Genomic DNA, 60,375 nt, shown 5'->3' on the forward strand with positions numbered 1-60,375 from the left:
AAAATATTTACTGAACACCTTTTATATATCTAACTCTGAACTCTAGACTTAGGCTCCTTCAAAGACTACAGATGGCATTATCACTTGTTGGATAATGCCGTCTGTAGACGCTGGGCAGGATGCTTTTAGGTGGGGAGGGTTGGCCTTACACTGGAGCTGGATTTCCATTGGGTTGTTCATTGGTGACCTACCCCCTCACCTCCCAACTCTTTGCCATTATCCTTATAAGTGGGACACCTGTGAAAAGTTACCAGTGAGGCTGTCAGCCTCAGGGTTTGCATTTTGAATCAAGTCAGGAAAAAGACAGTGTCGTCTCATATGCTGGTGTTCATCTATTTTATTTCATATTTAAAAACATAACGTCCTTCCCCAAACAAGCTTAGTTTGCAAATACAAACAGTAGGTACAAACTGAAAAATAATTATCTCTACATCTTTTTCACTTGCAAAGATTCAGGTTTCATTTTTTTAAAGTCTCCCTTACTGGTATGCATAAAAAACCTACACCTCACAATCTTCAATCAGATTAAAGTTGGATTATATCAAGTGGCGGTTACTAGGTCCATTCGGTTTCTTTCTGGAAATACATTATAAGTTATCCTCCTGGGGATATTTAGAGTTTCAGAGTTTCATTATTTATGGCGTTGTAAATGTCCTCAGTCATAGGCACATACATTTCTGCTTTGTCATCCAAGAAATACAAGGCATCTTTGATAACGGCAGGGTTAAATCCCTCCTCTACGAGGGTCACTTTTCGGTGTTTAAAAGTTCCAGTGATCTCAATGGCGTCCTGAAAAACACCAGACAATCCACATTGTTGTGGCATTTTGCAAATGCATTAGGGTGCAGGGCAAGGGGTAGGTGTGGGGCAGCGGGACTGGCAACCCACTGGCATCTCTGGCTCATTTGAGAGCTGTTGGAAAGCAAGTTCTGTGTGAAACCAACACATGCTGTTCTCAAAATTTCCACTAGGGGGCCCTTTGTGGAAATATTTTCCATCCCTAGACATGAGATCCCCTGCAGGATGAGAGGGGCTGCTGACAGTGGAATATGGAGAAGAGTATGTTGCCTGGTGAGTTTCAGGTATTCCTGGAAAATCCTGATTGATGGTGGTGTGGGGCTACACACAGACAACTTTTTTTTTCAGGCTGTTTGTTCATTCAACTAAAGACTTGTTTCTTCTTCAATTAATAGGTGATAATCTGAGGATATTTCAATTTTCGTGTCTCTCAACCATCCCACAGTAAAGCAAATGTCGGTGCCTGATGGACATCAACAGAAATAACCCTATAACCTCAGCAATATCTGGTAATGTAACATCTATTTTATCAGGTCTTTAGCTACAGAATCACAGAGCTCAAAGCCCAAAATTGAGCATGTTAAACTAAGGAGTTGATGCTTCAGAAGGAAAAACAAAAATCCCTCTAGTGGTGATAGCTGAGCCTTTTGTGGTTCTTACTGGCTAATGATGCCCAATTAAATTTCATGCCATCGAAAGGTGCAGGACTTCAGTGGATTTTTCCATTCTTTAAGACTGGAAACAACAAGTAAGAGGGTCGGAGCATTTCTAATTTATGTGTCTCTTATACCTCATTAAACAGACTTTGTGAGTTATTTGCTAACACTGTTGCTGAATGAACTGCCTGTCATTTTATGGAGAAAGGAATTAGGATTTGGTTTTAGTTAGCTATATTTTCTGATATTTCTGCTTCCCTATTGAGCTACCTGAAAACGGTACTGAAAATTTGACTCATGTGGTTGCTGTGGTAGAAGGAGTGTTGTTCCCTAAAAGGCAGGGATCTTGGAGAGAGGATAACTGAGCTTGATAACGAGAGGTCTCACCTGTATTCTTAGAAACCGGGGTCTTGCATAACTGGGCAGGTAATCAGCCACATGCTTAAAGAGTTTCCTTCCATCAAATTCATGACCTTCCTTCATCTTGATTGAGGCCATGCCAATTCGACCCTCGTGACCTAGAGATCAAGTGAGAAAAAAAATTAGATGTGCTGTAGCTATTTATTTATGATACTTTGCTAGTTCAAAGAACAGTGAACTGGGACAACATTTCGGCATGGGTTTCTTTTGGATAGCAGGAATTTCTATTTCAAATAAATGTTGAAGTTATTCTAGAGTGAGTATGACCACAACAACACAACAGCAGTTTTAGGCTAGTGAATCTTTTTTATACGCCAGGCCCTTAACTAAGTGTGTTTTTTTTTTCCCGTGCTATCTCATTTAACCCTCACAACGACCTTATGAAGAGGTACAAATGTTATCTCCATTTTACAGATGACGAAACTGAGGCTTAGAGACGCTAAAAGACTGGTTCAAGTTCAAGCAGCAGATACTAGGTGGGGCCAGAAACGGAAGCGAAGCAGGCTGGCTGCAGGTCCTGTGTGTGTCGCTATCATCCTTCTTGGCAGCCTAGCTGTAAATACCCGAATGGGAAACAGGTTGAACTTGTGGGTAAAGGGAAAAAAAATTTTTTTTTTACTTCAGTGAACCATCCTTGATCCACTGTCACAAATAACTGACCTTAGGTTGTTCTTTGGGCTGCTGTGTTAGGTCTGTTGCACTTCCAGGCAGAAACATCACCTTTGAGACTTACTTATTTAATCATGGTTCCTAGTAGCTTTGCCTCGCTGCATTTCAGAGAAGCTGCGTGACGGGAGGGTGCAGGCGAGATCTGGGGTGAGCTGTGTGTGCCCTCCCCAGCTGGTCCTGAGAGGTTGTGCTCTCCACACAGAAAACATCCTAACAGCCCTTTCCTCCCCAGCAGGCAGGGCTGTAAGTGGAGATGTGCTTAGGACAATTACCATTGTTTTCTTGTGGGGACAGTGGTAATTACGTGTATCAATATAGCTTCTACCTGATCTAACAGACCCAGTGGGAGTCCAGGTCTACTTCCCTGACCTACTTAACTGTAATTAGAGATGGGGAAGGAGCCGCCCGTTGTCACCTGGGCCCCAGCTTTCAAAATCTCTCCCATGGTGATTGTGTGTTTACCCATAACTTTAAAGGCAGCAGAAAACAAGAGGAAACATTTTAAGAAAGGAAAGCTGTCCTCATTTGATTTGCCTCTTAGCTGAAGGAGTTGGGGTAGGGCACCAACCCTCTTTCTCTAGGGGCCCCTGGTAGCTGTCTCAGGGGCACCTGTCTCAGGAATCGTGAATGTCTCCAATAAGCTCCTTTTGGAGTTAAGGCAGTGGCTGATGCAACAGAAATCTTTGGCATCAACTGGCTCCTTGCTTCTCGCTCTGGCAGAGGCAATGCCCAGCTGAGAGGCAAATGGGGCTGTTGGGTCTCAGGCCCTTGCCCTGGCTCCCAGAGGTTGGTTTGGGGGTAGCTCAGCTCCTGGGGGAAGGTTTCTGTCTGCAGCAGTTCCAGCCAGGGGTTCTCCAGACCTGCAGTGTCCAGTAGGGTGGCCAACCAATCACGTGTAACTATTAAAATTAATTATAATTAAATAAAATGAAAAATTCAATTTCTCAGTCGGACTATCCACATTTTGAGTGCTCAGTAGCCATATGGTGGCTATCAGTTACCCTACTGGAGAATGCACATACAGAACATTTCCATCACTGCGGATAGTTCTATTGATAATATAAAATTCTACAGAGTGGTTGGGCAGTTCTGGTGTGACACCCAGAAAAAGTCATCTCTATTCTAGGCCCAAACCTAGAAGTTCCCTCTTGGCCCAAAGCTGAGATCTGTGAAGACCTTGCTCAGCTCTCTGGAACTGAGAATCACCCCGGTGCACTGACGCCTTATTCCAGGTAGACTTGCTGCGCTTCTAGGCTGAAATGGGTCTGGTCTCTGGGCATGGGAAGCTAGCCATCAGTAAGTGTGCCACTGAGAGTCACAGAACCTGAAAGCTAGGAGAGACTTTACAGTGCGTCTCTTCAAGAATTCTCACAAGGTCCTAGGTGGACATCCAGCCTCTGTACACGCCCCAGTCGGTGGGACATTGTCTGCCTCAGGAGACAGCTCATTCTGTTGTTGGTCCCTCTGGTTACAGGGGAGTTCTCAGGCTAACATTTGCAACTTGGTCATTTCAACCATTCCGTTTTCATTCTGCTCACTAGAGCGACATGAGCACGCCTGCTCCCTGTTCTACCTGACAGTCTTCCAATCATCTGAAACTCATTAATCTCTTCTTCTTTGTTCTGTATCAGTGGCTCCTAAACTTTACTGGTTGTTAGATCCACTTGGAAATTTAAAAAAACCCACAAAGATTGAGTCCCAAACCCCAGAGGTTCTGATCCACTAGAACCATCTGGGCTTTAAAAAGTTTCCCAAAAGATTCTGATAGTTGGCTAGATTTTCAGAACCACTAGGCCTCCGTGCTTCTCAAACTATAGTGTTTTTAAAAAATTGTGGCAAAACATGCAATTCATCATTTCAACTGTTTTAAAGTGTACAATTCAGTGGCATTCACAGTGTTGTGCAACTATCACCACTATTTAGTTCGAGAACATTTTCATCACCAGCAAACCAGACTTCAGTGTTTTTAAGAATCATTGGAGGGCTTGTTAACAGCTCCCTGGGCTCCACCCCAGAAGATTCTGATTTTGTTGGTCTGGGGTGGGCATTTCTAACAGAAAAATACCAAATTTTTAACAAGCTCCCAGGGGATGATGCCAGTGCTGGTGCAGGGGCCCCAGTTTGAACAGCACTGGATTAGGTCTTTCCATTCCATCTCCCAGATTCTCTTACCTTCTCCTACGCATTCTTTTGTATTGTTACCTGTTTAAAATTTAGAAGTGCATGCACATTCTAAGTGGGGTCTGTGAGAGCCCATCATGGCGCGATGGCTGACAGCCACGACAAGGTTCTGCCTAAGTCCAACATGAGAAGTATTCTGCACCCCTCAGACTCAGACCTGAGATGTGGCTACACTGCCTCTCCTGTCATGGTCACAGGGTGGGAGAGGAAGAAGCCTCAAATAGTCTTTAAAAAAACAAAAGGACAGCACATGGTCATCTGAAATCATCATAGCTCACAACAAAGAGACTTTTGGATTTCCATTTTGAATATAGATGAGAATCCCAGATGCTGAGTTCTTGGGAATGTTAACATCCCTAGTAACTTATATTTGGACAGTGATTTGTGGGTTTTAATCCTCTCTGGCATCTCTAATTAAAATGATTTCTTTTCAGGACAACCCTCATGTCTATATCTGGTAACTATACACTTAGCACTTATGTAATGAAAATGAATTCGTTCTCTTGACAATCTTCACTGCAGGGTGAAGTGACTCGCTAACTGAGTGACTTGCCTGAAGTCAAACAGCCAGCAGGTGCTGGAGCCAGTACCCAAAGTCAGACCTCACGCTCTGCACTCTGCTGGCAGGAGCAGATCTGCAGACGAAGGCTGGATGCCATCTCTCTGTGGGATGATTCTGAAACTCAGCGTGGTGTGCTAGGGTCAGGGAGCTGCTTTAAAAGAAGAGTCTGGAAAAAATCAGCTCCTTCCTGGCTTTTTCTCCTAGCAACTGCACCAGCTCTTAATGGTGCCTCCCAGTTCAGAGGCCAGGATACCATTTCCAAGCTACCAAGTGTGACAAATCTTTCCTTGAGGCATGCCAAACGCAGCATGGACCCTGCATCTCAGAGAGATCTGGCTTGCTTGAGAGCCCCAAACAGCTGGAGAACTGAACCACAGAGGAAGGCCGGGTTCAGATGTACTGACTTGGCTAATTTATAATGGCACACAGACCAGACATAAGCCCCTTGCTCCCAGGTGGCTGGGAAAGAGTGGTTTGCTTTTCCAGCTGGCAGGAGAAAGCGATGACAAACTTTGCCTTGCGGTTGAAATTCTGTTCGGTTACCATGTGAGTTTTGGCACTGATTTATAATATCTTGTGCATACCTGGCACTGACACTCCATAAACATTCACTTCTTCCACAAAATCAACCAGTCCTACTATGTCAGCGACTTCAGTGGTGGCCACATTTTCCCCTTTCCACCTAGAAGAAAAGGCAAGGTTAGCAGAGGTCACTGGTGGTCTCTGGCCCAGGCTGTACTGACTGCAGATATTTCCTCCAGAAATTTCCTCTATCGCGTGGCTGCATTCTGCTTCCTTACTTTTGGCCCCCAAACTCTCCAACTTAGTCATGGGAGAGGCATCCTGCTTGAGGCATAAAAGACAAAGGCATGGACCTAAATAATATGTGGAATTTTAATCTCACTATGTGAAACATCATACACAAAGTGATGTTTGAAATACAGGCTTGGCCTAAGAAAGGCACTGGAAATCAAAAATACATCTCAATGACTTTTTGCTGTGTTTAGGTCTCTCACTTCCCTCATTCACTAACTTTGGTTGCTATTTAATTCAGTTAGTGAATTTCTATTAAATAGAACTTCATACTTGTATTTCAGGGTCTCAGGGCAAGGAAAAAACTTTAAATCAAAAAATACTATACTTTATTTGCAGGGAAACTAATGTCAGTGTCCAACTAGGTGATACTTTTCCACTTAATAGTGTTAAATTTTGTGTTACATTGACAATTTTTTTTAGATCTCCCAGAAGTATCTTTTCAGTAACATGAAGGTGGCATAAAATAATGATATGGATCCTGAGTCATGAAATATTAGAGTTGGAAGGAACCCTGAGGGTCATCGGGACCCATAGTTTCATGGGTGAAGGGATCGAGGTGGAAAAAGGGTACCTGCCTTGGTAACACAGCGGCTTAAGGGGAGAGGCTGGCCTGGGAGCTCAGTTCTCACATTCATATCTATGCTTTTTCTACTACAGCCAGACAACTTCCATCCTTCCATCTCTTCCTTACTCATGCACGCCAAAAGCACTCCTGTGCGTCAGGCACCGTGCTAGGTGCTGGAGGGGGCGGTGAACAGCAGACACAGGGCCTGGCCTCGGGGAGTTTACAAGGAAGGAAGCTGATTAAACAAAAGGTCATGAGGCTAGATGACCCTGCTGTTGCTGAGAATTAATTTCACGGTCTATTGCAATGGCTTTCAAACTCCATTGTGCTGACGTGGGAGTGCTGTGGGGAACCATCTGGCTGGGGATGGAGAATGGGAGGGAGGGGAGCAGGTGGGGCTCAGAACCCCTCGCCTCCTCTTCAACTAGATCAGTTTCACATTAATTTGCATTTGATTTTATCTGAAGAAAAGCCTCATGATTGGAAGCAGTGTGAAAATCCCTGGCTGTCCTGAGTGACGGCTACTAACTGAAGGTAAATGAGAGGAATTGGACAGACTGAGTTACGGAGGTGCCCCAAATCAGGCACAGGGTTTCTCTCCTGTTCTCATCTGGTATTGTTCAACCAAGTTAACTGTGCATTGCCGAGTGACACCCCATGTATTTGGCTCCTTATTTTCTGGGAATACAGGAGGTTGAATTGACATGCCAAATAGAGAGAAGGAATGGAGCACCATAACTAAAGTGGAATGAGATTCTAATTTAGGAGTAAGCCAAATTGTGCATGTGTTTGTTTTTGGCTCAGTAATTCAGAGAAACCAACCGGAATGTATCTCCAACTCTGTCGTGGAAGTAGACAAAATTTTCATGGTCAATTATTAAGAGGTCTCCAGTGTTGAAATAGATGTCTCCTTTCTCAAAGACATCTCTCAGTTTTTTCTTCTCTGTCTGAGTCTTTCCTCCAGCATAGCCAGCAAATGGTGTAAGTTGTGTGATTTTGCAGACCAGGAGTCCGGCTTCCCCTATGACAGAAGAAGGTAAATTGTTATTTTATGTGCTAGAAGTAGACAGATTTTTTTGTTAACCTTCCTTAAAACGGATGCCATACAACCGACTGGCAACAAGCTGGCTGCAGGAAGTGTCATTTTCATGCATATGTACATGTATTTCTATATACATTTCATATATATACACACACATATATACACCATGCACACACACGGTACATTATTCTCTATGACCGCACATTTGTAATTCTTTTAGTACTAATCTTTTACTGAATAATGGTTTAGACACAAAATTAGACAAATGCGTAGTAGTTTAAGCTTAAAGGTAAAGACCCCTGATGGCTAACTACAGTTTTGCAACTATAATTACACATCCCTTTCTGTATAATGCTTACCTCCCAATCAAGAAGTTGTTAAGTTAGGTTTCAAATGATAATTATATTACATGCAGTGGTAAATTATTACCTCTTGGGATTTCTGTAACTATTTCCAAGAGTGAGATAATAAACTTCTTCCCCACACACCACACCTACCCTCCACCCCGCACTCTGATCAACTGTACCATGTGTTCACTTTAGCAATGATATGCTAGTTCTTAAGAGTCATTTTGTCAGGGTAAGAAAAGGGACAGGCTAACTGAACAAAAATCCACTGTACCTTTTGGAACTTTGATACAATATCCATTTCCATCTCGGACGGGCTCATCTTTCTCCACATCATATTTAATTAGTTCATACGTTATGATTTTCTAGCAAAATTAAAATAGATCATTGTGAGCACACATTCTTTCACAAATTTTTCTTTTTTGTTATGGTGTAGCATTCATACAGTATATAAAGTGCACATATCTTAAGTGTACAGCTTGATGAATTTTTACACACACATATGCCTAGGTAACTACTCTCCAGATCAAGACGTTAGACATTTTTATTACCTTAAGAAGACTCCTTTTGTCCCTTTCTGTCAAGTTAACCAGTATTCTGACTTTTGTCACCATCAAGTAGCCTTAAGCATCAAATAAATGAAATACATACATGCCTTTGTATCTGTTGCTTTCACTCAGCATAATGTCTGTGATCTCCTTTCCCTCCACGTTGGTGCTTGTGTCAGTGGTTTACTTTAGATTGCTGCTTAACTTTCCTGGCATGCATATACCGTGGTTTATTTATCTACTCTCCTATTCATGGACATTTGGATTGTTTCTAGTTTTAGACTTAAAAATAAAGCTGTTACGCATGTTCTCATACATGGCAGAGGCATCATGGGTTGTGATTAATAGAAATTAAGATTTTAAAAGTAGAGGACCCTGTCATTTTTAGGTCGCTGTCATAGAGAATGAGCAAAACCTCTCTCAGCGATATGGCCGGTCCATGGCTCTGAGGCAGCTTGAAATTCTGATAATGACATCATCAGGATATAGCTTTTAAGAAATCTGCAAAGCTGGCCAAGGTGCCCTCATTTTGAATGTACTTACTCTCTGAAGGTAGTTTACTCTTCCAATAGCACCAATTTTTCTCGTGTAATTTATAAATCCGATATTGCCTTCAGTGGAAGCATAGAACTCATACACATGGATGTCTCCAAACCTCTTGATGAATTCTCTCCACACATCTCCTCGCAAGCCATTCCCCAATGCCGCTCTCACTTTATGGTCACGATCGTTTGGTCTCTGTAGCAGGAGGGAGAAGAGACCAAATTGAAACATCTTGGGAGCCCGTACTTACGTATTAACAATGTCCTTTATGTTTCTACGTATTTATGTTGGTGATGATTTCACCTTAGTGCATGCCTTTTCTGTCACCCACACACATCCCGACACACACAATATGGGCTGACAGCAGGAACTCTGATCTAACAGCTGAAAGACTTGGATTCTCCCATTTTGAATTTTAAGAGGCAAGGTGAGACAGTTTGATGGAACTCAGTGACGCCAACATTGACTCCATAGCCAGCCTGAAGCTTGAATCATGTATTGTTTTCTTGATGAGGCTGGTACATCCGAGTGAGTTGCCAGAAAGGAGGGCCCCACAGGAAAGTCTGTCAGAGACTGTGCAATTGGAAGTAACCATCTTCCTTTGACAATGAACAGGAAAATGGGATCACAGTCCAGGGAGAGAGAGAGAATCATTTTCCACGCGTCACTGAAGAGCATTCACATTAGGGCCTGGCGGGACTGGGGAAGAAGACTCTGGATCACGCATTCATTTAACAGACAGACCCAGAGGCCACAAGACCAGGGAGAACTGTCCCAGTGGGCTGGGAAGGGGAAGAGAGGGAGGAAGCTGACTCCCAGTTGCCTCAGGTGGCCTGGGAGGACTATACTTTGCTATAAATAAAAATCACAAAGGAAAAACTGTTTTGAGTAGAAGAACTGAAAGGAGAGCTCATATCACCAAGAGAGGTGGATGAGGACCGGCCACTTTCCATTCAACCACATTTATGAGGCCCTACCTATACGTCCAAATATGTCCAAACCTAGGGTGATTTTAACAATATTTTATATTAATAAGGCAATTGATGTGACGTTAGGAGGTCACAGCCTGGTGGGAGGTGCAGGTAAATAAGTATAATTTTAACTCGCAAAATCTGTGCCTTGATGACCTTTACTCTAACAGAAGACAGGAACGGGGTAGAGGTGCCAGGTAACTAGGAATTGCCTCTCCTGGGAAATGTGACTTTTTTTTTTTTTTTTTTTTGCTGGAATAGCAATTTGCTTAAAAAAACAAATGCTCTAAATAACATTTTCTACATTGTTTCCTACTCTGTGAAATCACTGTGAAGTGATCTTGGAGTAAGTGATTTTGGAAAAGCAACAGCAGCAAGAAAACAACTGAGTTTCAGAGAAAGGCTGGCGGTTCTCTGACAAGGGGAGGACCTTTGATACTGTAGTTAAAGACCAAACCAAACAAGCCTTGACTCGCTTTCCAAGTGGGAGGAGCCAAGAGGGGTGGACAGTGTGTATGCATTTATTTTTAAGATTTTGAAGTAGCTCCTTGGTCAAAACTGAGATAGTGACGTTCTTTCAGGAGTCTGAACCAGAGGGGTGGACAGATATTTATCACTAGGAAAAACTGCCCCTTCTGCAAGTCTTTTTGAGGAAAAAATGTGTAGAGAGAGAGAATAGGGGCTTCATGCCAATGGTTCTTAACCAGAGTGCTCGGGAGACTTATCTGAGAAGCCTTTCGGACCTGCATGAACCTATTCATTCTGAGTGGGAACCTATTTGTCAGCTTCGTCGGTTGTTAGGTCGCTGAATCGATTCCCTTTTATGATTACCAAATACCTATAGGTCAGGAGACCATATAGCTGCTTTGCCTGGGCTGGTCCTGGTTTATGCCCTTTGGCCTGATGTGCTTATTAACTACACTTCTTTCACTCTCAAATGTCTCTGTTTGGATAATGATTTAAAGGGTCATGCTGTCCACAAGACATTGCTCTCCTTAGCAAGGATTGTCGGCTTTCTAGAGATCATCCTCGCCCTAACACTGCTGTCCCTCACTGCCACTCTGAGAATAAAACATCACGAGTATTTGTGGAATGATTACTCTTGCTTAAAAGCAACCCAGGGCTAACCTTTCTCAGGCCTGCATGTGAAGCTCTGAAGAGCATTCCAGTGCGTAAACCCAAGACCTTGCCTCTTCTATACACAGCCTGTAATTACCCTCTCAGTTCATTTACTGGTCTAATGGGTGCTGAACATCTGTCTCTCCCATTAGACTATAAACTCTTTGAGGCCACATCTCTCTCTGTATCATCCACGGTGCCTGGACCTGTGCTTTGCATAGAGTGCAAACCCTGCACTAAGAAAAGAAATAACTTCCACCAGGAAACCATCAATGTCCTGGTTCAACCGTTAATGGCCAGCACATCAACAGCAGCGCAGGACTCTAGGGTGAAGGAGGCTGCAGTGCCCTGGGTGTGCGGGAGGCGGGCCAGCCTCACAGGTGCAGCTGTCACCTGTGGGTGGCAGGGAGCTGGGCTCAGAGTTATGATATCATTGGCTCAGTTTTCATCATGAACTGAGGGATCTTATTATACCAGCAGAAGGGATTAAGGCTCTAGGCTGGAAATGTTTCTGGACACAAACTGGGAGATCCTGGAGCCTTCTGAGATGTCTGGTTCTCACCTAAGCTTTTGCTCACCAGAGGCTGAAAGTACTGGTGTTTTCCAAAAGGAAAAACAGTGTTTCCTCCTCATCAAAGCCACTCCTCAAAGGAGCTGTATTTTAGGTCAAGGGTGACCTGCTCAGTTTTCTTTAACAAAGATCGAACATTCTATTCCACATTAGAGGTGAGGTGCAATATGCAAACACACCTAGGGGACTTTAATCCACACCAGGACTGAAGGACTGATGAAGGGTGAGAGGTCAGGGTGTCCAGAGAGGGTACAGGGCACCAGCTAATCAGAGTCAGCAGAAGGACTTTTATCGAGGGCTTTGCTGTATCAGGCAATTGCCTTGCATTATCTTACTTAAGGTCTTAAGGAACCCTACCAAAATGTGAGAGGTAATCAGTTGAGGAAACAGAGCCTTGAGAGGCTTGAAATAATTTATCCAAGATCACAGGTAGCAACACAGCGGCTCCAGAATTCAAATCCAAATCTACGTGACTTCAGAGAGCACATTTTTCTTTAGTTAAAAAGATGACACATGCAGTTTAAGAATCAAATAGTCCTGAAAGCTTTTAAATGACGAAAGCTGTTATTCCACGTATTTGTCTACATCCTTTGCCTCCAGCCTACCACCCGAGGCAGACACTTAACCCTTGCAGCTGTTTCTTCTTATCTATTTCTCAATTAAATGCTTATATCACTATCTTTTGATTAATCATTCTTAGACATTATTTATTAATTTCCTGTTGTGCTGGCTAGGGATTAAGCTCTTTTCCATTTTCCCAACATCACAATTTTTGGTTAAGCCAACATTCTGTGTTCACATTATTTTGCACCTAATCCCCCACTAATGAGCTAAGTAATATACTATGAACAAATTCTTGAACAATTGTTTGTTTTTCTTGGGATCAACTGCCTCCCTGGCCATTTGCTTCATTTTCATAGTTTCTATTTGCAGTTCTTTCCTCACCTTCCGACGGCCTCTAAATACAATGTTCCTCGTGGTGAAATTTGTCGGGTGGTATAATTTCCTTTTTTCATTTTTCTTCCTTATATCCTTTTGCTCCAGTCTGGACTGTTTGTTCTCCAGGCCTGGAAATACCCTTCACTTCTCTTTCCTGGATCCCGTGTCTTCCTCTTTCTTTTTTTACTCTCCTGTTTGGATGGAGTACTTTCTCTAGGAAATTCCTTAAGGAGGGTATACAGGAGGTAAGTTTTTTTTGAAACTTTGAATGTCTGAAAATATTCTTATAATATACTTGATTGATAATTTGGTTGGATATTAAAATTCTAGCTAGGCAATAATGTCTACTTAGATTTTGAAGGCACTGCTCCTTGTGTCTTCCATCTTGAATGTTGCTGTTGGCAAGTCAAATGTTATTCTTATAGAATCTTTTCTTTCTCTTTCTCTTTTTGGTAGCCTTAAATCACATCATAGCCTAGCTAAAAATTAAAAAAAAAAATTACACTCATTTCATTGGGTACTCAATTGGCCCTTTCAGTATGGCCTTCAGTTCTGGCAAGTTTTCTTGTATTAGTTTTTTAATAATTTTCTCGTCTCCATTTTCACTGTTCTTTCCCCAATTTCCTGTTAATCAGATACCAGATCTTTTGGATTGATCCTCTGATTTCCTTATTTTGTCTCCTTTCATGTCCACTGCTTTAACTTTTCTCCAACTTTCTGTAAGATTTCTCAACTTTATCTTCCAACCTTTCTATGGATTAAGTAATTTTTAAATCATATGTTTATTTTTCTGGAGGTCTTATTCTGTTTTTTGAGGGAGAGGTAGCATACTATTTCTGTTTTATGGATATAATATCTCCTCTATTATCTCTGAGAATATTAACTTTAGTTTTCTGGAATTCTGCTTCTTTTTAAAAAATGATCTTTCCTGTTAGAGGCTTTCTTTAGGTGTCTGTTCATATTTAGGATTAAGGCAACACAAAGATGTTTGAGCAGCTTTGTATGGTGGGGAGGGGCTGTGACCAGGTGGACTGCAATGTCTCATGATGCGGCAGTGTAGTCTCTTTTCTGCTAAAGTTTAGGTCTTCCTAAGAGTAACCCTTCTCCGATCTCTTGCCTGTGAGCATAAAATGGCTATTGGAGTTCTGAAAACTGTGCAGGGGAGGGGAGCTGGGAAGTCTCTCTGGTAAGTACACAGTTACTCAATCTCTGCTCTCAGTGCTTCACCCCTCCCAACCTCCCCTCTTGGGGTCCTTGAGTTCAAAGTTTCTCTAGGTCTTCTCCAGAGAATAAGCCTCCTGTCTCCTGTTACAGGAGTGGGAGAGAGGTACAGCAGATCTACCTGTTTCATACACAGACTTCCAAAAATCCTCCTGTTTTGAAGCCTAGCACCTCATCCCATCTTCAGTTGTATCTGGCGCCTCCAGCTTCTCAGCTGTCAAGAAGTCATTTGGCTTCCTTCTTGTTAACTGCCTCTCACGTTTCATGCCCGTCAGCCCTGCTCTTGTGGTGGCCTTTACCCTTCAGCATGTATGGCTGCAGTGTCTCAGTTTCCAAGGCAATGGAACTTGCGTATCTTCTTCTTGTCCTCCTTGTTTTTGGGAGACTTGTAAGAGGTGAAAGGGCAGAAGCTATTCATCATCTTAGGGTAATTCCTGAGTCCATGTTCTTAACATCTAATATGCTATACCTCTGCTTGGCTCCCCAAGGAGAAAAGAAGGCACCCACTGATAGGAGTGAAAGGGTGAAACAACCTCTCTGCTTTACAGAAGAGGTCTTTCTGCCTCCAGTGTAGTCCAAGGAACTATCTTAAAAACCACATCACTATCTCAAAACTACCTCAAAAACCCCCACATCACTCTCAGGCCCTTTCATGGTACTTTATCACATTCACATCTGAGTCCCAGCACAGTAAAATTCTTGCTCCCTGGCTCAGCTAATCAGTCTCACCTCCTGCCACACTGTTTGCAGTTTCCAGTGTGTCAGATCCTTCATTCCACAGCTCTGTACATGCTGTTGCAGCTAACCATTAAGCCTTTGTTTCCCTCTATGGCTGGAAAACAACTCTGCATCCTTCAAAACTCACCTTCTCTGGCAAACCTTCCCTGATTATGCTCTCTGTTCCTCTTTCCCCTGGCCTACCCCTGTTCTGGCCCCTACAGGTCAAACTGGTCACTCTTTCTTCTGTGCTGCTTGCTTTTAGAATAGGGGTGATGCAGAGACAGAAATTTTAGGCTAGGGTAGGACCACAGAGGTTATCTAATTTTGGAGGGAAGGCAGACCACACTAGGGAGGCAAGTTGAGTGTTCAGCTGTCTCAAGATTCTTATCTATCTTATTTCCCCCTCCAAATATCATGACTCCTAGGTATGGCACCTGGAACTTTTCTGATTCCCTTTTTCTCCTTCTCTGCCCCCCACCCAGGTCACACTCCCTGCAAGCAGTACAAAGCCTCATTTAGACTGCTTTCTTTAGCTTCACTCCCTGACTACAGTAGAGAAACATTCAGCTGTAGCAATATCTTGTCCCAATAAATACTTTTTTTCCTGAATGACATTGTTTCTTGGGCAATTACACAAAATTGGGGTTGATAACTGTACACTGCAGGGAATGAACCAGACTGGCCTTTCATTATAAATAGGTCCTCTGGATGCTAAGGCCCAAATATAACAATGGAAGACAAGTAAATTGAGTAAAGAATATTCCCCAATAATACTGTAAAATCGCCCAAGCCAGTAGCTTTGCTGTCGATCTCCCACTCAAGCTTAGATGAGGGTGATTAACTAATTTGAATGTTTTTTTTCTTCCTTCATGCATTCCATTGATTCATTCAGTGATATGTATGGAGCACTTACTATGAACCACACATTCTAAGGCCCTAAAAATGATAATATTGGCTACTGTTTGTTGGTTATTTACTAAATGTCAGGTACTTTGCTATAAGCTTTACATACATCATTTTGTCTTCGCAGCCTCCTATGAAGTAGGTCCTATTGCTTCCCTGGTCAGTTAATGGGAAATTGAGATTTAGAGTGACTTACCATCCTGCTCAACTGGTGGAGTCATAGTTCAGGTCTGCTGCCTCCAGAGTCCTTGCTCTTAAGTACTCCATGAAGTCCCTTGAGCTGAACTCCTGCCCTAAGGTGGCTGGGCGCATTCCTCCCTAGTCCTCTGCTCTACCAAGGGAGCTATGGAATGTAGTTAAGACGAGGGAGGAGAAGCATAGTGGCCTCCACCTTCTCGGCATTGCCCCAGATTCTCGTGATGAACCCTGCCATGTCTGTGAATGGGTGCATTTGGTTCATATGCTCAGCTAGGGCAGGAGTTGCCTCCCTGACACCCAGTGCCTGGGGGCTGCTGGTAGTGTCAGCCGCTCCAGGACCAGACTATTTCAGCAGCTCTAAGGGTGGGAGAATTTCTGATTACATTGACTCAGAGACTCCCACCATTGGTTCTAGTTTATATCCACTTTTGAGAAGTCCTTTTGATACAATCTTTCTTTAAGCTCCCTTTAAATCTGTAGAATCTGAGTTTCCTATTGTGATTTTTTAAAAAATTGTGCTTAAAATATACATAAAGTAAAATCTACTATTGTAACTATTTTATCTATACAGTTCAGTGGTACTAAGTACATACATCATGTTGTGCAACCATCACCATATCCATAATCTTTTCATCTTGTAAAACTGAAACTCTATACCCATTGAACTCCCTAACCAACCCTTCCCCTAGCCCCCAGCAACCACCATTCTACTTTCTGTCTCTATGATTTTGACTACTCTAAGTACCTCATATAAGTGGAATCATACAGTATTTGTCTTTTTGTGATTGACTATTTCACTTAACATGATGTCCTCAAGGTTCACCCATGTTGTAGTGTACTGCAGAATTTCTTTCCTTTTTAAGGCTGTATAATATTCCATTGCATGTATATAACACACTTTGCTTATCCATTCACCCATCCACATTTTAGCTATTGTGAATAATGCTGCTATGAACATGGATATACAAATATCTCTTTGAAAACTTGCTTTCAATTCTTTAGGGTATATACCCAGAAGTGAGATTGCTGAATTGTATGGTAATTTTATTTTAAAATTTTTAAGGAATTGCCATACTGTTTTGCACAGCAGCTGTACCAATTTACCTTCACACCAACAGTGCACAAGGGTTTCAATTTCTCTACATCCTCATTACAATGTGCTATCCTGTTTTTTGTGTTTTTTTTTTTTTTTGATAGTAATCATTCTAATGGGTATGAAGTGGTTGTAGTTTATAGTTTGATTTGCATTTTCCTAATGATTAGTGAGGCTGAGAATCTTTTCATGTACTTATTGGCCATTTGTATATCTTCTTTGGGGAAATGCCTATTCAAGTCCTTTGCCAATTTTTGAATCAGTTGTTTATTTTGTTGTTGTTGTTGTTGAGTTTTAGGAGTTCTCTACATATTCCAGATATTAAACCCTTATCAGATATGTGATTTGAAAATATTTTCTCCCATTCTGTAGTTTCCATTTTACTCTGTTGATAGTGTCTTTTGAGGGACAGAATTTTAAAATTTTCATAAAGTACACTTTGTCCGTTTTTTTCTCTTGTTGCCTCTGCCTTCAGTGTCAATATTAAAGAAATCATTGCCAAATCCAGTGTGTAGTTTTAGCCTATGTTTTCTTCCAAACATTGTATTGTTTTAGGTATTAAATTTAGGTCTTTGATCTATCTTGAGTTAACTTTCGTATATGGTGTTAGGTAAGGATCCAGCTTCATTCATTTGTATGTGGATATTCAGATTTCCCAGAACCATTTGTTGAAAAGACTATCCTTTCCCTATTGAATGGTCTTGGCATCCTTGTCAAAAATCATTTGCCCACATATGCAAGGTTTTTTCCCTGGGCTGTCCATTCTATTCAATTGGTACTTTATGTTGGTACCACATTGTTTTGTGTAAAGCTTTATAATAAATTTTAAAATTAGGAATTGTTAAGTCCTCCTATTTTGTTCCTCTCTTTCAAGATTGATTTGGCTATCTGGGGTCCCTTGAGATTCCATATGAACTTTAGGATGGGTTTTTCTATTATTGCTAAAACCATCATTGTGGTTTTGATAGAGATTGTATTGAATCTGTAGATTGCCTTGGGTAGTAGTGACCTTTAAACAATGTTAATTCTTCCAAACGATGAACAAGGGATGTGTTTCCACTTATTTATGTCTTCCTTAATTTCTTTCAGCAATGTTTTGTAGTTTTCATTATACAAGCCTTTCACCTCCTTGCTTAAGTTAATTCCTAAGTATTTCATTCTTTTTTATGCTATTGTAAATGGATTTTTTTTTGTAATTTCCTTTTCAGATTGTTCATTATTAGTGAATAGAAATGGAAATGATTTTTGTGTGTTGGCTTGGTATCCTAACACTTCGCTCAATTCATTGATTACTTTTAACAGATTTTTTATCCTTAGCATTTTCTATACTTAAGATTATATCATTTAAAAAAATCTTTAGGTTTTTTGAGACTTTGAGCATTTACGACAAATACTTATAAGTATTTTCCAGACAAACCAGAATTCAGGGATGGGGTAAAGCAAGGGCCAACAGAAACTCCAAATCCACTGCTAGATTAGAGGTTATCCATGAACTATACACCACATCATAAAATATTTTGACAATATAAAACCCCAATCAAACTGTCTTTGTTTTCCAGCATCCAAGACAACATTAATAAAAAGGAAAGGTGGAAGTGTCTGTATGTGTGAGTAAGCCTAAAAGAACTATACACAAGCATACTTATTTTCTTCAAGTCCAAGGTGGCTCCCATTAGAACTAATAGAAATAACATGCCCTCCCTAGGAGACTTCTGACAAGGGACTGCCTTTAAGACAGAGGAGAAAAGCCAAACAGAAGGGCCCTATATAGACTTCAGAGTTTTAATAGGGAGGCATGCAATCTTTAGGACCAGATGGAATACTAATGTGAAAAAAATTCAATAATGACACTAACCGAAATTGCTGTGGAAAAGGTCCTCACCCACCTCACAGCTAATTATGACATCAATCTGTTGAATTCTGCCTCTCTAATCAGAATAATATGTCCAAAGCCCAAACATTTTGGGGGAAGAGACTACCTCCCTTAAGTCAATTATACATCTTTCAGGGGCAAGAATTTAGAGATTCATTCAGCAAAACTTGTTGATGCCTAGATTGTACCAGATATAGATCTCGGTGCTGGGGATCTGGCAACCAACAATGCCCCTGGGGCACGGAGCGTTCATTTAACTGGAGGAGACAGACAACCGAGTGATACTGCCGAGGAAAGCAGTAACCCACGAGATGAACTGTAACGGGTAGCGGGGCGTGTTTGAGAATTAGTGGGCGCGGCTTCTCCGATGAGATGACGTGTGGGCAGGGACTAAAGGAAGTGAGGAGAGAAAGAACGGGGGGCAAGAGCATCTTATACTTAACTTTAAGTCTCACTGCATCTGTTACAGGCACACCTCAGTTTTATTTCACTTTATCGCGTTTTGCAGATAATGCATTTCCTTTTTTTTTTTTTTTTTAAACAAATTGATAGTTTGTGGCAAACTGGCATTGTCAGATGATGGTTAGCATTTTTTAGTATAAAAATGTATTTTAAAATTAAAATATTTTAAAATTAAGGTATGTACACTCTTGTTTTGTTTTGTTTTTCAGATGCAGTGCTATTGCACACTTGATAGGCTACATAACATAACTTTTATGTGTCCTGCAAAACGAAAACAGTCATGGGACTCACTTTATTGCTGTGGTCTGGTACTGAACCCGCAATGTCTCTGAGGTCTGCCTGTATATAAATTGAACATAACAGGTGCTTATAAATAGCAGTTTATCAACTTAGTGATCCTTTAAGTTTGTTTTCTTATGGTAAGTGAAAGGATTAAAGAAAGTAGGATCTGGTGAATTGACTACATTATCTAGTCTAGTGGTGCCCATCCGAGGTTGATTTTGCCTGCCAGGGTACATCTGGCAATGTCTGAAGACAATTTGATTATTATGACCTAGCCGGGGAGAGGGTGGGCACTACTGTCACGTCCTGGATAAAGACCAAAGATGCTACTGAACATCCTGCAGTGCACGGGATAAGTTCCGACAGCAGAGGATGAATGGGCCCCAAATGTCAGCAGTGCCACTGTTGAGAAACCTTGATCTGGTCCCCAGGGGGGCTGCCATTTTTGATGAGAGCCTGGGCAGAAGGAGCTCTTTCAAACAACCTGATCAAGACATCCAGATACCTGAAACAAGGTTGATCCAAGGCCCTTGGATTTACTTATGTTGGGACATCTATTCTAAGCCTGGGGACAGACTCTGTCAGATGGTTTCAGAGCCACATGGGGGTTTATTCATTAAGCAACATTAGGAAAAGTTTCCTGCGCCCCTGTGGGAAGAGAGGGCAAGGAGATAAGATGTGGTCCCTGCCATCAAAGATTTACAGCCTAGGGAGGATGGGAGCAGGAAGACAAAGACCAGCAATGTGACAAGGACCACAGGGGAGGAGAAATCAAATGAGGTAGGGGAAAGGAGTAACGACTCCTGTTGGGGTGGCCCAAATAGGTTTAATATATGAGGTATCATTTGAACTGGGCTTTCACAGAGTGTAGGCTTTAAACAGGCAGAGAGGGAAGCAGAGGATATGGTAGGTAAAGGGTAAGATATAAAAACAGAGTCAGTAGGGATCAATGTTATTAACAGCAACTGCTATCTAGTAAACCCCCTTTCTATGACAGGTAAGGTGCTAAGCCTTTTATCATGAAAAAACAAGTGTAGGGTAAACTGAAAACTGATATATATGAAGCAGGTGAAACCTAGCATGACCCAAAGTGACTTGAATTTCCATCTTATCTATTTCAAAAAGATAATGAAACATGGGGATTGTTACCTCAGGAGTATTGCATAAATACCGAAGCAGTTCACCAATATACTGAATGATAGTGACGTTGTATTTTCTGCAATCATCCCAAAACTGGCTGGCTGAAAATTTGCTCCGTAAAACAAAAGTGGCACCTACAGAGAAGGCATAGAAAATACTAATAAAAAATGCTGCCCAAAAGATTCCCAATTATAGTTGTCATTTTTGAACTGTAGAAATTTAAATATGAATTATATTCACAAACAAGTATTAGGTATCAATTATGTTCAATACAAGAAAAAAAAAAAAAAAACAAACCACACACAGTAAGACATGTTTTTGTCCTATAGGAGCTTCCAGTCTAGTGGGGGAGAACATGCACACATCTTGCTAATAAAAGTCAGTGTGCAATAAACAAGAGGTTCCATGAAACCCTAAAGAAATTTGAGTGTGTGTGTGAAGATTAATTCTGCTTGGGGGCAAGGGTTTAGAAAGTCATATTGTAAAAGAGGTAGGAATTGAATTAGGTCTTGAGAAATGAGTGTGTAGAAAGATGAGAGAATTCCTGGCAGAGGAAAAAGCATGGACATAGAGGCAGGACTGTCCAGAAGGTTGAGTGATGGCCAAGACTCAGCTGGCCTGTGACTAGAATGGGAAAGGGTGGGTGGGTCAAGGGAGATGGACCTGAAGCAGCAGCTAGGGGTGCAATCCTGAGAGTTTGTAAGTGCCAGGTGGAGGAGCCAGACTTAATTTTGTAGGCAATGGAGAGCCAGGGTCTTGAGCAAGGAGGAGATATTCTTATTCGATGGGAGAGGTAGACAGAATCATGGTTCCCAAAGATGCCCATGTCCTAATCCCTAGAACCTGTGAATATGCTACTTTACATGACAGAAGGGACTACTAGATGTGATTAAGTTAAGGATCCTCAAATGGGAAGATTATCCTGGATGATCTGGGTGAGCCCAAAGTGATCACGAGGGTCCTTATAAGAGGAAGTCAAGAAGGTCAAGAGCAGAAGGAGATAGGATGACAGAAACAAGAGTTTGGGGTGATATGCTTGGAAGATGAAAGAAGGGGCCATGAGCTAAGGAATGCAGGGCAGCCAGCCTCCAGAAGATAGAAAAGGCCAGAAAATGGATTCTTCCCTCGAGCTCTGGAAGGAATGCAGCCCTGCTGACATCTTGATTTTAGGACTTCTGACTTTCAGAGCAGTAAGAGAATAAAAATCTGTGTTGTTTTAAACCACTAAGTTTGTGGTAATTTGTTACAATAGGAATAGGGAGCTAATACAATGGGTAAAAATAATGTATCTATTATAGCCAACCTAATGATAGGCATGAAATGTAGTAAAGTGAAATTTGGAAAATCCCAAGTATTTTTTCATGTTATTAGTTTATTTTTACTCCTAAATATACAAAGGACCAATGTTTTATGAGAAATTTTAAAAAATGCTATATTTTCTTTCTGAGCATGTATCTCTGGTGCTTAAGCAAATGTGTCAGTGATTGATTTGTCCCTGTGAGGGGTTCAGAGTCACCCTGTCCTTGAAGGGCCCTGCAGTATGACCAGGCCCAGCGCTCCTTGCTGATTTGGGGTCTGGGACTGATGCTGGGCTACTTGTTTTATAGCTAGTCAATAAATTGATGAGGGAAAGGAGCAGAGGCTTGGACAATCATATATGTATTTGTATATACATATATGTTACTCTGTATACATATATAATTATTTAAAATGAAATGTAACATGGGAGAAAAATTAAGTTATTTAGCTTAGTTAGAAAGTTAGAGATGGCTCCTGGAAGAGATGGATATTGGACTGAGCCTTAATGTATACAAGGGACAGAAATTCTATTGAAAGGAGAAAAGATGGCAGTTCTAATTTACATGGTAAAATTCCAGAAGGAAAGAGGAGAGACAGAAAGCCAAGTATTCTGACCGGAGCTGAGGACCTGGGGAAGCTGGGAGCAATGAAATAAGATGGGACAACTGTAGAAGTTTAAATCAGATGCTGATGCAGATCAACACGCAGATTTCTGAAGACAGACGTAACACAGGAGAATTATTTATGGAATCTAAGGATCAAGTGTCTGAACCTGGGCAAAGACCTAAAATATTTTAAAGACGTTTCCTCTTTGATATACTGAACAATTATAGCATTATATTCTAGACAAGCAGGCATGAGGAAATACAGATTCTTTTACATACTTGCTTGCTATGTGTGAGCCCAACAGCCCTGTTATTAACAGGGAAATAAACACTCTTCCGGGCACACAGGGAAGTTGCAAACTTTGTATTACTGTTCCTTATGAGCACATGTGAATGAGCACTGGGCTACAATGCCTTGTTGAGAGAAAAAGCTTACCAGCTAGGATACATCCATGTAAGCCAATCATAAGTGCAGCACTGTGGTACAGGGGTAGGGTGGTATACATTACATCCTCCTCCTTAATCCCGGTGAAAACAGCAAGGCGGGTTCCATACCATATGCGTTGATGATTGATCACTGCAGCTTTCGGGAGACCTTTGTAAACACATGGAGAAGGCATGAGTGAAATCAAGAGTAGTCATTCACAGACACATGGTCTGGGAGAGAGATCTGGTTTGGGAAGATTCATCATCTAGTGATTAGAGAATTGCATGGGGAGGGACTATGATTGGTAAGACCAACAGCTGGCAATTTTTTTCTGCAAAGGACCAGATGGTAAATGTTTTAGGTTTTGCAGGGTCCTAATTCTCTACTGCAGCTACTCAACTTTTGCTGTTTTGCTGAAAGAAGCCAAACACAGAAAGGAACGAACTTGGCTGTGTTCCCATACAACTTTATTTACAGAAACAGGTGGGGGCTGTTTGTGGCCCACAGGCCATAGTTTGCTGACCCCTGAGTTAGATGGTTATTGCAGTAGTGAGTTGGAGAGAAAGGAGTGAATGTCTGCTCTGAGCCTACCACCTTGCCAGATCAGTTGACCCTTGAATAATGGAGTTTGAACTGCTTGGGTCTATTTATATGTGGACCTTCTTAAACAGTAAACACATTCATGGTTGGTTGAATCCATGGAGGGCCCCCTCTAAGTCACATGGGGATCTTCAACTGCACAGAGGGTTGGTACCCCCAACTCCCATATTGTTCAAGGGTCAACCGTGTTTTCAAAATTTCACTTAATTCTCATAATTATTTAGATAAGTAGAATTGTATCCTCTAATTCAGATGAGAAGTCTGAGATTCAGAGAGATTAAATAGCCTATCCATCCCGTCGCCTTCCTTTGTAACCACTTTTATGAATTTCTTATGTACTTTTCTAGAGTTTCTTTATACAAATACAAGCTCATTTGCTCACATATTCTTGCCTTTTCCCCACTTAAAGAAAGCACACTTTTCTGCACTTTCCTCCCTTGCCTTAACAATGTGTTTTGGAGTTCTGTCCGTGTAGAAATTTCTCTTATTTTTCATTCACTTATTCTCTCAGGTGCATCAAGTCCTTTGTGTGTGTATCAATTTATTTCCACTGTTTTGCTATTTCAAATGATGCTGCAGTGAATAACCTGGTCCACATGGCATCTCACACTGTGAATGATGCTCTGTCTGTAGGGTAAATTTGCTGATTTGAGACTGCTGGTCAAAAGATATAATAAGTCTTTGTAATTTTGATAGATACTGTCACATTGCCAGTTATAAGGGCTGTCCGCATTCACTCTCCTGTCACCGAGGCATGAGTGTACCGTTTCCTCATAGCCAAGGTATGATTTCAAATGTTGTGATTTTTGCCAATCTGAAAGGTGAAAAGCGGCATTTCAGTGTAGTTTTAGTATACTAAGTGCATTTGCATTTTCTTAACTATAATTTATGTAGGTTTTTGTAAGACTCTATTGAAAGGGTATACTTAAATTGTTTCCCATGGAAGTCAGTTTAGTTGGGGAGGGCATGACGTCATTACTAAGGGGCTGGGGCTAGAGTTTAAGACCTGAGAGGGTAAACTGGCTTTGTGAAGAGGAAGGCAATTCTTTGTAGACTCAGATGCTTCAATACTTAAAGGTACCTTAGCCAGGTATTCCCTAAATAATAGCAATTTGTTATAAGGCAAAGCAGTGTAACTGGCAAATTTTGTAAACACAATTCAAAATTCATGTTCTTTGATGTTGTGTTAGTATTAATGCCCCATTCTATACTAATACTAAGAAATAAAAGAAAACATCAACAAATAAATTGTATTCACGTTGGAAAAGAATTGTCTGGGTAGTAAAATCTCCAAGTTGTATTTTAAAAAAAGAAATGCACCTCCTTTGCTGCTTTGAAGTACTTTCAGAAAACTTCCTAATTCAAACTTTGATGAAGAAATAAGAATATTTGGTAACTATTATATAATTTTGTGCTAATGACTGCCTTTGAGGAACAGGGAAAACGTTTTGTTCTCTGATTGCTTAAATGAATTATTTTAGTTAATGTTTATATGAGTCACCTGGCAAATATTTTATTCAAAGATAAGGAGAAAAGTAAAATAAACATCAACCCAATTATATTCCAATTAAATCTAAATTCTGAATTATAGGATTAAATTAAGGAGTGCTTGTTCTCTTCTTCCTAAAATGGGTTTTATATTTGACTGCCAAAGCCCACATTGTGAAGAAGCTCCACACTTGTCTATTTAGTATTAAGACTAGAACTCCTTGTCACTAACCAAGGGCTTGTTTTATCTCAATTATTTCCCATGTCAAAGTTTATAATTTAGTTTTACTCTTCTATTAAGAAATGAGGGTAAAAGTTCCATATATTAAGGTAGCATCTTGATGTAGTGAAGCATTTGGTTAACTACATCATCCTGCCATTCTGTCGGCAAGGTGATATATAACTTTTCCACAAATAAAAATCAAGTCCAGGGACTGGGAGATCAGGTGGTGCCAAGGGCCTTTCGAGGTGGAGAGAGTGGGTACCTATAGGCTGGTGTTGACATGAAAGGCTGACAGGGACCTTTACCCTTATCTATAATGTTGATTATTTTACAGGGAGAATGTGTGCATGTTACCTGCTTAAATGAACATTTTAACCAAAAGAGGGAAACTATTCGCAAATTCAGTTTCCCAATATGAATAGGAATAATTAGGATGCTGGGGCTAGCTCCCTGCCCTCCTCTTAAATATATCTCTCAGGCTGCGTGTTATGACACTTTGGTAACGTTTTCCCTGGGCTGGAGTGGGCAGACAATAAACAGCTGTGAAATGGACGAACTAGGAGGTATTGTGGCAGAGTGGTCAGCTGTATGAACTGTGGAGTCAGCCTACCAAGGTGCATTCTGACACTTCTACTTCCTAGCTTGGGAAGCATCAGCTTCTGAATCCGGAAAATAGGAATAAGAATAGTACCCGTGTTAAGGTGCGAGAATTGTACGAACAAAAGCCAAGAAGCTTCAAGAAGAGCACTGAGCACATCTGACCTTTAAGATTGTCTGTTCCATGTGCAGTGTTCCAATAACATTATTAATTGGCAGTGTTTTCTCTTAGTGGCTTATAAAATAATGGTGCAGCTTACAGTTGAAGGCATTCTAGATTTGATGAAATTTACTATTTTATGCTCTAAGCCAAAAGCCATCCTACACCCACAGCACCAAACAGCTCCAAGTCAGTGTTGCATGGGAAGATAGCGATCAAAACATTTGTATAAATACAACCCATTATTGTCCTGCAGTTTTCTTTGGCGGTCCATTTATAATTGGTTATACATTATAGATGGACTGTGGATATTATATAATCAAAATACACCATCATTTAAAAAAATTCCAACAACCTATTCAGTGCCCAGTCTTATCCATTATCGTAACTATTTTTGTAGTTCTTGGTTAACCTCTTTATCTGTTTTGTTTACCAACTAGGGGGAAATGCGTGTAGCTTAGAGAAACCCAAATGGGATCATATGCTGTGAAATAAGATCAGTTTCCACAGGCAAAGAGCTAAATAAATCCCCTAAACTATTAGTTATCTGATAAGTTTTGCCAAAGAAAGAGAGCATTTGAAAACATAACCCAAGATTTAACTTCTTCATGATAGATCTGCTTCTTTGAGAATTCTCTTTTTATTTTTACCTGTGGTTCCAGAAGTATAAATGTATAAGGCAGGAGTGGAAAAGGTAACTTCGGACCTCCAGGACTCTGGGGTAGGTTCAGCTGACATCTCATCCACTTTGTCTAGGAAAGAGTCGACCCCATCTGTGTTAGAACTCCTGCTCATGTAATAGACGGCCACGTCATCTTTTTTCAGGCTTGGCAGCACCTCTTCAACAGCCTCTTGTAGTTCTTAATAAGAAAAAAAAATCCAAACAAACTAAATTAGCCCATTCAAGTTCTATTTGTGTGGTAAATTTCACAGTGATTTTGCTTCCACTGAACTTTTTGCTAAAACATGTAGACACAGTGATGCCTATAGTTAGTTAGCATTTTTAACATGGGATTTACCACATTTGAAAATATCACAGGATCCCAGTATTTGAGGGAAGGTTGGGTTTTGATGGTTTCATAAGCAGCAGATGTTTGGTTGAAATTTGTACTTTCCATGGCAAGTGCAAACAAATGGACATATGGGTAAAAACCAAGATTATATAAATATATGACATATGCATCTCTGATATATATGTCTCACAATACTCCAGAAATGAATTTAGTTATTCCTAATATGTGCCCCATAGGACTAGTGTTAAAAAAAATTTTAAGGAAGAAGAGAAATGAAAAGAAGGGAGCTATGTTGACAAAGATGATAGAAGCCAACTTGATATAACACATTTTTTTACATATCAGTAACAAATAGTCCCACTAGGAAGGTTTAGCTGAGAAATGAGCTCCAAATTTCATAATTACACTCTCTGGTCTAAGAAAAAAAGGGCTGATTAGCATGTTTTTCAAACTGTGGGTCACAACACAGTAGTGGATTGTTAAATTCATTTAAACTGACCATCAGTCTAAAAAAATAGAATGAAATAGAATTTTTTTAGAGCATATCACACATAACATATTTTTTAAAAGTTTTTCTTTAAAGGTATGTATTGTAAGTATTATTTTTTAAAGTTTTGTTTCAGTTATGTGAGTGTGTGGGTACTGGATTATGCACAAATGTAATTTTTACAATGGGTCAAGGTCAAAAAATTTTAAAGGCATTGATTTACTATGCAAACCACATTTCAGCTTTGCTGCTTGGATTTTTGTGTCCATCCAAAAGATGAGATGGTCTTTAGGCTTCCTTGTCTTGAATTGTGATAACTGAAGTGAACAGACATTCTTAATAGGAAGGTGACTCAGTAGCCCAGGGAATTACCTTGGGGAGGCTATACCTGATTCATCTTATATGCTTTGTTTTTCAGATGTTTATGTATAATGTCTCCATCAAGACAAGAGATAAAATCTGGATAGATGCATATAAAAAGTTTTAAAACATTTAACCAAAGAACTCATGCACCTGATCAGTATAAATCAAATAGGACAAAAGAAATAAAATTATAATGAAAATCCACAGCCCCTTACCTCACAACTAAACATGCTACCTAAAGGCAATGACTTTCAGTTGTTTTTTAGCTGTTTCTTCTAGCAATCGCCTCTCCATCACCAAATTGTGTGTTTTTCCTGCTATGTCTTGACCTATCATTTTTGATCCCACCCCCATTTTACCCCTGACCACCCCCAATGATTATGATCTTCACTTTATGTTGTCTGGGTTAATTACATTTGCATCTATTCTGAGACCACAATTCTGTCTTCTGAGCTTTGTCTGTGTGTTGGCTATAGAAGCTCGAGAATCAATACCAGGATCCACGAGATTGTGACAGTGTAATTATCTGTAAATATGACTGTAGAGCCAAGTAACACACTGTAATCATCATTCCTTTCTTGAACAGTTTTCTCCTGGAGTTTCTATTGGCTCTCATTCCTTAATGTACTGCTTGCCTCAATTCATTTTCAACCTCCATTAGATCAGCTTCTCTCTCTCTTTTTATCTTTCCTCTACTCTTTGATTGGTTGCTCTCCAGTTCTTCAGCATTTTGGGAAGATCATCAAAAACATTACTGTTGTTGGGAAGGGTATAGTTCAGTGGCAGAGTGCCTGCTTAGCATGCATGAGATCCTGGGTTCAATCCCCAATACCTCCTTTGGTTTAAAAAAAAAATACTGTTGTAAAAACAGTAACTGGAGTGCTAATGTCCGATCCCTGGCCAGTGTCTTAGTTTGGGTCATTATTTCCTGCCTAGATCATCGCCGTTGCCTCCTGACTGATCTTGCCTCTAACCTCTCCGTGCTTCCAGTTTATCAGCTATGCCACTGCCCGACTTCTTGTTCCTGCCCTGATTAAAATCCTTCAATGGCTGCTCATCCCTTGTGATAGAATCCACTCTGCCTATGCAGCATGTGAGGTCCTGGGGTCGTTTAGTCCACCCCTGCTGGCTTTTCTGACGTCCACTCCTACTATCGACTCTCGTCCCCTTTTCCTCTCCCCACACTGGTCTACGTGAAGTGAATGTACCCATGTGTCTCACATCTTCCAACCTTTGTCCAGGTGGTTTTGTCTGTTTGGAAGGCTCTCCAGCCCCCCGGTCACCGGGAAAACTGCTCATCTTTCAAGACTCAGCCTCCATGACACTTCTCTCTGTGGTCTTCCCAAAGAAGCCTGCACATGCTGCTATCAGGGTATTTAGTATGTAGTGTGACAGGCTTCAGTTCTTTTTCTCCTATATTAGACAGTGAAAACTTTGAGATTAAGGGATTTATAACTTGATCATTTTAGTAACCCCCCATCCTCACCAGTAGTGCTCAGTGAATGTATCTAATTGAAGGAACCTGCACAAAGTATTGTATTAGTCAGTGTGGAAGAGGATTTTAAAGGATTTAGGTATTGCAATACTGTGAGTTAATAAACCTCTAATAAAATAAAATGCAAAATGAAATCATATCTGTGATACAGGTCTGCCTTGCATACAAGGGCCCACGGAAGTAAATTAAAGACAAAGCAAAACAAAACTACTATTACAACTTAAAGAATTAAGAAATCTCTCTCCTTCCCTCCCTTACACCTGAGACTGAGGCTGTATAGTTAAATGGTGTGTTCATAAATTACCTGGATTAGCTCTTCCTCCCCTCCTGTCTCTCCCGACATTTATTCAACATCTATTTCAAGAGTGTCCCTATGTGCCAGGCATGGTTCTAAACACTGGATACAAAAGTGGGCAAACCAGCTACTGTCCTTGTTTTCATAAAGCCCAGGTCTAATGGGGGAGGAAACAGACAAAGAAATAATCCATTAAAATAAGCTGTCATAGGTGGCACAACAGAAGAAGGAGGTGGCGATTTGGAGGCACGTGGGATGGGCACAAACACAACCCAGAGGAATGATATCTAAACTGAAATCTGAAAGCGGGAGTTGGCAAGATAAAGATCCACAGAGATTGACTGCCTGTTTATAGCAGAGGGAGAAGCTTTTGCAAAGACCCAGAGGCAAACAGCATGGTGCCAAAGTAAATAAAGGAGGCTAACGCTGACAAGAGGGTAGAGTGGGAGGGGACAAAGTTTGGGAGAAGAGGCTGGGATGTAGGTAGGGACCAGGTCCCCAGCTTAAGTCAGGTAAATGGGTTGGAGGGGGTAAAACCAGATAGAGGTAGGGAGACTATTTGGTAGCTTAAGTTTGTTTGCACCAACGAGAGAGATTTCTCAGTTCTTTAAGTACAGCAGAGGGTAAAGAGAAGTATTTAGGAGATGTTTGCGATGTAGAATACACAGATTTTGGTTAACAGTCTTGAAGAGAGAAATATTATAGGTCAAAAGGGACTTTACTTTTTTCTCTAATTTTTTAAAAGAAAATATGCTCAGCCATTAGTGAGAAATCTAAAATTAGTAACAGTAGTAATGACAGGAAAAGGAAATGTAGTTAAGCAGGCGTCATGCTGGTTCACAGTTCAAGCAATTTGGCGAGTTCTGTCTTCTATTTCTCTCATGTTCCCACCTGGCCCTCTGCAGGCTTTTGTTTATGATCCCTGACCTTTCAGAGAGGTCATCTCATCTGAAGAGAAGGCCATTGTCCCTGCACAACACAATGTCACTACATGTCATCTGGGCTGTTGGTGTAGGATCTGCATTTGGACATTGACTTGAGGTTCCAGGGCACACCTCATATGTCCTATGGTAGCAGCCTCTCTTCCCTTAAACTAAAGACGCTGATGTTTAAGTCAATTAATCAATAAATCAATCCACACACTTATAAACTGAAATTTGAAGGGAAATTATAGATGTGAATGAAACTCACTAACTCTGGATTTGATATTTAGTGTCTTTTCTTCATTCTTTCATAAATGTTATTGGGCCCCGTGTTTTCTGCTTCACACATGGATTTTTTTTTTTTTTTGGTAATTCTTATTGTAAAGTCTGCCTCCTTAAGATAAAAGTGGCAATCAACTGGGACACGTAATGTCCAATAATTCTACTTGTCACAGGTTGAGCTCCCTGGGACTCCGGGGTTTGTGTGCAGGAGTCTTCTTGGGAACGACGCCTGTGGGGTTTCCAGGGAGGTAGGTTAGACAGAGGGAGAGCTGCACTGTGTTGTAGTCACACGGTGGCCTCCCTCAGTTGATCCTATGGGGACTCTGGGCCTGGGATGGCCCTTCACATTATCCCAAATGAAGCAAAGTGGCCTCTACCTTAATGCTTGCCCACCAACCAGCCTTTGGGTACAGGTTAGGGGTGGTAGTGCTCGATGTTGGGCAGAGCTGTCTTAACAGAGGACAAATCCTCTTGGCTGACTGCTGTCAGCTGCCACTGCTTCCAGCAGCTGAGGAATGAGTATCTTGGTCCTGGAGTGGGGATTTAGGCAGCACATCACAGCATTCACCACACCTTTTGTTCTTACTGATAATAAATATTTACAAATCTCATTTGTATTAAAAAAATTGTATAGTAGCTTTGCATACTTGATGTAATTTTCACAATGACCCTGCGTTATAGATAATGGCAACCCTGTTTCTATAAGTGAGGACAGAGACTCAGTGAATCTATGTATGGAAGGCTACATACAAAATGAAAAGAGTTATAGCAGGCTTCTGGGATTCCCACCATCTTGTTCCAGACATTCAGTTTCAGGTATTGGTATGCAATGATTTTTTTGGAAGATGCTGTCTACTTGACCTGCTCAGTGGATCTGCCTTTAAGAATGGTAATATGAATGCTCTCTTCTTCATCTTTTTGATGAAGAGCCCAGCCTCAAGCTTTGTGAATAGCTTGGGTATGAGAAATAGTATGGATGGAAAGTTACCTGAAGAGTGTAGAGTAGATCTGTCAATTCATTAGTCTGGGTTTGAGTTATGGTTGGAAATAGAACCTCAGAGAAAGCAGTACATATTTGGGTGATGGAAAATAGACTGATTACAAAATCCCTGCTCCCCTTGAAAATCCGTTTTGTTAAAAGGAAAATAAAAAAAAAAATTAGGGTAGCATATGAGGTTTCCTACCCTCCTACATCCCACAAGCCTTTTTTTAAGAAAGAAAGAAGAGAAATTTCTGAGTACACAGACCCATTCCTAGAAAGCAGGGAGAGAGGGTGGGTGTTGAGCTGAATCAGTCTGCATCAACAAGGTGGCAAGATGCTACTGGCTAAACTTGTAGTTTTTAATAGGAAAAGCATTTAATCTAATATCTTGTTCTGCTATTAGATTGCTTCATTGAATGAGTAGCTTACCGAGTTGGTTAAATAAATCAACCCAGAAATGTTTACCAATAAAGTAAGATCTGAAAAGAGAGCAGTGAAAGGAAATGAGTTTTGATCAGAATTTCAGGATGATGTGAAATGGTTGGTGGATAAACAAGCAGGATTGAAGACTTATCTCTTCTTTATTCAGAAAGGCAACTGAAACAAACTGGTTCTAACACAGCTCTTGGAGACAGTCTGAAAATTGTTTTAAAAAATTGTTTTAAATTGTAACTGATTTTGTATCTATCACAGGCAGTTTGGAATTATACTAATTAATAACCCATTGTCTAGTCTGTATATCAGACTAGATGTGGTAAGAACATCCTTTAGGTAGTCATGCATACCTCTTCCCCTCACCCCACAACACAAATCACCCTGAGGTCAGAAAGATGTTTAATCAACGTTAAGTCTCACCAGGAGTAGTAAATCTTTAACAGGGAGATACTCATCTTACAATTATATAATTACACAATTTCTTAATATTATTATTTTTCATTTCTCTCAAAGTTCTTGCTCAGTTAAAGTATCTTGCTTTCTAAGTAGCCCTGGAATCAAGGGAAATTCCTTGTCATGAGGTTACCAATTCATACCAGGCCTTACATAATTATCATTTGATATCCACAAGCAACCATGTGACTTATCTACCAACTACCTACTTCCCTGTTTCTCTGTAGAAAAGGACCCTGTGGACAGTCCTTTTCAAATACTGGCCACTTACACTCATTATTCAGAATAATCCAAACTCTGTCCTTCTTAGGATTCAATAATGTTAATAGCTGATTTAGAGTTTATTTTGTTTTTAACCTCTTCACTCCCTTCTTGTTTCTAAAGAAAATGAACTGGTAAACATTCCCAAATATGCTAGTAAAGTGCTAGTTTGTTTTTGAAAGGAGATGTGCAACTACCCCCCTTGCAACCTTTAGTTCTGAGCAGGGCAAGAAGAAAAATTTTAGAGAATATCTTTAAGCAAGCTCTCTATTCAGACCTTGGGCTACTTGTCTGGGATCCTTGAATACACTACTCATCTGATGTCTGGGTTTCCGTCCTCTGCCATCCTAGGCACAGACTCTCCCCAGCCCATCCTGTGTTCATCACCAGTTCCCTCTCTGGCAATGAGACCCAGAGAGAACACTTGTCTCCCCTAGCCCACTGCCAGAGGTAAACTGGAAGGTAAAACAAGTCTGTAGGAGGGAGAGGCTGGGCCTGGGGTCAGGAAGATTGGGTCTAAATGTATTTTCTCAAATCAGGATATAGTGGATTTTTTTAAACATCATTTTTCACGCCCTCACACCCATTCCTACGGTTCTTAAACTTCAGAGAAAGAAAGCCTGTTACAACCAACCAGAATGGTGGGACTCATTAATGCAACAAACATCTACTGAGTGACGACCATGTGCTAGGTATTACTATGGCATTACTCAAAGATATATGAGAGACTTGTAAGCCTTTGAGACAATCAAACAACATATTGAAATGACATATCAAAGTGACTCCTTGGACGGCTCAGAGAGATGAGAGGAGTGGAGATAAGATATCTCTATGCCCTGATCCTTGACTAAAGTTGGCATTTGAAAATTACCTGCTTGCATGGAAGTGAGGCCGCTACTGTTGGCCATTCCTTGGATTCTCTGAGTCCCTATTTTCTCTACAGTAGAGTTTCTTCAGTAAACAGCTTTAAAAAATTACTATTCTTTAAGGTCAGCCTGCTGTTGTCCTTACATAGTAAAGCTCTTAAATGAAGCATCTCACTCATCTCACTGTGTTGGGGACCTGATGAAAACTTCCTCTGGGCTCCTCTTACCTGGAATGCCCCCTCCCCAACTGCATTTGCCCAGCTCAGTTGTGGACGCCCCCAAGAAGGCTTCACCCTCTGCTGTTTTCCCCCACGGCGCTTTATTAGCTCTACCAGAATACTTACCATGTTCTTCTGGGTGTCACAACCATTTGTGTAAGAGGCTTAGTTTTTCTGCTGGACTCTAAGGTCCTTGAACTAATTTAGCTTCTTCTCTCCCCAACCCATCATGACAACTAGCTTGGATCTCATGGGGACTCTCTCAGTGTTTCCTGATGTGAAATCAAATTGTTGTACCATCTGCTTTTCTCCATCTAACCTTAAAAGTTTATTTGACAAGAGTTCTCCTTGATCCTGACACTAGTTTTATAATGAAGTCCTCCTGTTTTAAACTTTCAGTGATGCAGTACTTTTGAAAGCTAACGGAAGCATTTTCTCTTATCGTGTTATTTAAAGGTGGTTCGAGTGTCCAATTTTATTTTTTACAACCTTGTAAAAACAGGTCAAAGATAATCTGGAATGTTTTATAACCTCTCTGGGTCTCAGCCTTGAAATACAGAGTATCTTTAACTGTTACTAAAGCCTTGTACAAGAGCAGTACCCACATCACGGGAGCCATGCACAGTTAAGTGGAGCCATGCAACGTAGACCTGGACAGTGAGCTGAGGAAGGAGTTACCCTTCCAAGAATAGCTAGTTTAGCAACAATCTTAATGCTCTCATAAATGGAAACAAAGCAAATTTACTATTTCAGGGCCTCGTTTGGGTGTTCTTACAAAACAGCCTATGTTGTGTGAAATTAAATATGGTTTCCTAACTTACCCATATTCTATGTTTGGGAAGTTGTTAGAAAAACTACCAGCCCAACAAATTGGTTTCTATCAACTACAATGTTGATGCAGGTAGTAGCTGAAGGCAGTTCTTCCATGTGATTGCTTATGTCACACCCTTCTATGGAGAAGGATCCTGAAATGTACTACAGAGAGAAAATTATGTTCTCTGGGAGATGGGTGCTACTGTTTGAGTCAGGGAAGTATTTGTGAGTCTTTTTTCTCTACATATAGTAAATTCTGACCAAAAAAGTTGGTTACTCACATACAAAAATGGCAGTTTTTAGAATTATCCTTTGAAAGATTTAGTGTGAAACACGTAACTGTCATACATTCTGCCTCTAAAATCCAAAATGAACCATCAGGCATTTTAAAGGTACAACTCATCTTTTTTCTTGCTTTGGAGATAATTTTACAGCATGCTCTAGACCTCTGAACTCCTGGAAATTCTCCATTGGAGGTTAGGTAAGGCAAATATCACGCTTTCAATTTTAGTGGTAGGAAAAATGACCTAGGGGAAAAGTTAAATGCTTTATTCTTTGCAAAGAATCAGAAAATAAAGATTCACCACCTCACAGTTTAAAAAAATGGTTACTGAAATTCCCAATAGGGTTGAGACCTGTTAAGCTTTGTGAAGAGTCCCCCAAATTCATGACAAGTGGATCAATCTTCATGATAAATACCACTGTACTGTTCTTTTGCCTAGACTCCAGAATTTGACAGACAGTTGTGTTACGGAAATGACGGGCCAGCCAAGAAACAAGCACCACTCGGAGGGTTGGAGTACTCAGATGTATTACGCCGGCGGGCTCAGAGGGGCTTCTGCTCCGAAGCTCTGAGCACCTCCAAGACGTGCTCATGAGGTTTTATAGGGTAAAGTACAAGCTTGGGGTATTTGGCCAATAGGCATGGAACAGCTTTAGCAGCATCATTATCACAAAAGTGGGGGCAGGGAGGCAGCAAACCAACATTCCAAAGCCAAATATATCTCTTTGAAAATCCAGCTGGCTAGCAAAAAATCATGAACAGCAAACCAACACTAATTAACTTAGATTTACAAGTTAGTCCAGCAGAACTCAGATCAGTATTCCAATACTTAGATTTGTGAGTTATCTTGTTAGACCAGTCCGGCTTTTCCTTCACAGTTGGAACTTAAGAGCTCTTACTAGCCCGTGAGCGCTGAGGCAGAAATTTGAAGTAAAGAATCAAACCCTTTTGAATTGTCACCCCTCCAAGATTTCTAAAATTTCTCACCTTTGTGTACCATGTTCAGATGGTGTAACAGAATATAAAGTCTCCTGAAAGAGAGAAAAAAAATTGGATTCTGCTCTCTCTGACCCTGGGCAATTGATATTACCCCTCTGGGCCTTTTTTTATTCAACTATAAAACAAGTGGGCACCAGGCTGATTGTTTCTCAAAGGCCTAGTCCTCAGACCATTTGCTTTAATATCTTCTAGGGGTAGGATGGTGCTTGCTATAAAATACACATTCCTGGGCCCTGCCACAGTCCTACTGAATCAATGTTTTTTGGGGATGAGGCTCAGGAATCTGCTTTTTAAAATAAGCTTCCCAGGTGATTCTTATGCTCATTAAAGTTTCTCTTCTAAAGTTTTTATTGAAGTATAACACACTCGTTAAGAGTTGGCGGATTATAGGCTTAGAATAGCTCTAACATTTCCTTAAAACTTTAAAGAATTCTAAGAATTAGTCCATTCAACACATTTACGCATGGGTACAGTTACTAATAAGCATGCAACTTTAGCAGTAACTGTTTCAGATCAGAGTGTAATTCTGCATGGTGTGTAATGGTCTCTCAGTGATATGGAAAAACAGAATGTTTTTCAGATGTGTGTCCTCTCTCAAAGGTCAGTTTACTTCCAGAGAGTGCCATAGGTCCCCTGGAAAGTTCAAATTTGATCTGAATGTCGAGATTTCATTGTATTCTCCAAGTATATTGACCAAAGTATAATGCTCAATGGCTGAGGACTGTTGCCCAGGCAGGAAAGGAGATATCTGGCTGTATTTCTGATTTGATTCCAGAACCAAATTCTATGATACTCATTTAAAGCCAAGCTTCTTTGTTAATAAAGCACCCAGTCCTTGACCTCCCTCACCAGGGGGCCTGGGATAATATGCAGGTAAAAAGTATTTAAATCCCTCCTGAAGTGGTACAAAGATCACTTTGCTAATAACTTCCTTCTGAATCAACTGGTGAAGTAATAGGTTTAAGAGAGCTTTCCAGTTACTAAATGGTGACGTTTTCTCTTTTCTCAGGCAACTAGAAATTGTTGGGGATTTTCTTGAAAGAACTGACCCCTTCAAATAACTTGGCTGCCTTTAAGATTGTTTCCCTGCTTTTAAACTTTTATACAAAGCCTTCACTTTCCCTCCGGGATTATTTATTTTGCACCACATGGAACAGGTGAACAGGTGTGCAGGTTTCCTGGTTTCCCACAAGTGAACAGACATCTCATCTTTCTGTGATACTAGGCAAAATCCTTAGCTTGCTTTCATTTCCTGAGCTCTGAAATGAAGTGGGTTGAGCAGAGGGATGTTTAGTTTCTTCCAGCTCTAACAGTTTCCATTCTGTAAAGGAAGGTAGCATGATGTAGGGAAAGTCATGGGCTCTGAAACTGGACTGACCTAGGTTGGAATTTGAAGCCTCAGTTTCTTCAGCTGTATGACAGGGGGTAATGATACGTTAGTTCAAGTTAGTAAAAGCATCCAGCATAGGGCTTAGCACAGAAAGACATCCCAGAGAGGTGCGATTTCCTGGCTCCCTATTCCTCCATGTCTTTTAGCCTACACTTGGTTAGGCCTCCTCCTGCAGATAGAGTGAGAAGCATCCCCTGGTCCTATTCAAGTGCAGGGACAAGCTTTCTAGGAAGGGAAAACAACAGCCCTGTGGATAACAGGTTCTCAGTTTCTTCCTGACCTGGTTACCACTGGAGCATGAAGTTGTCATTTCATGTTGAAATATGGCAGGAGGTAACTACAGAACTAAAGGTCACTGTTGCTATATATGTAATGGGGCACCATAGCAGATGCCCAAATTCTTCTCCTTGGGGATCAGGTGGGGTCACCTTCTCTCTGCAGTGAGAGCTGGAAGCAGCCTTGAAGGTCTATTACAGAGGAGGAACCTCAGGTACAGAGACAAGTGACTTTCCCATGACCACATAGCCAATCAAGTGCCAGAGAACGTCTCTCTGGATCCTCTGGAGTTTACACTCAAGACCCTCTGCATTTTAATGCATATGTTGTCAGCACTGGGTAAGAGCTTGGATTCTGGAGGTACACAGACCTGGTTAACCCCCTCTTCCCAACTCTGTGACCTGAGGCATAAGGCTTCAACTCTCTGGCCCGCTTGGTCCCGTCTATAAAGTCTAACAGTCAACCCTACCTGTTGTGAACATTAACAGCAACACTGTAGATATAATGTTTAGCCAAGTGTCTGGCCCGGTCAATTTCCACAACAAATGCTTCTAAGGATCATTACTTAAAATTTTGAGGAAGGGTTGCCATCCCCTCTCTTACACCTCTAGTTCGGATCAGAACCTCCCTCTCTTAATCCCGAAGCCACGCTGTGGCGGATTCCTCAAGGCGCGGAGGAGCCCAGCCCCAGGGCGAGGCGGTCCCCAGGCTCACCTGGCGAGGCCAGTAGCACCTTCGCCCCGCAGCACTGGAAGCAGTGCAACAGGGACTTTGCGCGGATGTTGTGGTTGAGGCACGCCATGGCACAGCCCAGCTTGACCAGCCCCAGCCACAGCCACACGTAAGCCGGCTCATTGCCCATGAAGATCGCCACGCAATCTCCCTGCCGGAGGCCAAGGTGGTCGCGCAGCGCCCGCGCCACTTGGTTGCTGCGCCGGTCCACCTGCGCGTAGGTGAGCGTCTCATCGCGAAAGAGCACGAAAGGCTTGTTCGGGATCTGGCGCACTTTGTCCAGGAAGGCACTGAGGATGGTGTGCACCGGCCGGCGCTGCCCGTGGCCGCGCACCTGCCGGGCCACCCTGGCCAGCCGCAGGAAGTAGTTCAGATCCTGGAAGAAGTAGGGGCAGCAGAGGTTCATCAGCAACGGCAGGAGCAGCACTCCCGCCAGGACGGCGTAGATGACGGGCAGCATGATGGCGGCGGGGCCCCCCGTCCCCTCGAGGGCAGAGGGTGCACTGTGGGCGTGCAGCGCGGCGGCTGGGCTGGCTCCGGGCGGACGACGGGCGGGCTGCGCGGGGGCGCACGGCGAGGCAGGGGCGACGGCGGAGCGCCTGGGCTGCAGAGTGCGCCGCGGGCTCTAGCAGGTGGAGTAGTGTCTGGGCTGCCGGCGGTTCCGGGTGCGTCCCCCCTCTGAGCCCGCCCCCTCGTGGGGGTGCAGCCACCTGCGCTCCCGGCCCGCCCCTGCGGCCCTCCCAGGCGGGGAAGGCGGCTCCGCGGCTCTCCCAGGGCTGGGCAACCGCTCCGCCGGAGTACGGAGGTCTGCGGACAAGGTTGGGCTCCCTGGCATTGTGACCTTATCAAAATGATGACCTTAAGACGACTTAGTGGATGTTGAGAAGATTAGAGGAGATAATGCAGGTGTAGGGCTATTGTTACTTATTGCTACACGAATAGAGTGCCTTATAGAGATGACTGTCAGTATCAATAAAGTGCCTTATAGATGGGAGACTATTTATTTATTGGGAGCGGGTAACAGGTGCCACTGATAGACCAGAATCCCATCTCTCCTTTCTGGTCCCAGGGGGGTTCCGACTAGTCCCTCTTTGTTTCTCACTTTTGTTCTCCTCCACCTTCCCAGCCAACCGGCCCCCGCCCAGTTCCAACCTAATTGCCCAGCGAACTCTTGTGACAAAGAATTCGAGTAAACAAAAGCGCCAGCTACTGCCGCCTCCACTTCATCCCAGCCCCCGAGGAATGCATGACAGGACGGGCTAATCCCAGTTCGCCAGCTAGCCTAGATTAGGTGTGCGCTAGCGCCACCCTTTGTCACTTGAAATCAAGCTCCGGCGAGGTTTTGACTTGTTTTAGTATTTTGTTGTTTAAGTGATTCCTCCCCTTGTATGTTGAGAATTCCCAAGTATTGTCAGTCCAGTTCAACACACACGTACTAAGGTGCTCTGTGAGAGAATAGGAGGAAATTAAGCGAACGTTACTGGCATTTCTCAGAAGCCATTTCTTTTAGTGTGAGCCTTTCTTTTAATTTCCCTTAGTGCTGCTGCTATAGAGTGAATGCTGGCTACTTGCTACTGAGGAGGCTCAGGATTTAAGAAAATCAGCGTTTTACTTTCTTCCTCTTCTGTCTTCCTGCTTTCGTCCGTCTTACTCTTGTGAGATTACCACAAGTAATGGATTTTTACCCCTGCCAAAAGCTCTGTTAGGGGCTTCCCTGTCTGTTTTTGGAGCCTTACAGTCATTGAAAGATGGCACTTTGATGTTAATTTATAGACAGGAATGGGACGCTTAGAGAGGTGAATTAAGACAGCTAGTAAGTGAGGCATGGAATTTTGGAATTGGTCTGGCCCCGGGGCCCACTCTTTAAGCAACATGTTCCGTTGCTCTCCTAGTCTCTAGGTTTCCATTCATGTTCCCCTTTTTTCTTTAGCAATCCCGCCCCCGCTTCGACTTCCAATCTCTCCTTCCCCCATTTTTTAATGCCCCTCTTTTTATCCCTGGGACCTGCTCCTTTCCCTTTTCCTGACTTTTTCTTGGCTAATCCAGCTACTCTCTAGTGACTGGTTGCATCATTTCCCTGGGGAGGAACCAGGGGCCTTCGTTATCCCTGAAGCGAAGGCTGTAGTGTTAAAGTAGCGGTCAGGACAGAAACCATTTTGGTGCTCACCTCTTTTTTCCTGTCGAGCCTAGAACCAGCTGTCCTTTTCTTTCCCAATGCCACCCAGTCCCTTCATGACTAATCACTTCAGTATAGCATCTTAGGCCCCTTTTGTCTTGTCCTTTAACAGCTACTCTTTCTCCAGAGTGCTGGAATGCCGTGAATGCCCACTTTTTCCTCTCTTATTCTAAGGACCACTTTAGCCTTGTACATCCCAGTTTTTCAGTTGCAAATGAAAGAGAACGAGACCCAAATTGGCTTAAACAGACACAGGAGTTTAAGACTCGGAACCTAGTGGTAGGATAGGCTTCAGGTAAGCCTTCAAGTATGGCTTAGGTGCTGGGACCTGGGCCCAGTTTCCCTTTCACCATTTCTCTGCTCCACCTCCTCCCCTCTCATGTAGGCTATCCCCTCACGGTCCAAAGATGGCTGCCAACCCCTTAGGGTTACATCTTCCCATGTCAATTTTGAACAGAAATATCAGAATCTTTTCTTTAGGAGTCCTCATTAAAAAGGAAAAAATAGAAAAAGAAAAAAGAAAAGCAACCTCTTACTGGATTATGTGCTCATCCCTGGGTTGTGTGCCCATATTTGTGGGCTGGGGGAAGACAAATGCTGATTGGTTTAAGTCAATCAGGGCTCACCCACGGTGTAGGTCAATTCCACCTATATCATGTTGTGGAAAATATCAGGGTCTTATTACAAAGGGGAGTTGGGGAGAAACAATGAATTTGGGGAGGCAGTTTGAAAATATTTGTTATACATATCTTGGAACTCTTCTTCCCAATGATTCTATCTTCAAATCTGGGCTCCACATTGTCCTCTGCCACCAGGCTAATAGTTTTTGTGGTAAATATTGCTATCATCTTACATCTCCAGCACTTAGTTATCTTCAGTGACCCCCTCATTGCCTCCCATCCTCTTCCAGTCATGGCATCTAAAGATAATTGTCATATTTGTACAGAATATTAGAACACATCTGGGCTGGAGCTGACCAGATGCCCTGGTTCTGCCTGGCACCCTTCAGGAGGGAGAAAATTAGTAGTTTAGCACATTGGTTATCTGTTCTAGAAACATCTGCTGGGAAGCTCTGGTTTAGAAAATAAAGTTCAAACTTTATTTTCTGGCTCTTCTGATGCTGACTTGAACTTTCACTGTACTCAATTGACAAATATTTATTGAGTTTCTACTATGAGCAGAACATCATTAGGCACTAAGTATTCAAAAATGAATCAAAACTTAATTTCAACTACTCCTTTTCAAGAACACTTTGTTTTAATGGGTTTGATATACACTCTTCTAAAAATGCCCTGCACGTTCCTCCCTATATGACTTTGTTTTTGCCTTTTTCTACCCCTGAACTCGCCACCTCTCTAAATCCCAGCTCATCTTTAAGGCAGTGGTTCACAGATTTCTGGTTTTCTCAGTCCAACAGCATTTCAAAATAAAGTATCAACTTTTTAATTTTTTAAGGAAATTCAGCTCCCTCCAACCAACTACAGTCTGTTCTTATTATTTCATACAAGAATGACATTTTTTTGCACTACAAAGGAAAGTATAACTGTACTGTACACTTTAAAATGGTTAAAATAGTTAATTTTATGTTATGCATATTTTACCACAAAAATATACACACAAAAAAGGGAAAATCCACACAAAAAGGAAAATACAGTCCTTTTCAAAGAATGATGAAGACAACATTATACCAACATATAAAAATATAGAAATTAAAATATTTTTGAATGCAGAAACATATAAATTTTATTTGGTTTATTATAACATATACATATTGTTTCTGTGTAAGTTTGTCCATTTAGAAGTATAAATTCAATAGTGAAGTCTGAAGTAGAACCGAATCTCTTGGGCTTTGGTATAACTTAGGACTGTTTCCTCACTGAGATTTCAAACATGGAGCTTCCTCACCCCCATACCCTTAGTGAAGCTGCCCAGTCTCCACCTCTCCCATGCCCCCACATCCACTGAGCTGACTTGTTACATTCATCAAGATTCTAATCCCTTCCTTGCCAGTCACTTCAACACAACCTCCTAGACTCCTCTTTTCCTTAAACCTTCTACCCAGATCACTAGTTACTGCAAGCACCTATTCTGAGGCATCGCAGGAGGAGTTCAGGGCATAGATGTGATAACTGGAGTGCATATTGACACCTGCTAGCCTTGGTCCTGCCTTCCCTGCTGCTTCACCCCCATTCGTCCATCTCTGCTGGTGTCTTAGAAGAGGCTCCCAGTGGCAGTTCCCAGCTCCTTTCAGTGTCCCCAGTCCCAACCTCAAATGGTCTTTGAAGGTGGGTGGTCTCCCCTCCAACTTTATGGAGATGAAGTGGCCCACTACATAAAGTTCTCAAACTTTATGGGCAACAAAGTTACTTGGAGAATGTGCTGAAACACAGCTTGCTAAGCCCCACCTCCAGAATTTCTGATTTAATAAGTATTGAGTGGGGCCAGAGAATTCACACTTCTAAGAAGTTATCAGATAATGCTGCAGCTGCTGTTCCAGGGACTACACTTTGAGAACTACTGATTGAGCCCAGACACTGGTTTCCCAATGGCTCAGCATAGCCTGGGGCTTCTGAAGAGCTACTGAGGACAGTTCATCGCAGAACATGGAAAGGGGGCTCTGGGGCCCTACTCTTGCTCCAGAGTGACTCTACATGTAACTGTTTCTTTGGGCTGTGTTTTCAACTTTCTTCTGTTTCTCTCTCTAGGTAGCCTCATTTATTTCTATTGATGTCAAGGACTCCCAAGTCTAAATATTCAGCCCTAACCTTCTCCTGAGTTCCAGATCTGACTTGATGTGGTGTCCCTAATACCTCCACATGAGTTCATTTATTCAGTCACTCACTTATTAATTTATTCATTTAGCATTTATTTAAAGAGTATTGGGTGCACACTACTTCACAGTGAAGAAGGAAGGGCAGGTATTATTATCCTCATTTTCAGATCAGTGAATTGAGATCCAGGAAGTTAAACCAATGTGCTGAAGGTCAGACACAGCAAGTAAATTGTGGAACAGGGACTGTAACCCAAGTTTTCTGATTCCTAGTTAGGTACTGGTGTACAAAGTGTTGTGAGTTGAATGGTGCCTCCTCCTCCCCCGAAAGGATATCTTCACCTCAAATCTGTGAATGTGATCTTATTTGGAAAGAAAGGTCTTTTGAATGTAACTAAGCTAAGGATCTCCAGATGAGATCACCCTGGATTAGAAGACACATGGAAAAGAAGGCAATATGGAGATGAAGGCAGAGATTGGAGTGATACCTCTGCAAGCCAAGGAAGGTGAAAGATTGCTGAGGGTAGGGGAGAGGCCTGGAACAGATTCTCTCTGAGAACCTCCAGAAAGAACCAGTCTTGCCAACACCTTTATTTTAGACTTCTGCCCCCTAGAACTGTGACAGAATACATTTCTGCTGTTTTAAGCCAATGAGTTTGTGGTAATTTATTACCCTAGCCCTAGGAAATAAATACACTAAGCCATATGGTGTTTCAAATAAATTAGGATTCCTACTTCAAGACTGGGATGCTTAGTGGACCAAAAAGTCCAGAAGTTGACAAAAGAGAAAAAAAGACAGAGATCTGAAGTAAGCTCCACCAATTTCATTGGAACAATAAGACTCCTCAGGTAATAGATCTCATGGAGAGTAAAATTATAATCTGTGAATCTGAGGTTTTCCATGAAGTTTAGGGTCATCTTGTTGATCCCAGAACCTAAAACTCATTGATCATTCACTGTTGTGGTGATTCACCTTTTCTCTATCACTGTCGTGTAGCTCCAGCCACATTTACCCTCAGTTCTGTAAACCATTTCCCCCTGCCCAGTTCATATGTTCTGCTTAAAATCATGTCTTCTTTTACCTTATGGCATGTGATTACTTCCTCTCCCTGCTAATCTTTCAGCTTTGGCTCCCTCCTTGCTTAATTATATTCCCAATTTTCTAGCTTACATTCCTTTTTTATGGTAAAAAACTTTTTTTATTGAGTTATAGTCATTTTACAATGTTGTGTCAAATTCCAGTGTAGAGCACAATTTTTCAGTTATACATGAACATACATACATTCATCGTCACCTTCTCTTTCTCTGTGAGCCACCACAAGACCCTGTGTATATTTCCCTGTGCTACACAGTATAATCTTGTTTATCTAGTCTACATTTTGAAATCCCAGTCCCTTCCCACCCTCTGTCCCCCTGGCAATCTCAAGTTTGTATTCTATGTCTATGAGTCTGTTTCTGTTTCTGTTTCTGTTTTGTACTTTTTTGTTTTTTGTTTTTTAGATTCCGCATATGAGCGATCTCATATGGTATTTTTCTTTCTCTTTCTGGCTTACTTCACTTAGAATGACATTCTCCAGGAACATCCATGTTGCTGCAAATGGCGTTATGTTGTCGGTTTTTATGGCTGAATAATATTCCATTGTATAAATATACCACCTCTTCTTTATCCAGTCATCTGTTGATGGACATTTAGGCTGTTTCCATGTCTTGGCTATTGTAAATAGTGCTGCTATGAACATTGGGGTGCAGGTGTCATCCTGAAGTAGATTTCCTTCTGGATACAAGCCCAGGAGTGGGATTCCTGGGTCATATGGTAAGTCTATTCCTAGTCTTTTGAGGAATCTCCATAGTGTTTTCCACAGTGGCTGCACCAAACTGCATTCCCACCAGCTGTGTAGGAGGGTTCCCTTTTCTCCACAGCCTCTCCAGCATTTGTCATTGTGGACTTTTGAATGATGGCCATTCTGACTGGTGTGAGGTGATACCTCATTATAGTTTTGATTTGCATTTCTCTGATAATTAGTGATATTGGGCATTTTTTCATGTGCCTATTGATCATTTGTATTTCTTCCTCGGAGAATTGCTTGTTTAGGTCTTCTGCCCGTTTTTGGATTGAGTTTGTTTTTTTTCTTAAGTCGTATGAGCTGCTTGTATATTCTGGAGATCAAGCCTTTGTCGGTTTCATTTGCAAAAATTTTCTCCCGTTCTGTAGGTTGTCGTTTTGTTTTACTTATGGTTTCCTTTGCTGTGCATAAGCTTATAAGTTTCATTAGGTCCCATTTGTTTATTCTTGCTTTTATTTCTATTGCTTGGGTAGACTGTTCTAGGAGAACATTTTTGAGATGTATGTCAGCTAATGTTTTGCCTATATTTTCTTCTAGGAGGTTTATTGTATCTTGTCTTATGTTTAAGTCTTTGATCCATTTTGAGTTTATTTTTGTGTATGGTGTAAGGCAGTGTTCTAGCTTCTAGCTTATATTCTTAAAATAACAAATCTGATAGTTCAAACAAAGCACACATATACATGATTGCATGGAATTCTTAAAACAAATATCCACAGGCTGCTGTCCAGCCTATAGATTACTGCAGTTAGGGTGCATGGTCCTGGTGCGATCAGCTGTGTGTATCTGTGGAGATGCATGGAGGTTGGAAGAGAGAGGGGGATGGAGTCTTCCAATTCAAAACTTGGTTACCGTACATAAGATACTCACTGGTAGAGACTTTGCAGTTTTCCTCTAAAGGGACTACGGCCATGGTAAAACACATTAGTTAGCTTGTCATCATTCTCTTCTGTTTCTTTCAGATTGTAATGTCTCCATTGAATTCTCTCTGACTACTACATACAGCAGTCATGGATAACTAACTTCTAGTCACTAATGAATTATAATACCATGCTTTAGTGATTACTTATGTGGCAAGATTATTTGTGTAGATCCAAGTCCTCTGTCTGAAAAATTCCTTTAACATTTCTTGAACTGTAGCTCTCCTGGCAATAGATTCTTACAGCTTTTGTTTTTCTGAAAAAATATTATTTAACGTTCACTTTTGAGTGGTATTTTCACTGGGTAAAGAATTCTGGTAGGAATAGTTTTATTTTTCTGGTACTTTCACGATGTTACTCTGTTGTCTTCTGGCTTGTACAGTTTCTGACTGCTTTGTTTCTTATCTTTGCTTTTTGAATGTAATTAACTTTTTAATGATTATCTTCAAGATTTTCTCCTTATCTTTGGTTTTCAGCAGTTAGTCTAGGGTGTGTGTGCATGGGTATGGTATTTAATTTGTCCTGTTTGGGGTTCTGTGAGCTTCTGATCTATAGTTCAATGTCTTTCATAATTTTGGAAAGTTTCTTGGTCATTATCTCTTCAAATATTTCTTCTGCCCTATTTTCTCTCTGTTTCCCCTCTATGGCTTCAATTATTCATATGTTGGGCAATTTGATATTGTCTGTTTTTGGATGCATGGTTTTTTGTTCACTCTTTTTTAATTCCTTGTGTTTCAGTTTGGGGAATTCCTTGGTCTATCTTCATGTACTGAGTTTTTTCCTCAGCTGTGACAGCCTAGCTAAATAATTCTTCATTTCTGACATTATGTTTTTTATTTCTAGGATTTCCATTTGACTCTTGTAGTTTCAATCTTTGCTGATATTCTCCATCTGCTCATGCATTTTTAAAAAAGTGGCTGTTACTCTAAAGAGCTCTTCTGTACAGTTGTCTCTTATGCACATGAGTGGACTCTGGCATGATCAAAGAGTTCTTCAAAGTTTAAATGCATATACGCATACACCGCCACACACTTGCCTTTTGTTTCATTATACTGTTACTCATAATAGCTAGAAAACTAGGTCTGTCCTGATTTCTTTGAAAGGGAGGAGGTCAGCTATTGAAGAAAAGTTCAGACTTTGACTAGTGATGCTGGGATCTCCTTTTTATCTTCTAGCTTATAGCTTGCTGTCTCATGTTACCCTGTTTTATGCTTGTGATATGATCCAGATAACATATAGGGAACTTCTGGGCACCATGGAAGACCTAGCCAACGAATCATGGCATTCTCTTGGGCTGAGCCTAATCATATATTAGAATTATCCTTAACGCGGTGCTCTTAGCCACCACCACCAAATTATCAGATTTGATCTCTGAGATTAGTTTTACTTATCATCTTTGCAGTATTGATCTATGGTTGGACAATACAATTACCAAAGATGCTTTAAAAATAGTATGTCATAATTGTTATTTTTAAAGGCATTCTTTTATTTCTGAGATACATATTAACATATCTTAAACCATTTGAGAGATAGTTATAGACGTTGTGACATTTCCTAAAAACTTCAGCATGTATCACCTAAAAACAAAAGCATTCTCTCAACAGGCACATGAAAAGATGCTCAACATCACTAATCGTCAGGGAAATGCAAATTAAAACCACAATGAGGTATCACCTCACACCTGTCAGAATGATTATCATCAACAAGGACACTAGTAACAAATGTTGGTGAGGGAGTGGAGAAAAGGGAACCCTTGTATGCTGTTGGTGGGAATATGAATTGGTGCAGCCACTGTGGAAAACAGTATGGGGGTTTCTCTAAAAACTAAAAATACCATTTGACCCAGCAATTCCACTCCTGGGTATATCCCCCCTTCCCCCCAAAATGAATTCAAAAAGATATGTGCACCCCAATGTTCATAGCAACATTATTTACAATTGCCAAGATATGGAAGCAACCTAAATGTCCATCAGCAGATGAATGTATAAAGAAGATGTGGTATACATACACAATGGAATACTACTCAGTCATAAAAAGCATACAATTTTGCCATTTGCAGCAACATGGATGTACTTGGAGGGCATTATGCTAAGTGAAATAAGTCAGACAGAGAAAGACAAATACTGTATAATATCACTTATATGTGGACTCTAAAAAACACATCAAACTAGTGAATATAACAAAAAATAAGCAGATACCCAGATATAGGGAACAAACTAGTGGTTACCAGTGGGACGGTTAGGAAGGGGCAATATGAAGGTGGAGGAGTGAGAAGTACAAATAATTGGGTATAAAATAGGATGTATTGTACAACATGGGGAATATAGCCAATATTTTATAATAACTGTAAATAGAAAGTAAGTTTTCAAAATTGCATAAAAATTTAAAAAATAAAAACAAACCAAAAAAAAGGCACATTCACTTTGGAAAGATCTGGCAATTTCCTGTGACATTAAATACACTTCCTACATGACCCACAAATCTGACTTCTAAGTGTTTACTCAAGAGAAATGGAAGCATATTTTGACACACAGTCCTGTACATGAATATTTGCAGGTACTTTGTTTGTAATCACTCAGAACTAACAACAACCCAGATGTCCTTCAGCCAGTGAATGGATAAACTAATGGTGGGACATTTGTAGAAAGGAATCCTACTCCACACAAAAAAGGAACAAGCTATTGATAGGGTGATAGCACGGAGGAATCTCGAGGCATTATGTAAATGAAGGAAGCTAGACTGGAGAGGCTCCATTTACTTGGCATCTGAATCAGACCCCAGGGTCAAGGGAACAGATCGGGGTTCGTTGGCCCACAGGTGGTGTGCACTTGCTCTATCAGGAAATATGACTGGGTTCTATCTCTGGAGGTAGTGGTTACAGGACTCTATGCATTTGTCAAAACCAATAGATGTTTTTCACTTGATGTAAACTTAAAAATAAACCTAAGAAAAAAGAAAAAGGAAACAAGAGCATAATTTAGCTACAGTAGAGTTATAACACTTGGGAATTTAAAAATTGATACAACTCTATTATCTGATGTATTTAGGAGTCCTTATTCAAAAGTCACCAGTTATTTCTATAATGTCTTTTATAGTATTTTTTAATCATCCAAGAGCCAATCAAGGATTACACATTGTATTTAATTATCTGTCTTTTTTGTCTCCTTCAATCAAGATCAGTTCTCCAGTCTTTTTCAGTCTTTCATGACATTGATATTTTAGAAGTCCAGGCCAGTTATTTTGTAAAATGTTTTCAATTGAATTTATTTGATGGTTCCTCAAACTTTGACTCCGATCATGCAGTTTTGGCAGGAATATCACAGAAGTGAGGTTGCATCCTTCTCAGTGTGTCGTAGCAAGAGGTGTCCACTGCTGATTTGTCCTGTTATCATTCACAGTAAGTTTCTTCCCTGAGTCAAAGTGCTCCCTGCCAGGTTTATTGTAAAGGTATATTTTTCTTTGTAATTAATACATATTCTGTGCAGTGATACTTTCAGACTCAATAAATGTTCCTTTATGTCCCAGTTTTTCACTGAATGATTTTAGCACCTTTTGATGATTTTTGCCTGAATCTATTATTCCTATGATGGTTCTAAAATAATGATTTTTCATTTCTATCATTTCTTCTACATGCTCATTGGCATCCTTTTTCTTTTGCTCTCTTTTTAAGAATAGGTATAGACTCACAGATTTTTAGAGTTCAACATGTAATTGTTTTCTATTATTTATCTTGGCTGGCCCCTATGTCCTCTTGCAGGTCCTCATCCACCTTTGAGCACATTTTTATACACTGAAATGAGAATGTGTTCCAGGATCACCTTGTACTTTCCCTGACTCACTTGGAATCAGCAGTTTTATCACAGAACACTGCTTCCTTCCATTGGACTATGGTATTAAGATACTGAGATCAGGGTACAAGGTGTACTTCTTGCTACAGGACAGTCATTGCTTCTAGGCTCTTTCAATGGACAAAGCTAAGAAATATATAACTTTAAAAACCATGAATTTGTAATAATACCTCTAATTTCTTAATCTAATTCTTTAGGGTTTGCATCTTCTTCCCACATTCCATGTCTTAAGAAAAAAAAAAAAAAAAAAAAACAACTCCCGAACCAGGAAAACTGATTTCCAACATCAATATATTTATTTGCCATTCTAAAATATACACAAAAATAGTTTCAGAATTACTACATTAAAATTGCTACCTACAACAAACTTACCAGGTGAAGTTCAAGGTTTTCTTGCAGTTCTTATTACCCTTTACCCATGATGGTGGAAAGTTAGTTTTGCACTAAAAAATTACTTGCAATAGTTTTTTTTTCCTCCTTTCAAGGAGTCATGTTATTGCTGTAATTGTACTTAGGTTGATTTGTTTCTGTTTCTGTACAGTTTAGAGTCCCTCCAAACTGTTGATTTCATTTTATATTTTGAAAATATAAACATTTACAAGGTTCAAAAATCTAAACTATAAAAATGTAGTCAGAGTTGTTTCATTGTTTTCTCTATCTTTTCCACTCATTCCTATCTTATCTTTTTAGGTAACCAATCCCATTAGTTTCTGGTTTATCATTTCTGCATTTTGTTTTGCAAAAATAAGCAAATATACTTCCCCCAAGTATGTTTACAATTGACATACAACATTGCAAGTATATATTTTAAAATTTTACCTTCTTTCTTACAAAAGGTAGCATACCATATATACTTTTCATTTTTCACTTAAAAATTTTTTTTGTTTATTCACACAAATGTATCTTAATTTCAGTTTTCTCTTACATGTGGTTCTGTCAGATCACTTTTGGCTGTATAGAAATACTGCTGTCCTGCTAGCACAAGGCCCCAGATTTCAAGGATGTTCCCATGACTAGACAAACGTTTTCTCTTCTGGGTCTAAGTGAGGGCACCTATGACATAGACAGAGGCGGAGAAAAGAATAGTTGGTGAGAGTGGTGAAGGAGAAAGTAGGGAGGAAAATATACCTTGAGAAAGCATTTACTGAAATTTCCACTAGGTGACAGTAACACCCCAGGAATAAGGTTTCTGAGTGTTCTGGGAAAGGGGATAAACCTACTTGGAAGGGATTGTGGAGCATGTCTGGTGGAGTCCTCCAGTGCAGACATCTTTTACATGGATTCATTCTTCAGATCATACCAATTTAACTTAAAAACAAAAACAAAAACAAAAAACACTCATCCTCAATCCTGTTCACCTCTCAGTAATTTAGTATGTTACTGAAAAAAAGAGACTATGACTCTGAATCAATCTATAGATGGTCTTAAATCAGACAAGATGCTATCAACAGCAAATGTTAAAAATAATTTTAAGATTCAGTAAAATGTATTTTAAACCTAAAGTTAATTGAAATTTCTTTGTTGAAAGTATCTTAACCCCTTTATCCTTAGTTCAGCTTTTGTTTGATCCTGATTTTAAAAACAATTAAAAAAAAGATAAAATTGAGAAGTAAACTAATTAGCAAGATTCACTCTAACTCGGATTAGGAACTGGCAACTGTTTTCAGGAATTATAGAGGTAATGTCACACCCCTGATTAGTTCAGCAGACCTTGCAAAATGTACTATTTAATATCAGTCATGGACTTTTGTGGCCCTGCTGGGCTAGAGGAACTAAGCGTCGACCACTTGCGGGCTCATCTCAGTAGTCAGGCAGGTGTAGAATTAGTTTTACTGCCAAAAGCCACATATTTGAGGGCTTAGGAACAGGCCTGGGATCTGCAGGCCAGGTGCCAAGCTGCAGGGTTCCCCTACTCTTCATTCTGTTCTTTTCACTGCTTCCCACTTCCTAGCTGGCTTCTGAGGTGCACACATGGATTCATGATAGCCCTGGATTGGGCTGGGGCATGCGGGATCCTAATCTGAGGAAGTGACAATACAATCCCCAGAAGTGACCTAGCAAAGCCAAGCACAGTAGTCATTAGTGTGTTATGATATGGAACCAACTGTTTGCATAAGTATAGAGGGGAGGAGGGATTCCATCAGCTGGGACTAGTCAGTCTTCCAGGAGTAGGTGAACTCTGAAAAAAATGCTGAAGGAAATAGTAGATATGAGTTATTGGTTGGGGAAAGGTGGTCAATGTGGATGGGAGGAAAGATGTAAAAAACACAGGTAACTGCAAATCACACCATATTACAGCATTCTTCCATGACAAAATAAAGAAAAACATGGCTTAATTGCAAATGCAAAAACCTATAATGTTCACTAGAATTATTTGATAATGTCTTTCACTTTCCCCCTTTGTGTTTCTACCACCAAAATCATGCTGTAGACTTTCCTATTAGCTTTATATGTGATGAATCCATTATCTTTACCGTGTGCCCCTTGCTGCAAAAACCTGAGCACCAGACAGAAAAACTGGGGCACCAGATGCATGTAAAATCTGTCTCAGAGATACTTGTCCTCTAGAGCGCTGCTGGGGAGAGCCTGAAGATGGTGCCCGCCTCCCAGGTCTCTGCAAAGGATTGCAGTCAGCCCTCAGATGTGTGTTTAATTAGAAGCCTGCCCTTCAGGCTGCATTTATGATGAGAAAGTAATAGGCCACTTTCACAGAAAAGACTGAGCTCTGGGTCTGTTTCCTCTTGCGGTAGCCATTTAAGAACCTTTCTTTGGTTGGTTATAGACCTTTGGGACCTACAGTTATAAGCCAATTGGCCACCAGAGCCAAGTGATCTAGAGGTGTACCCTGGTGGCAGCTACAAAATTATACAAGGGTATAAACTCCTTTCTGGGAGATATCAGAGAATTGGAGTGAGGCAGAAGGAGAGCGCAAAGATGGTTTCCACTGGTCTACGTTCCCTGCGAGCACCTCTCTTGGCTTGTAGTTGTGTGTCAGACCAGAAGCCTGCCCCCCAGGGCAAAGCTCCTGGACAAGCCAATACACCGCCTTCACAGGAAGACGTGGTGGGGTGGGGGTGGGGAGGGGTTCAGCTGGCTGGCCGCCCAGTGCCCTGGGGGTGGTAGCCTACTAAGAACTCCCTCTAATGTGGTTCAACACTAAGAACTCTCTCACGGGACTCAGGATCTCAATTCCCCTACCCTTCGGGGTCAGGTGATCAAGCAGAATCCCCTGGGTGGCAGCCACAAAAACTGGGCCATCAGATGTGTGTAAAATCTCCCCTCCAGGAAATACTGGTACTCTGGAGCGTGGCAGGGGCAGCGGGAAGATGGCACCCACCAGCCGCAGTGAGGCAGAGGGAGAGAGTATAGATGGCGTCTGGTGGGAAAAAGAAAGAGAAAAAAAAAAAAAAAAAAAAAGATGGCGCTTGCTGGCTAGAGTGAGGTGGAAAGAGAGCCTAAGGATGATGCGGCCCAGCCAGGAGGCCCCTCAGGTGTGCTAAATTAGATGGCTGCCCCTCAGGCCCACGCTTTAGTGTTAGCACCTGAGCCTCATTCACCTACGGTCCAGGCGCCTCCTGATGGATGGTGGTTTCCAGGTGAGTCTGAGTCCACGGGCCCTTTAAGAGTTGCGCCCTGTGCCCCGCGGCCTTGTGGGATTCCTGGACGTGGCGTGGCGTCTCTCGGTTTTAAAGCCGTGGTGGTTGGGGGCCCGTCTCTCAGGCGCAAGTCTTACAAGGTGTGGTGCCTGATATGGGGTTGAAACCCGTCACTCCTCAGGGAGAAGCCCAGGGTTTGCGTTCCCTCCTGACCGTGGGCTGCCGCGTCAGGGCTGGGGCTTGTGCCCGACTCTCCATGCTTGCCTTCCCTGGTTTGCCTGGTTTGTGGGCGTTGTTAGACAGTTTTGGGGGGGGTGTTGTTTTGTTTTGTTTGTTTGCTTCCTTTTTCCTGAGGAAGTTGTTTCACATGTAGTGCAGGTTCACTCCTCCTGGGAGGAGGAGAACCGAAGAGACTCCTATGTCGCCATCTTGAACCAGAACCTTCCCCGCAGCTCTTTACCATGAAAATTCCCGCCTGGCTCAAGCTTTCTGATGGGAACCAAGAACCATGGACCAGGATTGTGGCGGTAAGAACCTAGAGAGCCTGGACGCTTTCTCTCTCCCCACTTTCGTTTTCCCTCTACTTTGTAGTAATTGTCTGTTAACATCCCTTAAAAGGAAAAGGGCCCGCGTGCTTATTACCTACAGGGGCAGCAGAGCATGAAGAGGGAAAGGAGGTGGCTGCCTTTGCTGCAGTTGGTTTTGGGGTGAGGGGAGGCAGAACCCAAATGTTGGGGTAGAGGGAGGCAGCTTTTGGAGAAAGGGAAAAGAGAAACAGAGGATGTGGCCCAGGGAGGCGCTGTGAGCCGAGAGTATCCCGCGGTGGGGATTTCTGACCCCTTCCATGGTGGAGTTCTAGAAGGTACTGGTGGCTTTTTTGCTCTTTGAGAACAGTCTAGTAATTACCTGAGAGAGATAAGACTTCAGTTAGTACTTCCCGAAGCTGCCTGCACACTAGAATCGCCTTAGGAACTTTATTGTTGTTTTATTTTTCTGAGAAAGGGAACATGGGAGTTAATTTCTCTTAGACCTTGCATGTCTGAAATGTCTTCGATTTCTCTGACATGGTGGACAGTTTAGCCATACAAAGACTTCTTCTTTTTTTTTTTTTTTTTTTTTAGAGATATAGTTGATTTACATTAATATATTAGTTTCAGATGTAGAACGTAGTGATTCAAAATGTTTATAGGTTATCCTCATTTAAAGTGATAAAATATTGGCTATATTCCCTGTGTTGTACAACATATCCTTTTAGCTTATTTATTTTATATATATATAGTAGTTTGTATTTCTTAATCCTTTGCCCTTGTCCCTCCCCTCTGCCCTCTCCCCACTGGTAAACACTAGTTATTTCTCTATACTTGTGAGTCTGTTTCTATTTTGTTATATTCACTCATTTATTTTTTAGATTGCATGTTTAAGTGATAACACACAGTATTTGTTCCGTGTCTGACTTATCTTGCTGAGCATAATACCCTCCAGGTCTATCTATATTGTTGCAAATGGCAAAATATCATTCTTTTTTATGGCTGAGCAGTATTCCATTGTATGTATATACTACATCTTTATTCATTCATCTATTGATGACGCTTATGTTGCTTCCATATCTTGGCTATCACACATAACGTTGCTATCAATGTTGGGGAGTGCATGAATCTGTTTATTGAGATATAGTTGATGTACAGTATTATATGTTACGGGCACACGACAGTAATTCACAATTTTAAAGGTTATATTACATTTATAGTTATTGTAAAATATTGGCTACATTTCTTGTATTCTACAACGTATCTTTCCTTGTAGCTTGTTTTATGCATAGTAGTCTGTACCTCTTAATCCCTACCTCTATATTGTGCCTTTCCCATCCCCTCTCCCCACTGGTAACCACTAGTTTGTTCTCCATAAGTGTGTTTCTTTTTTGTTAAATTCACCAGTTTGTTTATTTTTTAGATACTACATATAAGTGATATCATACAGTATTTGGCTTAATTTCACTCAGCATCCTCTAAGTCTATCCATGTTGTTGCTCATGGCAAAACCCGCATTCTTTTTTATGGCTGAGTAGTATTCCATTGTGTGTGTGTGCATCATATCTTATTTGTCCATTCATCTGTTGATGGACATTTAGGTTGCTTCTATAGCTTGGCAATTGTAAATAATGATGCTATGAATGTTGGAGTGCCCATATCTTTTTGAATTAGTGTGTTCATTTTGGAGGAAATATGTATCTCAGGAGTAGAATTGCTGCATCATGTGGTAGCTCTATTTTTAGTTTTTTGAGGAGTATCTATACTGTTTCCCATAGTTGCTGCACCAGTTTACATTCCCGCCTGTAGTATATGAGGGTTCTCTTTCTCCACATCCTCACCAACATTTGTTATTTGTATTCTTTTTAATGATAGTCATTCTGACAGATATGAGGTGATATCTATTGTGGTTTATTTTGCATTTCTCTGGTAATTAATGATGAGCATTTTTTCATGTGCCTCTTGGCCATCTTTATGTCTTTCTTGTAGAGGTGTCTATTCAGATTTTCTGCTCATTAAAAAAAAAATTGAAGTACAGTCAGTTACAGTGTGTCAATTTTGGGTGTTCAGCACAGTGTCCCAGCCATGCACATATATACTATATTTGTTTTCATATTCTTTTTCATTAAAGGTTATTACAAGATGTTGAATACAGTTCCCTGTAATATACAGAAGAAATTTATATTTTTAAAATCTATTTTAATATATAGTGGTTAACATTTGCAAATCTCAAACTCCCAAATTTATCCCTTCCTACCCTCTTTCCCCAGTAACCATAAGATTGTTTACTATGTCTCCATTTTTTTAATTGGGTAATTTGTTTTTTAATTTTGAGTTGTATGAGCTGTTTACATATGTTGGATAGTAATCCTTTATTGTCATGTCATTTGCAAATATTTTTCATTCAGTAGGTTGTCTTTTTATTTTGTCGATTTTTTTTTTTGTACAAAAGCTTTCAAGTTTAAGTCCTATTTGTTTATTTTTGCTTTTATTTCCTTTGCTTTAGGAGAATGATTCAAAAAATATTGCTGCAGTTTATGTCAAAGAGTATTCTGCCTATGTTTTCCTCTAGGAGTTTTATAGTATCTTGTTTTACATTTAGGTCCTTAACCTATTTTGAGTTTTTGTATATGGTGTGAGAAAATACTCTAATTTCATTCTTTTGCTTATAGCTTTCCCATTTTCCCAGCAGCACTTTTTGAAGAAACTGTCTTTTCTACATTGTATATATTCTTGCCTCCTTTGTCGTAAATTAATTAACCAGAAGTTTGAGGGTTTATTTCTGGACTCTGTTCTGTTTCAGTGATCTGTGTGTCTGTTTTTGTGCCAGTAGCACACTATTTTGATTACTTTAGTTTTGTAATATAGTGTGAAATCAGGAAGCATGATTCCTCCAGCTGCATTCTTCTTTCTCAAAATTATTTTGGCTATTCAGGATCTTTTGCATTTCTGTGCAAATTTTTATTACTTATTTATAATTTATTATAATTTATTATAAATTATTTATTCTAGTTCTGTGAAAAATGCCATTGGAAATTTGATAGGGATTGCATTGAATCTGTAGATTTCCTTGAGTAGTATGATCATTTTAACAGGATTAATTCTTCCAGTCTGAGAACACAGTATACTTTCCATCTGTTTGTGTCACCTTCAATTTCTTTCATCAGCATCTTATACTTTTCTGAGTATAGGTCTTTTACAGCCTTAGATAGGCTTACTTTTAGGTATTCTGTTCTTTCTGATGTGATGGTAAATGGGATTGTTTCTTTAATTTCTCTTTCTGACAGCTTGTTGTTAGTGTATAGAAATGCAATAGATTTCTGTATATTAATTTTGTGTCCTGCAACTTTACCATGCTCATTGATGAGTGCTAGTAGTTTTTTTGACAGCATCATTAGGATTTTCTATGCATAGTATTACATCATCTGCAAACAGTGACAGTTTTACTTCTTTTCCAATTTGGCTTCTTTTTATTTCTTTGTCTAAGTGCTGTGGCTAGGACTTACATTACCATGTTGAATAAAAGTAGAGAGAATGTGCATTCTTGTCCTGTTTCTGATCTTAGAGAAAATGCTGTCAGCTTTTTACTGTTGAATATGATGTTAGCTGTGTGCTTATCATATATGGCCTTTATTACACTAAGATATGTTCCCTGTATACCCACCTTGTTGAGAGTTTTTCATCATAAATGAATGTTGAATTTTTTTCAAAAGATTTTTTGCATCTGTTGAGATGATCACATGATTTTTATTTTTCAGTTTGTTAATGTGGTGTATCATGTTGATTGATTTGTAGATATTGAGCCAATCTTGTATCTCTGGGATAAATCCCACTTATTCATGGTATATGATCCTGGTGTATGTTGGAGTCAATGTGCTAATATTTTGTTGAGGATTTTTACATCTATGTTCATTAGGGATATTGACCTGTAATTTTTTTGTATCTTTGTTGAGTTTTGGTGTCAGGGTGATGCTGGCCTTGTAGAATGAGTTTGGAAGCATTCTTTCCACTGCAATTTTTTGGAATAGTTGGGATTGATAGGTGTTAACTCTTCTCTAGATGTTTGGTAAAATTTACCTGTGAAGCCATTTGGTCCTGGACTTTTGTTTGCTGGGAGTTTTTTAAAATCACTGATTTAGTTTCAGTATTGGTAATGGATCTGTTCATGTTTTCTACTTCTTCTTGATTCAGTCTTGGGAGATTGTACATTTCTAGGAATTTGTCCATTTCTTCTAGGTTGTCATCTGATTGGTGTATAGTTGTTTGTATTAGTCTCTTATGAGCCTTTGTATTTCCGTGGTGTAGGTTGTAACTTCTCCCTTTTCATTTCTGATTTTATTGATTTGGGCCCTCTCTTTTTTTTCTTGATGAGTCTGGCTAAAACTTTTTTTCTTGATGAGTGTGGCTAAAAGTTTATCAGTTTTATTTATCTTTCAAAGAACTAGCTCTTAGTTTCATAGATAGTTTCTGTTGTTTTTGTTTGTTTGTTTTTTAGTCTCTACTTCATTTATTTCTGCTCTGATCTTTACGGTTCGCTTTGCTCTACTGGCTTTGGGTTTTGTTTTTTTTTCTAGTTCATTTAGGTATGAGGTTAGGTTGTTTATATGAGATGTGTCTAGTTTCCTGAGGTAGGCTTGTATTGTTATTAACTTCCCCCTTAGAACTGCTTTTGCTGCATCCTGTAGGTGTTTGAATGGTTGGTTATGTTTTCATTTGCATGTGTGCCCAGGTATTTTTTGATTTCTTCTTTGACTTCTTCAGTGACCCATTAGTTGTTCAGTAGCATATTGTTTAGCCTGTACGTGGTTGTGTTTTTTGCAGTTTTTTCTTGTAGTTGATTTCTAGTCTCACAGCATTGTGGTCAGAACAGATTCTTGATATAATTTTAATTTTCTTAAATTCACTGGGAATAGTTTTATGGCATGGTATGTGACCTATCCTTTAGAATGTTCCATGTGCACTTGAGAAGAGTATATTCTGCTGCTTTTGGGTGGAATGGTCTATATTTATTAAGTCCATCTGGTTTACTTTGTCATTTAAGGCCTGTGTTTCCTTATTGACTTTCTGTCTGGATGATCTGTTTACTGATGCAAGGGCGGGTGTTAAAGTTCCCTACTATTACTGCGTTACTATCAATTTCTCCCTTTACTTCTTTAATATTTTCTTTAGGTGAAAATACTTGTATTGGGTGCTCCTGTGTTGGGTGCGTATATATTTAAAATTGTTATCTCTTCTTGGATTCATCCCTTGGTTATTATGTAATATCCTTCTTTGTCTCTTTTTGCAGTCTTTGCTTTAAAGTCTATTTTATCTGCTAAGTTTTGCTACCCTAGCTTTCTTTTGATTTCCATTTGCATGGAATACCTTTTCCCACTCCCTCACTTTCAGTCTGTGTGTCTTTAGATCTGAAGTGAGTCTTGGGTAGGTAGCATATATATGGGTCTTGTTTTTTGTCTCCATTCAGGCACTCTGTCTTTTGATTGGAGCATTTAGACCATTATTATTGATTTGTATGCATTTATTGCCATTTTGTTAATTGGCTTTGGGTTGCTTTTGTAGTTCTTTTTTTTCCCTCCCTCCTCCTTCTGCTCTCTTCCCTTGTATTTTTATTTATTTATTTATTTTTGGTGTGGCTGGTGGGCGGTAATTAGGTTTGTTTTTAGAGGAGGTACCAGGGATTGAACCCAGGACCTCATGCATGCTAAGCATCTTCTATACTGCTTGAGCTATACCTTCCCCCACTTTTTCCCTTGTAAGTTGATAACTATAGCATTAATGTTGGATTCTTTTCTCTTTTTTGTGTAAGTGTCTATTACAGATTTTTTTATTTGTGGTTATCAGGTTTATATATAGCAATCTATATATATACAATACATATGTATTATTTTATGTTGCTAATCTTTTAACTTCAAATATACTTTGACAGCTCTGCATTTTTATTCCCTTCCCACCATGATTACTGTTTTTGACATCATATTTCACATCTTTTTGTTTTGTATATCCCTTAACTACTTATTTTAAATATAAATGATGTTTACTACTTTTGTCATTTTTTATTCTTTTATTTTACTTATTTATTTTTTGCCTTTTTAT

General features: G+C 40.6%; 1 protein-coding gene across 1 annotated transcript; it reads right to left on the reverse strand.

The window, feature by feature from the left end:
• Nucleotides 1-319: 319 nt before the first annotated feature.
• SLC27A2 (solute carrier family 27 member 2) lies at nucleotides 320-39,171 on the reverse strand. Its single transcript, XM_010998459.3, has 10 exons — nucleotides 38,587-39,171; nucleotides 26,689-26,898; nucleotides 22,980-23,138; nucleotides 20,649-20,773; nucleotides 9,148-9,342; nucleotides 8,331-8,421; nucleotides 7,490-7,688; nucleotides 5,871-5,968; nucleotides 1,842-1,972; nucleotides 320-789 (listed from the first exon to the last, which is right to left on the reverse strand). The coding sequence occupies exons 1-10, from the start codon at nucleotides 39,062-39,064 to the stop codon at nucleotides 613-615; spliced, it is 1,863 nt and encodes a 620-aa protein (XP_010996761.1). The 5' UTR covers nucleotides 39,065-39,171; the 3' UTR covers nucleotides 320-612.
• Between the last annotated feature and the right edge of the window lie 21,204 nt (nucleotides 39,172-60,375).

Source organism: Camelus dromedarius, chromosome 5 (genome assembly GCF_036321535.1).
Source record: "Camelus dromedarius isolate mCamDro1 chromosome 5, mCamDro1.pat, whole genome shotgun sequence".
NCBI classification, from domain to species: domain Eukaryota; kingdom Metazoa; phylum Chordata; class Mammalia; order Artiodactyla; family Camelidae; genus Camelus; species Camelus dromedarius.

Coding starts and splice junctions, on each gene's coding strand:
- SLC27A2 (XM_010998459.3), bottom strand. CDS start 39,064: ATGCTGCCCGTCATCTACGCCGTCCTGGCGGGAGTGCTGCTCCTGCCG. Junction 7,689..8,330: donor TTGTATCAAAGTTCCAAAAG/GTACAGTGGATT, acceptor CTTCTGTCATAG/GGGAAGCCGGACTCCTGGTC. Junction 5,969..7,489: donor AGAGTTGGAGATACATTCCG/GTTGGTTTCTCT, acceptor CTTTTCTTCTAG/GTGGAAAGGGGAAAATGTGG.